A 72,089-nucleotide genomic window follows, 5' to 3' on the forward strand; every position below is an offset into this window, starting at 1 on the left:
CGGGCGACTTCCAAATACCGGCAGACTTGGTCTCAGCACCCTAAGGTACAGGCGAGTATCTAGAGGGAGGAGTGAGTGAGTGAGTGAATTGGGTTTAACGCCGCTTTTAACAGTATTCCAGTTATATCACGGCGTGTCAGCTTAATGTGGGAGGAAAGCCCGAAGTGATGCAGGTCTCAGACGTTTACCACTTCGGTGAAACCCACCAGCACGGGTATGGTGCTGACAAACCTGGTAACATAATTGGGGCGAACCGGGATTCGAACCCACAATCATAGGTTTCTGGCGTGCCCAAGGGACGCAACTCTGCACAGCGAATCGCGGCGCCTTAGACGACTGGGCCACCCGTGCCCCTTCTAGAGGGAGGAAGGAAGGACGGCACACTTCCTTTGACTTGTACATATGCCATTGTGATTAAAACTACGTAATCCTCAAACCGCCTTCTTGTGTTGTGTTACAAATGTTAGAGAATTTTTACCATAAATGCAAGTTTAAATTGCAAGTGTCTGTGTGTGAGTGTGTGTGTGTGTGTGTGTGAGTGAGTGAATGAGTAAGTGTGTGTGTGTGTGTGTGTGTGTGTGTGTGCGTGCGCATAATAGTCTACTAAATCAACAGCATCGGTTATCAAAATAGGTTTTCAGAATAGTAGTTATGTATTATAACATTTGTAATTCTGACACATCAACAATGTTCAAGCTGGTCTTACTGTATACATTTACTTGACGTTATCAATGTTCAGGATGACATTTAACTAATTATCACCAGCTCCTACTGTATACTTGGTATAGTATATCTAATCCATCGCCCATTGTCAACTGGTAATCCGGTTACTTTACGGAGTGTGAGACTCAGTAAATAGTCAATAATGTTTCATGAAGTGTACCATAAATATTAATTTAAATTGGTATTGGTATTGGTATTGACAGGTCGATGTGTATGCATACTATTCTACTTCATCAACACTAACAATTGTTAAACAATAATATTAATTTATTTTCAGAATGCAGTTATTGTTGTAACATTTGTTGATACATAGCTGGTATAGTAGCGGAGGTGGGAGATGTGGGCGGTGGGTCTGCAATCTCATATGAATCGTACCTTAAATATGAATATAAATGGGGGATAGCACTCCCAGGTGGTGGTGTGTACAATATAGTCAACTTGATCAACAGCAGCGGTTGTCAAACAATAGTATTAGTTCATGCTTTTCAAAATACTAGCAATAAATCGTCAAAATATTTGTAACTATAATACATTACTGGTGGTACATTTAACATGATAACACTAGGTCTTGCTATACACTTAGGATGAATAAGAGAGTGTCGTCTTTGTAAAGCAAAACTAAACATTGAAACATTAATATAAGATCATTATTTGTACATTCTAATTTTAACCCCATCACATCAGCGTTTCAGAAATTAAATTTCGATATCGTTTAAGAACAAGGATTAAAGCAATCGCCCTGGCGTACCCCAGTGTGACTGGAAGAATAACTAGACACAAACTTATTCTGCGAAACACAAGATTTGATATTGTTGTACATTTGTTGAATTAGAGTTTAGATCCTACATAGTCCACTTCTCCATACACTATCGAATGCCTTCCGAAGAATCGATATATACACAATCATCATCATCATCATCATCATAACAATAATCATCATCATCATCATCATCAACCATCCATCAACATCTGACAGTGGTTATGGGCCTGCATGCCTTCGGATCTGAAGTGTGTCTGTGTTATATAAATGGGTCTAAATATTCCTGTTACACAAGCGTCTGATACAACACGTGATGGAAGTGTATTGTTTAACAGGTTTACATATACATAACCCATACTTTCCAAAGAATCTACAAGACATTTATTAATTGATAAATCTGTTCCTACAGATTAATGATTGTTGATTACTCCTTACTTCTCTTTATCCCGTGTACATGACCATCACCGGGGTACTCTGGTGACTTCTTGTTTTATCTGGGCACCGTCCTGTGTACATGACCATCACCAGGGTACTCTGGTGACTTCTTGTTTTATCTGGGCACCGTCCTGTGTACATGACCATCACCAGGGTACTCTGCTGACTTCTTGTTATATCTGGCCACCGTCCTGTGTACATGACCATCACCAGGGTACTCTGGTGACTTTTTGTTTTATCTGGGCACCGTCCTGTGTACATGGCCATCACCAGGGTACTCTGGTGACTTCTTGTTTTATCTGGCCACCGTCCTGTGTACATGACCATCACCAGGGTACACTGGTGACTTCCTGTTTTATCTGGGCACCGTCCTGTGTACATGACCATCACCAGGGTACTCTGGTGACTTCTTGTTTTATCTGGGCACCGTCCTGTGTACATGACCATCACCAGGGTACACTGGTGACTTCTTGTTATATCTGGCCACCGTCCTGTGTACATGACCATCACCGGGATACTCTGGTGACTTCTTGTTATATCTGGCCACCGTCCTGTGTACATGACCATCACCGGGGTACTCTGGTGACTTCTTGTTATATCTGGCCACCGTCCTGTGTACATCACCAGGGTACTCTGGTGACTTCTTGCTTTATCTGGGCACCGTCCTGTGTACATCACCAGGGTACTCTGGTGACTTCTTGCTTTATCTGGGCACCGTCCTGTGTACATCACCAGGGTACTCTGGTGACTTCTTGTTTTATCTGGGCACCGTCCTGTGTACATGACCATCACCGGGATACTCTGGTGACTTCTTGTTATATCTGGGCACCGTCCTGTGTACATGGCCATCGCCAGGGTACTCTGGTGACTTCTTGTTATATCTGGGCACCGTCCTGTGTACATGACCATCACCAGGGCACTCTGGTGACTTCTTGTTATATCTGAGAGCGGAAGGTCCGGGGTTCGAACCCCCACCGCTTCATACCAAAAGACGTTAAAAGATGGTACTTGTTGTTACCCTGTCTGGCGCTCGGCATTAAGGGGCTAAAACAGGGACTGGTCGGCTCGGAGTCAGTATAGTGTCTGAGTGGGGTATTCATGTTAAACTGCGGCATGGTATCTCAGTGAGCTAGCACTATAAATCGGCATCAGTCCGGACTAGTCCAAGCAGCCACACAAACACACACACGTACATGCACGTCGCTATATAAGTGCAATAATCTTGGACGCGACGTTAAACCCCATTTCACCTCACCTCTTGTTTTATCTGGGCACCGTCCTTTGCACATGACCATCACCAGGGTACTATGGTGACTTCTTGCTTTATCTGGGCACCGTCCTGTGTACATCACCGGGGTCCTCTGTTGACTTCTTTGTTCTTAGTTCATACATACTGTATGTTACATGAAAAAAGTGTCGTTGACAGATGAATCAATATTGACGTGTATTATTCGAAAATCAGGATACCATCAGCTAAAAGAGTGCATGCATGTATTGGGGATAGCTGTACAACGTGATACATGCAGCCATCTATATGCATATCATGCTGATATCCGGCCTTGAATGTTGTAACCTTGAGTCGTATGACGCTCTTTGGAATTTTGGTAGAAAAAGAATGATGGATTGTATCTCAGTAGCGAAATGTACACACCAAAGGCTGGATCTGTCGGAATATTGCTCGACATGAAGGAAAAGTTGACTATTGGAAAGTTGAAGACATCCCTATTATCATACAGTCTTGTGGAGAGTGTTTTGTTACTCTGAATCTTTTTGCATCGATCTAAATATGAAACAGATGAGGCGGTCTCACTGGTCATCTTTATTTCTAGTTCAGGTGGGTAAATCAGTGGAAGGGAATTGGCTACTTGATTATTGAACGATATCAGATCATCGATGTACCTGAAGCTTTAGTTAATCTTCTTGGCCAAATTACCTTGTTTTGACTTTGCCAATCCGAAAGACGTTGGCAGGCAAAGTTACATTTCCATCATCAAGCACGGGCGATTCTGATCACAGCTAGTCATTTTCTCATTTCTGTTGGAAAAACAAGCACTTGTTTGGCAGATAGTTTTCGACTTGTAATCTTGTTTCACTTGTTCTCACGAGACTGTCATAACGGATAAATAGCATACGCATTAGAGAGCAATATGAAGATAAGGAAAAGTCTGTGTACATTCAATAATTAGATACTCCCTGGCTTTAATTAATCAAGTATGCCAATCCGTTCTACGTATGTTTGTAACATATGTTATTTCACAAAAAGGACGACTATTTGTGACATATATATTCTCTTATATGTTAATAGTGTTCAATGTCTTCTATTCCCCCTCAAACCAAGGTCATTTTCGTATCTGTTTAGTCGAATGCTGACAATGAATTTGTACAATATGTTTTATGCTACTTAAATTATATCCACCCATACCGACTTCCTTAATCCAAACCCAGCTAACAATTTCACGTTGTGTTTACGTTGTGGTAACGTTGGGGATGTTACGTCCATATAACGTTATTCTGTGGACTCCCATTTATGTTGTAACAACGTAATGGCCTAACGTTGTGTAACGTCATATTCACGTCGTCACAACCTTGTGATAACGTTGTATTCTACGTTGTGGAAAAGTTGTATTTATACGTTGAGGGAACGTTGTATTTGACATTGTGGTAATGTTGTATTTTACGTTGTGGCAATGTTATAATAATGCGTCCCCCTACAACGGTATTCTGTGTACTACCATGGACGTTGTCTCAATGACGTGAAATAACTTTGTGTTACAAGGATGAAATACTGTGTGACAACGTTATCTCATGACCATTCCCCACTAAAATGTTGTAAAAACATCCCAAAAACATGTTCCGGAAATGTTGTAGAATATGCTTTAGTCACGTGAATATGTATGATTCGAGATACCCTTTACCAATGTTTTAAAACCAGGGCGTCGAATAGCCCAGTTAACAGTTAGATCGTGTTTTGCTGACAATGTTCAAAATGTAAAAACACCACTGAGCTGTTAACTAGATACATATGACTATAACAAAGTCAGACACCATTACCCTTTAGGCTTGTACTGCAGGAAACAAAAAAAGAATGGCAGACATGGTAAGGTGTTGACCATTTGATATTCTGGGGAGGGTCGGGGCCTGGAATTTTATCGAAAAAATATATTGTCACCGAAAATTCTTGACAAAAATAATTATGGTTCAGAGTGGTGAAACAAAATGCTTGCCACAAAAATGACATAGATCTAGTTGCAAGGCGCTTATCTTCAGGCTGATAGAATTAAACAAAAACATATATCTGCTTTTGTAGCTGTGACCGAAAACATATGTAATCTCCATAGAAAAGTTCTAGGTCCCCCCTCCCCCCTTGAATATTAAACGGTCGGTCTCTAATCAAATCTCTATAGTATACTTCAACTTTCAGTCATGCGACGTCAGCATTCAACAAAGAACTCCAAGACACATTTGTGTTGATATTTTAATATGTTTAGATAATTAAAAATGTATACACTTTTCGAAATTATTGAATGCCAGAATCTTCTTTCTATGGTGTTCACTTCCACTTCCCTGAAATACAAACAGCTTAATAAATCTCGAGCAGGTATTTGAAATATATTATATGACGAGAAACATTCATTTGGAGATAAGGCTTTATCAATATTTAAACAATAATGTATGCATGTGTCTGATGGAAACAAATTTTAACATTCATTCAGAGACATCAAGAATCAGGTTGAATACAAAACGTTGTACGAGCATAGATTTATATGAATAGATCTACATTCTTAGCATCTATTTAAAGCAAATAACCCACCAATTAACATGGATATAGACAATGAAATGTAACTGTAAACGATTGTACTAACGTTAACATAATTCACAGCCCAGGGTTTATTTGGTGTATTCCTCAATGATTCAACATTCTTCATTTTATCTCCTGGAATGGTCGTGTAACACTTTCCCCCTTGCTGCAACGAAAACATATAAAAAAGTCAAAACTAGAACTATACTCAATAAGCATACATTTAAATCTATAGTCTATCCAAAAAGATAACATATATTGCATAATTGTCTAAAATTTCGGAAAAACTGTAAATCTAAAGTCCCCATGCATAACGTCCGATCGGAAATATCTCAGGCAACAGATATAAGTAACAAAATTATGAGTACCATCATAAAAAAAACACCTAATGTAATTTGGTTTCCATATACACCGGTCTAACAAACCGGTCATGCAAATCAGTGATTGTTATAGTGAGCCACGTCTCACAACATCTGTCGGAGTACAATGACACACAATCATGTTAGTACAAACATGGTTTGTTGGGGACCTTTTCTACACCGGAATCCAAACGGGAACATATATGTTAAACATGCATTGTAGCTAATTACAACTCACATCTTCATCGCAGCGCTGTTTATATAGATCAAATGAAATTTATTTGTTACTTCGCTTACTGAACATAATACAGTTCAATATCGTTAAATATAATTCTGTAGTATCGAAGCCTACATGGCAAGATATGGAGATCGAAAACCGAACGAATATGGTTGCTACCAATTTCATTGTATTTTTCATTGGTGCACATTAGCTACACCTATCTCACCTTAATAATCAACAGACGATGACAACTCACTGACAATATATGGTGATATTAAACTTTTGACTATCGACTAGCTTATCACCACCAGCGAGGACAATACCGCAAACACCCCGTTATAGCGCGCGACGAGAGACTCGTTTTACTTTTGCTCGTTTTCATTAGAAGGGAGTTGGACATAGATCTAGTTATCGGAAAATGATGAATTGATCCTACTTTGGAAATATTAAAAATACACATGATAAGCGCCTTGCTACAATAAAACTGTATAGACAACACCAACAACCAGATGATCCACATTTAGGCTACTCCAGTCAGTGCTAATTAGGCCTATTCGGAAACAACAAGTATGTTTCTGTCTCTTCCCGAAAATAAAATTTTTCATAACATCATTGAGCGCTTAAGACTAGGGCTATAACTAGCAGTCTACAGTTAGTCGATTGTTTTGATACCTTCTCTTTGCTGTATAAGAGAAATCTACTCAACCTTTCCCATGGCCTGAATGAGCCACATTGTTTCACAAAAATCAAAGTCAGTAGATTAATACATGTACAGTAAACTTTAAATAGTAATGATTTCAGAAATAACACGGAAGAAATGGCGATAACTGTCAGTGGTCATTAGGCGATGCATACGTTAGGCCTATGTACAAACCTATACGCTTACGATCGAAACCCGAACATAATATAACGGCCACAAAACGCCACCAGACTGAATTCTGGTCAAACATATACTGCTTGCCCTTGGTAATTACCCTTGGTATCCATAAAATAATAATATGTAAAAAAATTCTTGGGCCTCCTTCACCTCTATATACATCATGTTCTGTGTATCAAATATTAATATCAACACTGAAGATCAGTGAAAGTGACCGGAAAACTGCATTCTAATCCCCGCCACTTCTGAATAATACGATACATTTAAATCATTTGACTATCTGCATGAACAGAAACATATCAACAAGCGGAGGCTGCTTTTGAAAAATTAACTTACCTCATCCGGATTCACAGATCATCTCTCCAGTTCCAGTTGCTGCACAATCACTTGGTTGTAATATGTCCAGAGTGAGCTTGAACTAAGATGGCTGGTGACAACAAAACTTCCGCGATAATACGAGGCAACAAGCTAAACTTTTCAGCAGTCGCTCTCACGCCGCAAAAAAATACGCGCCAATTGTTTTTAACTGTAATATTGCTTGAGACAACATTTAGTAGACAGATTACTTCGTGAATAGATATATATGTTTAAAAAAATAAAACTAAGAGGTGGTAGATATACAAGTGGTTTCCTAAACATCATTTACAAAACGTGTTGTAATGTCCAAAGCACAACGTTATCACAACGTTAATTTGCAACGTTGTTGTTACGTTGTGGAATAACGTTACAATGAAACGTAATACTAACGTTGTCATAGAGATCCGCAATTATATTCTGGAAATATTAGTATTAAGAGATGAAAAGTCAAATGCCGAATATATGTGAATGTGCAACGTTGTTATAACGTTGGGAAATAACGTTGCACGTTGACGTTATAATAACGTTGTGACAACGTTATATCACGACGTTACCAATCCACAACCTTTCCACAACGTTGTGACAACGTCGTGTGTTAGCTTGGAAATCAATGGGCTTGAATGCCAATGAACTTTCGGTTGATTGTGTGTCGCTGTGCCCCGATGGTGATAGTTCGGCAAGGGTGGAAACTGAACTTTTAAAGTCAGTGAACTCTCTTGCCTCGGGAAGATGTGCATCAACCAGGTCAGCGAGGCTGACCACCCGTCCCGTTAGTCGCCTTTTACGACAAGCATTGTCGCCTTGTAACGGCAAGCATGGGTTGTCGAAGACCTGTTCTAACCCGGATCTTCACGGATTCTTAAGCTCTCTGACCAAACCCCAAGTCTAATAAAATCTCTCTTCGTTCAGTAAACATGGTAAACTCAGCTACTGGTAGTTATTATGTGAAGACCAAAAACAACTGAAAGGTCCAGTAGACGCAAAGTGAGCGCGATTTAGCCAACAGGCGGCGACCAAATTTGGTGGTACAAATTTGTAACAGCTGTTAGGGTGCGCTGTACAAAGCGATCTCAGCGCCAAGGTGATCGTAACTTCCACACCTTAACATAGACTTACGACAGTCGTAGCGCCAAGGTGATCGTAACTCCCATACCTTAACATAGACTTACGACAGTCGTAGCGCCAAGGTGATCGTAACTCCCATACCTTAACATAGACTTACGACAGTCGTAGCGCCAAGGTGATCGTAACTCCCACACCTTAACATAGACTTACGACAGGCGTAGCGCCAAGGTGATCGTAACTCCCATACCTTAACATAGACTTACGACAGTCGTAGCGCCAAGGTGATCGTAACTCCCACACCTTAACATAGACTTACGACAGTCGTAGCGCCAAGGTGATCGTAACTCCCATACCTTAACATAGACTTACGACAGTCGTAGCGCCAAGGTGATCGTAACTCCCATACCTTAACATAGACTTACGACAGTCGTAGCGATATTTTAAGGTTGTTTTGTACAACGGTACCCAGATCCGGTTAGGCGTGCACATGCGTAACGTTCCGATCACCGATGCCGAGTAATGTTTTTTACACAAATTTTGCACAAGAATTTCTCTCGCGGCAGTGGGTCTACCTCTGACTTTATAACATTAAGCAGAGATGTGGAATATTATGTTTCATATCTAAGAATGTAAAAATTAATTGCACGTATATGACTAGTTTGAAAAAAAAACAGACTGAAGGGTTTTGTTATGCCTGAAAAGACTTGCAGATTGCACCTCTTTTTTTATCGTAGACTGCTAAATTTAAAGTACTACGATTTTATTTTATTTGACAGCTTTAGGTAAACTGTCAGCGAACAAGCTTCAAGTTAATATCGGAACTACATAATGGATTTGTATGCCTTTGTATAAAGTTATGTAAGAGTGAATATTATCCTTCCCTATTTTTTATCCCGGGGATGAAATTCTCTTGTGTCAGGATGATTCTCCCAAGTGAATTTAAACCCATACCAGTGTGTTTAATCCTATCCTATACTCTACTCAAGGGTAAAACTCCCCCCGGGATAATATATCGGTAGGATAGAATCCTTACTTACAGTAACACCCTCGATACCAAACAAATCGTATCATCCCGGAGCGTGAACGAAAACGATTTGCTAAAACCGACGCATACTAGCCGCAACAGATAGCGCACGTCAATCACGAGACGGGAGTGCGAGGTCATGCAGACCTAGAAACGACAGTTACGTCCCTTCAACTCACGAATGCGTTACATCTTTCAGAAAGTTCTCATCAGTCGTCAGCCATCACCCACTCAAACATGCAGCGGTGGTCGGGACGTGTAGCTCTCGTGACAGGAGCCTCGGCCGGTATTGGGGCGGGGCTGGTCAAGGCACTGGTCAAGCATGGCATGAAGGTGGTGGGGTGTGCCAGAAATGTCGACAACATACAGGTGAGATGAAAAACTGTTAGGGCTGGGACGATTCCAGATTTGCAGCCCGGGTACCAGCTGTATAGGTCTCAAGAGTTGGGAACAAAATGTCTGATTGGGAATTGTTTTACCGCTGCCCAGGCAAAAATATTTAGATACATCAGAGACCAGTGGTCTCTGGATACATATATCAAACAATCAGGTCATGCGTACACTGAATTCGACTGACGTTTTATCTTTACTCAAACATATGAAGGTCAGAAGAAATGGGTGCCCAGTATAGTCAAAACGACCACAGGAAAAATCAAAACGACCACAACCTATTGTATAGCCAAGACGACCATAGAAGAAAGTCAAAACGGCCACAACTAATATTATAGTCAAAACGGCCACAACCCATAGTATCGTAAAAACGGCCACAGCCCATAGTACCGTCGAAACAGCCACAGCCAATAGTATAGTCAAAACGGACACAAAAAAGTCATAACGGACACACAGAAAATAAAGAAGACAAACTCAAGTATTGTATCACATTAATTGTATAATAAACATTGTATAACAGTTCATAACACCCTAGGCTCACAGATCCTATTCAGCAATAACTCAGCACCATACATCACATATCACACAGAGAATCTCATGCGAATGTCTGTTGATATCAAATATATCAACACGGAAAGTGGAAAATCTCAGGCTTGCTGAGGCTTTATTCCATTTTTATCAACAAGTATTTATTATCCAACAGCATTCTTCCAACTTTTTCAGTTTGTTGACAGTAATAAGAAGTGTCTTCAGTGTAAAAGATACTGCTATTCAGGCCTCAAAGTTGCGACCTAAATTTCAATTTGTCTAAAATTCAGAGGTATCCAAATGACTACCTTGGAGAATATTTTGTGGCGACTAAATTCTATTGCTACACATATGTAGACACAAAAATATGCTGATCTTGGTAAACACGTCTGCTGATGATTGTAATCACAAATAATTCCTCCTAAAGTCCACAATGAACCAAAAAACATAATGTAATTAATATTATATTTTTAGTTGACAATGCTCTTTGGGTAATCAAGGATATACCTACAAAATCTAGTAACAGAAATTGCATCATTGTACGAGTCACAAATAACAAAAATCAAACTAAGTTTCCACTATTATACAATTCCAAGACTAGTGCTATGACTTGTACATATTAAGACAGTTATTTGATAAAAGATAATTTCAAATGCTTTTGGCCACCTAAATATTGTCTTGACTTTTTGATTTTACCACTGGCTATCTGGAAAAAAATACTTGTAGCCACTTGGTAAAAATGTAAACTTTGAGGCCTGCTATATCTCCTGTGGAGCCAGTTTTGGATGTTAATCCCTATTAAACCCTTGGTCCATGGTTTGAAGCGCATATGTTTAGCAGCTGAGATGGTGTTATGTTGCCACCTACAATCTCCTGACTGTGAAGATTTCCTCTTGTTGGTTCGTAGCATTCTTTTTGATGTAGGGCAGGGACCAACTTGTATATGCCAAGGAACTGTTCAGAACTCTTGGAGTTGAGTTTTACTACTCATAAACAGACTGGTACACTGGTCAGTACAGAGATCATAGGAAATTGGTGAGATTGGTTAAAACAACACATTTGTGTTTACTGGAAGATATTAGATTGTGATAACATGTCGCAGGCATACTGTGTACACATCCTGCTCACATTGAATATTCATTTATTATTATCATGGACATTTTGACTTTTCTGTTGTGGACGTAATTGTCGTATATGTGGGCAGGTGCATATAACAAAAAAAACCCAGTAATGGCGGCTTCTATCATTTACTGAGGATGGCGTCATCCACATACACTGATGACGTCACGGATGACGTAGTTCACACACAGTAGGCGTGGCACTGCTGTGATGTAAACAATACCACGTGATTCTACAGCAATAAATAGCATGCAGTAATACAAATACTAGTTATGATTTTTTTTTGTGGCTGTATTGACTATGGTGTGGCCGTTTTGACTACAACCCACATTAGTGACTTGTAGTGTAACCTTAGAATTTAAGATAATTTTGTCATTAAACAATATATCATGTGACTAACCATGGGTTCTGTGGATCCCCGGGTCTCTCTCAGTACCCAGCCGACCCAAGTACCTGAGTTACCCGTCCCAGCCCTATTAGATACACAATTAAGATGATCTGATCTGACTGAAGCTTTGGGCCTTAATCAACCAAACATATAGAGGCCAGAAAGAAATGTAAACATTAGTGACATGACTGTAACCATGGAGATATATAGTGACTTTTGGTCATTAAACAATGTATCACATGACTAACTATGGGTGTGGGTAGTCCTGTGGGTAGTCCTGTGGGTGTCTGGTTTTATTCAGTACCAACCCGACCTGATCAACCTCGATTACCAAGCAGCCCTCAGCCCCTTGTGTCATTGCTTAAATATTTCTAGATTGATTAATATCTCGAGTGTCAGAAATGCACTTATAGAAAATCTGATAGTGCATTTCTTACACTAGTGATATTAATAGATCTTAGCTAAATATGGCAGCTATTGCAACTATAAAGGATTGCTCATTTCTCAGCCACATTTGTACAAAATGTATGTGGTATATTTGTAGTTACAAGCAGGGCTCAACATATATGTTCCATATTTTTAGATTTTGACCTTGATTTGACCTTTGCTCTTTGAAGATAGTGAAGATGAATCGTATGGCAATTACTGAAGCAAGTTGTTTCTACGTCTCCTCATATGGTGTACTTCTGTGTTGTAAGTAACGGGGCTCAACACATGTTCCTATTGTCATGATATTTTTAATTTGACTTCTGTTTGACCTTTGCACCTTGACCGTGCTCCTAAAAACTCTCAAAATGCATTTGCTAAGATTATAAAGATCATTTTCTCTGAATCCAATGAATAAATGAAGCTGAAACTTCACATGCTGATGTTCCCTTCTGGGATGATACAACATACAAAGATGATTTAATATGATTTTCAATATGGCTGGCACTATATATGGCTGCTCTCAGACATTCCAGCTCAAAGTACGCTCCAATACTCTTAAATTCTTTGTCCTTTGTTCGGCATGATGACAGTAAGCAGCTAAACAACCATTTTGAGACACACACCCCCCCTCCCCCCCAATAAAGTGTAGATAATACTTGCTAAGCTTCCTTAGAAAGAGGAATTGAAGAATATATATGTATCAATACATATATTGTTTAATGACAAACATTATCTAGAACTCTATGGTTACACTACAAGTCACTAATGTTCGCATTTCTTTCTGACTATGCACCCATTCCTTCTGATTTTTCATATGGTTGAATAAAGATATAACTAAAGTCAACTTCAGTGTCTGCATGACCAGATTGTTTAATACATGTATCTAAATACGTTTTGCCAGGGCTATGCTAAAAAGTTCCCAATCAGACATTTTGAGCCATCTCCTGAGGCCTACAGTGAGTTGGTACCTGGGTAGGGTCGGGTCGGGTAATAGGGGGATGGGTAAATGTGGGCTTCGGCCTAGCCATACCCACATACAAGTCACTATATAAGTGCAATAATCTTGAACACGTTAAACCCCATGTCACCTGACCTCCACAGAAGTAAACGTGGAAGTAGGTTTCTGACAATAGCTTCAAGGAGCATTGACCTCCTACGTGGACACTTGGTCACACCACCCAAATACAGCAAATACTTGTATTGTATGTTGGGTCCTTCACCAGTGACAGATAAATTAGCTAGTTTTCACTCCCCTTTGTCGGGCGGTCGGGTAGCCTAGTGGTTAAAGTGTTCACTCGTCACGCCGAAGACCCGGGTTCGATTCCCAAAATGGGTACAATGTGTGAAGCCCATTTTTGGTGTCCCCCGCCATGATATTGCTGGAATATTGCTAAAAGTTGCGTAAAACCTCACTCACTCACTCACTCACTCCCCTTTGTTCATGGATCACATGCAGTCGGACAAGAACAAATATTTGACATTGTGAGATTTGGGGCTTCGGAGCTTCAGTTTTTTATCTTTAAAGGATAAAAAAACTACATGTATCTTTAATATTTCTAAGAAACTCGCAGTCAGAGCTCCAGATAAGCTTTTGGGGTTGTGGGTATTTTACCCATGCATTTTAAAATCATTGGGTATCAGTAATTCTATCTGGGTATTCAAATTTCTGTTACCCACTTGTTTTTACACATGTGGGTATTTAAGTTAAATATTTAAAAACACTATTCATCTAGACCCTGCAAACTGGTGTCGTGTGGGTTCGACAGCTTTATAGGACTCAAAAATACCACGATACTTCCACCAGAAAGTGTGATGGCGAATGATCATGATGTATCTGTCATCATGGAGTTTGGCAAGGTTGACGGAATGCGCATTTATAATTTCAAAATAAGTTGCTGATTTGCTAATCGATTACGCAGGGCAACTTTACAATATTTTGATGATACGCACATGTTTTATTTTTGTAGCGTATCTGTAATGTTCGTTGCGTATTTGATACGCTTGGATTTTATTTTACTGCGTATTTCTGCATTTCTGATGCGTATTTTACGCAGATATGCAGCTTATCTGGAGCTCTGGTCCTGACCAGCTGGGTAGGACATAAATCTTACAATGTACTATAGTCCTCACCACTTGAAATAGAATCACCAAATATCATGTGTATTGATTAACAAAGATAGCTGCATGTGTGCTAACACTGTATAAGTGAAACAAGTAGTTCCAGCATTGAGGACTATAATTCACAGTTATGGTAAAATTTGCAATGTGTGCTTTTTATGAAATACTGTTAATCTTGTAATTAACGCGAGCTTAAATTAAATGCGAAGAATGCAAGCGGTCTTTGTTCACATTAATTAGCTTTTGCATTTACGTCTTCAAATGACTATCAACAATAAGACGGCCTCACTACACACTTTGGATAGTGGAAATACCAATTTGAATATAACACAAACACGGTTTATTGAGGAGCAGTTGTAACAAGTATATAACAATGTCATTCAAAGAATAGGAATTACACAACAGGCATCCGGTGAGTTATCAGTGCTGCCCACTCGTGTCAAGCTTGTTGACACCTTCTTCGCATATCAATCAGTGAACTGTCGTTGGTTCAATTATTTTATTGGCTTTGAACTTCCTTAATGCCAATCAACAGAGTAAACATATAAACTGTGTGCTGTTTTAAGGAAAGCACTGCTTATTGTTTTTTCACGGAAGTGCTATACTCAGCGCCAATAAGTAGTGCTATTTGCTGTTTGATTGGATTAAGGTAAGGATATGTATCATTCCATTAGGGATGGGGTGGGATGAGTTGCATTGATATTGTGTTGCATTTTTGGCTAGGGGTCAGCAGTCGTATTAATTTGGAAACGCATTAATTTCCAGATTTACAGTTCCCATTTTGTAGTGGAGCAGAAAACTAAACAAAATGAATTGTTTCTTTTTTCCTCCCACCTACCAACAGGTATTTTCCTGTAAAAAATCTGTAAAGCAAGTGGGAAAAAAAGTGTGTCCTGAAATGTGACTAGTTCATTTTCCTTTCTATTTTGAAAGGTAGAATAGGTCTTTTCCAATCCCTTGCCCTAAAAGGCAACTGTGCTTGTCGTAAGAGGCGACTAACAGGATCGGGTGGTCAGGCTCGCTGACTGGGTTGCTATGGCACAAGACTGACATTTGGTCCCAGAAATAAGTAATCTTATTTATAAATATTATCTACAAAATATAAAATCAAGTCTAAATGGAGCACAGAGCAAATCTGCATTCTAAGCTGAGACAATTATTCTTGACTTGAGTTAAGATTCCCTCCGTTTTTATTCTGTAGGGGGGCATGGGTGGCCCAGTCGTCTTAGGTGCAGCGATTCGCTGTGCAGAGTTGTGTCCCTTGAGCATGCCAGAAACCTAGGATTGTGGGTTCGAATCCTGATTTGCCCTGATTATGTTTCTAGGTTTGTCAGCACCATACCAATGCTCGTGGGTTTCATCACTTCAGGCTTTCCTCCCACATTAAGCTGACACGCTGTGATATAACTGGAATACTGTTAAAAGTGGTGATAAACCCAACTCACTCACTATTCTGTAGGGTCTGTGAGACATACTGATGTGACACAGTGGTTGGTGTATGTTTAGGACAACCCGGTTTGGCATTGTTTTTTGTTAGGAATACCAACACTCAGGACAATTTCCACATGGTTTAACAGGGCCGAGTTTTAGACAGACGCAATTGTTGCCATTTGTTTGATACATCTTGCTGCTTTTCCTTCTCACAACTGGTCAACGTCAACGTGTCTGTGATCAACACTCCTATTGTAATCCATAATACCGAAGCTATTTCACTGATCCATACTTGGATACCAGGATGCGCAGGACTGATGGAACAGTTTTACCAAGGATGTGTTAGTTCACGGGGGAAGTAATTTGAGCACAACATCAACCCATTAGGATGTAACACAGTGTACCTTCTTTGATATGCATTTAGAAGCTGGAATACTAAGTAAGGATCAGAATTTATGGATGAACAACTTCTGTATTACAATTAAGAGCGACGTTTCGGTGTAGGTTCTAACACTGTTATCAAGCAAGTGATATATAGAGTGTGGCTGACAAGTACCGCATTCGACGTAATAAGCGCCCCACTCTAATAAGCGCCCACGGCGATAATTGCTCATATATTGGCTAGTGAACAATTCCAATTAGCACCCCTTCCGATTGATCAATGTACACAAGACTTATTTATTCGCTTATAATACGCACTCGTGTGTTATATGCACCCTTAATTATGGGCAATCAAATTTTGAAAAAATATATCTGTCGTATATAAACATTTCAGGCTGTCAACATCAACCACGAAATTTATCTTTCAACTCTGTTTTTTCCACCAAAATTATATTCTAATAAGAGCCCCCTATTTCTAATTTTGAGAGCGCCCTGGGCGCTTATTACGTCAAATACGGTATATATGCAGGTAGGAGGAAATGTTTATACAGTAGAGTAGTTTACATGTTGTTTATAATACTGGTTTCATCCTTTGTTTATGTCACTGACTTCACCGTTGATTGTCATTTATACTACCCTTCTCCACTCCAGTAAAACTACATCTGATATCTACCCTACTGTATAAACATTGCCTCCTACCTGTATATATACTTGTCAACCACACTCTGTATAACTGTTGACTGTCATTCTAACTAAAGTATGACAGCACCTGATACATCAAGAGATCAATCAGACTATACACTATTTTTATTTTCTGGAAGATTCCAGTTGACACAACGTGACCTCAAGAGCATCAAAATATTACTTTCCACACCACTGCTTACATTAGTTAGTATTAAATGCTTGACAACTAACCATTGTCAAAACCAAATACTATGAAATTCTACTGAATCTCAACAGAAACAATGTAATATACATTATTCAACAATACAATACACAGCCAGACAACACCAAATTAAATTAAAAGATGGTACTTGTTGTTACCTTGCCTGGTGCTCGGCAGTAAGGAAGGAATGGTCCACATGGAGTCACTATAATGTGTATCTGAGTGGGCTAGTGTTACAAATCCAGCATGTCCGGACAAGTACAAGCAGCCACACGTTCATGCATGTCATTCTATATGAGTACAACAATCTTGAACGCGACCTCACCTCACAGACCTTGTATGACCTTCTTTGTGAAATAAAAACAAAACAATCCTCAAGTACATGCCATTTTCCTACCCCTCAGAAACTAGCTGATGAGTTGAAGAATGAACCTGGCACGGTCAAGGCAGTGCGTTGTGACGTATCCAAGGAAGAAGATGTCCTGGCGATGTTCAAGATGATCAGGGCTGACCCTGACCTTGGCGGGGTAGACGTGTGCATCAACAATGCAGGTCTGGCCCACGATGACACCCTGCTGACAGGACGCACTACCCAGTGGAGAGAAATGGTGGATGTAGGTTTACCCTTGTACATGTTTTGTTCAAACAATAGACAATGATTTTTATGACACCAAGAAATAGCCTAAGACAGGTAAATAGCCCATGACATAGCCTAAGGTGTAGCTTAAGACGTAGCCTCAGACATAGCCATGATATGTGTGTCTGTTCTGACTATGTTTAATCAGCAGTTCAATATAGACTTATGACTTAGGATTGGTCACATCTTAATCTTATTTCGAACTTCTGATGGCAAAATAAGTTGATACTTTTCATATGAGATTGGATGTTAATCAATGGCCCCAAGCACTGCACCTCTTTATGCTGAGTTTGTCTCCCTCTGATGCAAGGCTCTTAGTGATCTTAGCGCTGCAACTATTGTAAGCTTTCAGGTCTGGGTTCGAATCCCAGATTAGTCCCTACTATGCTTCTTGGTCTGTCAGCCGTGACGATCAAGGTTAGAACAGGTCTACGGCAATCCATGCTTGTTGTAGGCGACTAACGGGATCAGGTGGTCAGACCTGCTGACTTGGTTGATGCATGACGATCCAGGTTAGACTAGATCTTCAGCAACCCATGCTTGTTGTAGATGACTAACGGGATCAGGTGTTCAGACCTGCTGACGTGGTTGATGCATGTCAACGTATCCCAATTGCGTAATCAATGCTCATGATGTTAATCACAGGATTGTTCGTTCTACAGTTATTTACATACCACATTCATGTAACTGGAATATTGCTGAGTGCTGAGTTAAATAGAGAATCTCACCAACAAGCGTTGATTTATTTCATATCAAAAGACACAAGGCTAAGATTTTATTTATCTTCAAACATAATTCTTCCAACTTTTTCATTTTTTAGACATGGAAAATCTCACCAAAATGTCTTTTGATCTCAAATATATCAACACGAGTCTATAAACTTTTATCGACGAGCATTGATATATTTGATATCAAAAGACACCAGGGTGAGATTCTATTGATCTTCCAACATCATTCTTCCAACTTTTTCTGTTTGTAGACAGTAATAAGCTGTGTCTTGAGTGTAAAAAGTAATGCTCACAGCTTCAGTAGCAGAGCCATTAGTGATGTCATTTGGTTGTGACGTCATGGTAACCAATGATGTCACAATGGTCTGCGAGTGATACCTCCTGTGGGAGCCAGTTTTGGATGATCAACAACAATCTAACAAACACCCCTTGGTCTGTCATGTCATACCTGGGTTTCAAGGTAGCGTGTACTGTTGCAGGTGAATGTCCTCGGCGTGTGCATGTGCACCAGAGAGGCCTTCCAGTCCATGCAGGAGAGGAAGGTTGATGATGGGCACATCATTGTGCTTAACAGGTAGATTGTAGATTGTACAGTCATGCTCATAGTTAATGGAAAATATCAAAAGTTAGCACTATCACTGGAAGCTATCACCCTTTGGTGATTTTACATTTTGGTTGAGTTTCTTCAGTTGATAAGGATTCATCACACTTTGTTTTCGTTTGATGAAAAAATGTCAACCAAAATGCAGTTCAGTCCTACACACAACTGTCTGATGTGTGATACAGAGGCTGACTTTATTTCCTACTATTCAGATATATTCTATTGGTGTATCATGGAATACATTCCAATCACAAGTTTCATAGCATGTTGGGGATTCTTTTTAGGTCAAAGGTTAAGATTTTTGTTCATGTTCAGTCAAAGGTCAAGGTGACTACAAATGTCATATCACTGCCAAATTGATATTTGTGTGTATTTAATCAAGTATATTCTATCACCTGGAGCTAGTGAAAACACATTGCTGTGGAGCAGGTTTTAGTTCAGCTGCCCCATATGGTACAGGGACTTAAGAATAAGCGTCTGGTGATTATGCAGGGTTATTACAAAAGCGCTGGCTAGACGACTGAAAGTTGGACTGTTGTTTTCCTTTAAGCAATTTCTCAATGGTTTTGGACTGTGTTACAGACAAACAGAAGAATTGTACCAGATTACCAGTCAATTGAAATACAAAGTTTATGAGAAATGTATCGCGAAACGATCGCAGTGAACCAATATTTACAATACAGTCGGATCACTTTGGGAGTTTCTGTTAAAGGTTGTGTATCGCATTCAGAATGCTTGAGAATTATTAATATGTTTACAAAGTCGACCCCAATTTTGAGGCAGTGCCGATCAAAGAGGTAAGGCAGCCATATGGAACCATTTGGCCTCAGACCCGTGAAGATTCCGGGGTAGAATAGGTCTTCAGCAACCCATGCTTGTCGTAAAAGGCGACTAGCGGGATCGGGTGGTCAGGCTCGCTGACTTGGTTGATACATGTCATCGGTCCCAATTGCGTGGATCGATGCTCATGATATTAATCACTGGATTGTCTGGTCCAGACTCGATTATTTACAGACCGCCGTCATATAGCTGGAATATTGCTGAGTGCGGCGTTAAACAACAAACCAACCAACCAACATTTGGCCTCAAGAAGCTTGTGAAGGATGAAACTGTCAATAGACTTGTTTGCATATATCTCAAGTTAAACACAGGCTGGGAATATTGTATTGTAATAAGTTTTCAGAAACCTGGTCTTCTGAGCATGTCTATGCACATAATGTTGCATTGATTCACAATTAATCACTTTCAGTGTTTAATGACTGGTGCAGCTGATGCAGAATGTTGCCAAGAATGTATTTTGATTGCAGATTCATGTGATAAAAACATAGTTAGGCCGGCAGGCTGTTGTACTAGACTCTGGCTTTGGGCTAGTGGCTAACTCACAGATTGTTTGTTACAGCGTTATAACGTCTATGTACTGACCACGAATACTTGTTTTGGGGTTCATGGGATTTATTCCTTGTGTTCAAATCAGGGATATGGAGATCCCACTACAATATGGCTATGGATGATAATTCCCTAAAACATAATCTAAGGTTGAATTAGTAATATACAATTACAAGAATCTATAACATGTATAATTAAACAAACATATTACATTTACTTGTTATCATGAGCATGAATTTAAGCATATATTATCAGAACAACCATCAGCTCTATATATATTACAGCTACAAATCCCATTTATATGAAACAATACACCTAAAAATACAACATTATATAAATACAACTATTAGCACATAAATACCAACCTCGTCTCAGGGACGCAGGCTCATCACGGCAATGCCAACAGTATGGCTTTATATGTATGTGCCTCTATGCCTAATAATGAAATGACACAATTAAGTAAAATGTATATAATACGCACACAGACATGCTTTCTCTCTCACACACACACAGTAATATAAACCTAATATTTATATGCACTACATCTATATATTTCTAACACTTTCATAGAACTATGTACATAATCATCAACTAACTCATACAAGACTTAGTGTACTAAAATACTGTACAATATATTATTACATTTATAGCTGTAAGCTATAGATTATTGCTAATGGTAAATGTATTCTAACAGATACAGCTTCAAGCTATATCCTATATAAATTACTGAAAGCACCTTATAACAACATGGTTGCTTAACACTAATTACACTATATTCTAATTGGTTACTCTAGCCATGACTTAATATCACAATACACACTTATGTATCAGATGACTTCGAAGAATAAGTAATATATTTACAACATTGCGTATCATGTGGATCATACTGCAAATAATACTATATAAGAAATATGCAATTAAAATGATAAAAGTGTACTCAACAAGACTAAAATATCAGATCCGAACCTCCTTACGATAAATATGAATACTAAAGAAGTCTAAGTTAACTTACCCCAATCAGTGCACTGCTGTGAATCATGCAGAGTTGAAATGCAGCAGTGACCAGAGGAGAGAAATATTGAAGTGTTTGAAGCTAAACACCTGGTCACATGCTGCAGAAACAATAGAAAAGGCAATCACTGGCCAAGCTGTGGCTGGACCATATCACTAAAGACCTTACATAACTATACCCCGTACTTTACCTAAGGATTAGTAGAGAGTGTTCAGGCTAGTTTAAGGAGCTATTACCATACTTAACTCAATTATTTACCTAAGTTTAAAATACGTAAGTTAAAATGCACACTATTTTACATTCTGCTACATGTCATCATTTTATTATATGAGAAGTGATTGTATCATTGATTGCCAATTACTTATATTTGCTTGTGCAGATTTGGTAGTTGTTGTATGGTAAAGGAAAACAACACTTGCATTTTGAAGTATTGAAATATGGAGCATCTTTTTTTTCGCGGATTCAAAATTTGCTTCTTGTGGACTATAATTTCGACTGGTTTGACTTGTGTTCGGCACTATTCTTGCTGTGCTGCGTGAAGTGACACCTGTTGAAGGATCGAAAAATGAGAAGCCATTTATCATGACAAAGGTATAAAAGAAAGAGCTGCAGCCAAACAAACGTGTGTTTGCTATTGATTAATGCATTCACGACTTGAAAAGGTGAAGCAATTGATTAACCGGCATATGATTGACAAGAAAGACGTAAATAGTTTCCCTTCAGAGAATTCAGGTAAATGAACAGGTGATAAACTTGATCAATACAAATGTGAAATTTGAGATAAATTATCACTAAATATGATGATTTAGCATTTAGATTGTATTTTCTGTTCTGCTAAGAATTGTTTTATGTTCAAGGCATTGTGGTATATTACAATAATTTTTTAATTTGACGTTTACAGGATATACGGCTATTCCATTAGATGAGAGGTCACATGACCACGAAATTGACGTTCATAAGTGTATGAACGACACAATTTGACGTTCATATATTCCTCACGAGACTGTGTTCTTGAAAGGACATGAACACTGACGGACTACTTCCACATTCCAAAGAAATGCACATCCAAACTATTGTAGTATCTCGACTCAATCCGTGTCTAGGCTGACAGTAACCGTCTCCAGCAATCTAGAAATTTACCCTAGTGTCTATTTGACGCATCTTTAATCAACATTCAATGATAGGCCAGTTGATCAATCATGACTAAAACATGAAACTGCCACAGGTTCATTAACAACCTCGGAAATCTCTTGCTTCACGTTTATCGTGTCGGCCATTTTGACGTCTTGTACTTGATATAAATGTATTACAACGCGCAGTCATTGTGACTGACTTACTGAGGTAGGTCTTTACAGACCTTTCTCATCTAATGGTGATATTATTTGAACACATGTGTTGCGCTAGATGTTTCTGAAGAGGAATTGTGTATCCATACATTCATGTCACCTCCCTTTTTGAGGAACTATTTTATTCAGCGGTATAGCTGGTTGTTGTATGGCTGTCAGTGTAAACATGAAGTCACACATACTAAATAAAATTGTGTTTAGATCTTGGCCTACATCCTTTGAGGTAAGAAATTGTGATAAAAGATTTTATAAGAATTGACTTTCACTTTGTGTGAGTTCATTGGAGTATGAACTTCTTAGAGAGAGGGCCAAACATTGTGTGATTGTCAGAGTAAGCTCCCACGTTCATACAGTTTGGCCCTCACTCTATGAAGGTTCATACTCCAATGTACTCACACAAGGTGAAGGTCAATTCTTAATTGTGTATGTTAAGTAAGCAGGAAATAGCAATCAGCTTTAACCACATTTTCTACAAATCTACCGGTGATTCGGTTAGACAGTTACCTTGTTCAAGGAATGTATCCGTCTATTTCCACATAAAGGACCAATATCCCATACAGCTGAAGCTGTACAAAGAAACTTCGATGTCACATGTCTTTGTAACAATGTAATATTTTGAAAATATATACAGTGTTTTGTGATATTATAACCTGTCTTCATCTCTCATCTGATCAGGGGTGGTCAAGTAGCCTAGAGGTTAACCGTTCGCTCGTCACGCCTAAGACCCAGGTTCAATTCCCAACATGGGTACAATGTGTGAAGCCCATTTGTGGTGTTCCCTGCCGTGAAATTGCTGGAATATTGCTAAAAGCGGCATAAAACCATACTCTCTCACTCACTCACTGATCTGATCACGTAAGTTTGTTTCATGTGTCTCGATGGTCAGCTGGGGTAGCACATGTGATGCCTATGTTCATGATGTCTGCGGTTCTTTATGACAGTCCATGATGTTAAATTACAGTGGGCACTCAATGTATTTTGGTTAATCCTTTGAAAAAAGCATGTTCATTTTACACAGGCACTTCACGCCCAGATATGTGTGTATCCTGTATACTTTAGTAAACCTTTTATATATAAACACTTACTTTTGGCAAATCCTCTGTGCAAGATAACAGTGATAAATCAATCAACATATTATCAGTTAATCTGACCATTCACTGACCATGTAATACATTTACCTCATCAGACCTGAATTTATAGCCCAATCTTAGGTTTAATTATTACCCCAGACACCAGAAATGCCAAATGTTGTTCTACCACTAATTATACCTGTTATGAAGTCATGACGATAATGATGACAAATATAGGGTTTTACCATAAAACATGGATGACATGAAAGGAGTAGCAATTGTTGTATTGTATGCAATTTGCCAGAAAAATATGGGCCGTTGCTGTTTTGAGTATATGAACTTAATGCATACACGTACACGTATTTGCTGTAAACTAAACTACATATTTGTACATACACATTTACAAATGAAGAATAAATGCGAGGTTTGACCTAACTAGTTTGACGCGTCTGGTGATTATGCAGGGTTATTACAAAGGCGCTGGCTAGACGACTGAGAGTTGGACTGTTGTTTTCCTTTAAGCAATTTCTCAATGGTTATGGACTGTGTTACAGACAAACAGAAGAATTATACTGAAATTGTTTTGTGTGCAGGTTGCAGGGGTGTGCTGTATTACCAGATTGAAATTGACATGAGAAAATGTATCGCGAAACGATCGCAGTGAACCAATATTTACAATACAGATGGATCACTTTGGGAGTTTCCGTTAAAGGTTCTTTATCGCATTCAGAATGCTTGAGAATTATTAATATGTTTACAAGGTCGACCCCAATTTGAGGCAGTGCCAATCAAAGAGGTAAGGCAGCCATTTGGAACCATTTGGCCTCAAGAAGCTTGTGAAGGATGAAACTGTCAGTAGAAACACTTCAGGTGTAAAATCTGCTCAAGTCAAATGTTCTGGCGGAGCAACACTTGCGTGGCATTGTTATCCACTTCAGGTGTAAAATCGTTACAAAGTAGGAGCTGCTATATATTGCAATACAACTTGCCTTGCCTTATATTGCGATATGGAATATCTGCCAATAGCCAACCTTACTGTTTGTCACCAGCTATGTTTGGCTACACGTCTATCACACAGTGAAGAGTGAAGATCCATCATCAGAATGCATAAAGTAAGCACACATGTGCAGGTAGGTTTTTGTTACAGAGAGGTGAGCTACAGGGCCTCTTGGCATTTCTTCCTGAAAGGGTTTTTTTCTATATGTTTTGCAAAGGATGGTAATGGCTACATATTAGCTCTAGCACACTTTCTTCATAAAATGTCACAAACATCATTAAACTATTTATTTTACTTAACGATGAATTAATAACAATAAAGTACTTACCTTTGAGACTGAATAACAAATTTGAAATAGACTTATGTTGTAATTTTGTTAGTTTTGAATTTCATGCGTCATGTTATGTGAGTCAGATGTAATTAATAGGGAATAAAAATTCCTTTAGACAGCATTATCTTTCATTTGTTGTTCATTGTTATCTTGGAAAACAATGATTTGGACAATGTTTTAGAATGATCTGATTTAATTATTTTTAATTTCAAAACTGCTGTTCTCTGAAAAAGCCTTAGGAGCAAATAGATCGCCAAATGTAGCCCAGTCATGTGCGGGACATTTCCAAATGTAGCCCAGTCATGTGCGGGACATTTCCAAATGTAGCCCAGTCATGTGCGGGACATTTCCAAATGTAGCCCAGTCATGTGCGGGACATTTCCAAATGTAGCCCAGTCATGTGCGGGACATTTCCAAATGTAGCCCACTCATGTGCAGGACATTTCCAAATTTGATGCATCAGTGATAAAAATGATGTCTGATGCAATTCCCTATTTTGACTTGTACCATATGTTCACATGTTTTTTCAGATGAACAATTGACTTGCCTGTGCATGTGTTTGTGATGGGTGCCACCGGTGGGGCAGGATACACTCACCTTTTCGCAGACACCTGGTATCATTACTATTGATAGTGGTACATAAACACATGCTCATGATATAGTCGGAATTGTACAATAGACACTGCTTTATGCAGAGAATTCTACTGGAAATGGAAAGGGTTTTGTCGCTTTGTTTATAGCACTTATTTGTTGATTTGTAACTTTTTGTTGTTCTACTTTCATGGTTGAAGTATGTCCGGGCATAGAGTCTTACCAAGGAGTGGGACACATTTCTATTCTGCTACAAAGTTTGCTGTCACTGGAATAGTTGAAGGACTTCGACAAGAGTTGAGAGAATTAAAAAGCGGGATTCGTGTTACGGTAACGAGATATGTTGTTCAACCTGATTAATTCAGCATAGGTCACCAGATACTATCTTCCAACAACTTTATGCATAGAAACTTTATACAATGGGAGTGAGTGAGTTTGATTTTATGCCGCTTTTAGCAATATTCAAGCCATATCACGGCGGGGGTCACCAGAAATGGGCTTCACACATTGTACCCATGTCGGGAATCGAACCCGGGTGTTCAGCGTGATGAGCAAACGCATTAACCACTAGGCTACCCGACCGCCCTTATACAGTGAGAACTAGGGCTGGTACGGGTAACTTGGGTACTCGGGTCGGGTGGATCCTGAGTAGGACCCGGGTACCCACAGGACTACCCAGACTCGTGGTTAGTTATGTGATATATTGTTAAACGACAAAAAATCACTATAGCTCAGTGGTTACACTAGAATTTGCTAATGCTTGCATTTTCTTGTGACGATGCAGACATTCCTTTTGACTTGTATATGTTTGAGTAAAGATGAAGCTTTTGTCAACTTCAGTGAACGCATGATCTGATTGTTTGATACATGTATCCCAATAGTTTCAGCCAAGGCTGCAGTAAAACAGTTACTAATCAGACTTTTTGTTCCCAACTCTTGAGACTTGCAGTGGGTACAGTGGGTCAGGAAATAGGGGGTCAGGTACCCGCGTCGGGTTGGGTAATAGGGGGTCGGGTACCCGGGTTGGGTCGGGTCGGGTAATAGGGGGTCGGGTAATAGGGGGTCGGGTACACGGGTAGGGTCGGGTAATAGGGGGTCGGGTCGGGTAATAGGGGGTTGGGTACCCGGGTAGTAAACTTGGACTCTTCCCAGCCCTAGTGAGAACTCATAAGTGTGATTCCAGTCAGACAGGAGATATAATTACATCACAGACCGTGTATATATGTAGGGAAACCCCCTCACCCAAGATACATATGGCTGCAAGTTATATTTGGAACTCACAGTTTTATATTAACCACTGGTTGTCACCAATTGTTAGTTTAGTAAGCGATGGACTTGCTCCTCTGTTGTGTTATGGATAGAGACACTGTCCTGAGAGAGTAATGTTGGTGGTTTGATCCCTGGCAGGGGCGGTCGGGTAGCCAAGTGGTTAAAGCATTCGCTCGTCACGCCGAAGACCCGGGTTCGATTCCCGATATGGGTGCAAAGTGTGAAGCCCATTTCTGGTGTCCCCCATCGTGATATTGCTGGAATATTGTTAAAAGCAGCATAAAAAAACATATTTACTCACTCACTCATTGATCCCTGGCCATGTCATCTTAAAAGACATTAAGATATGGTACTTGCTGTTACCCTGCCTTGTGCCCGGGATTAAGGGGCTAAAATAAGGAATGGGCATCTCCTAGTCTGTATACTGTGTCTGAGTGGGTATCCATGGTAAACTGTGGCATGGTGTAAGAGTGAGCTGGCACTATGAAACCGCACGGCTAGTACAAGGAGCCACACTCATGTGCGTGCATGTCGCTATTTCACCTCGCCTGCACCAATGGTTGTTTTACTTATTGGCTTTAGTTGTCCAGAAAGCATTGGGATAAATTACCTATTTTTTTACTTATCCTGCATACTCCTTAATGCATTTACATCCGGGTCACGTGGTCTCATCTGCTGGGTCCTGCATCACACTTCAGACAGCTTCTAGCTTTGTTTGCTGGCCAAAGTAAGCAGGAAAAGCATAAAGGAGTAATGCAGGATTTGTATACAAATGAAGAAAATATTTTGATTTTACTAAAATTACGCTATGAAAGAGGATTGTTTTTTTAGACATTGTATTTGTTTTTTCCAGTCAATAAGTCCCGGTCTGGTGGAGACGGAGTTCAGCTATCGAATGATGAAGGATGATGAAAAAGCGAAGGCGATTTACAGCATGATTCCGGTTAGTGTCTGAAATGGCAGTTTATTGATGCTCTTCATGTGAAATGAGGACAGTATTTATGAAATGACTCTAAACCTATACTAATCAGATAGGTCAGCAGCCCAAGTGTAACATTAAGTTTAAGCCTCAAACTAGGATCAACTTCTTTCTAAATTGGGTTCAGGAATGTTGCCATGGAAAAAGAAAACATGTTGGTGGAAAAGCTATTATGCACTAGGGCTGTGTATTCCACAAACCACATTCTACGAGTAACGTTTTCTTTTTATTAAAGTTAGCACCTTGTGGGGATAAACAGGCAACTAAAGGGATTGGGTGGTCAGACTCACTGACTTGGTTGATGCATGTCATCATATCTCAATTGCGCGGATCGACGCTCATGTTGTCAATCACTGGATTGTCTGATCCAGACTTGATTATTTACAGACTTTCGGCATATTGCTGGAATATTTCTGAATGGGGCGCCATATCCTGTCATAAAATGTTTAGATGGTCAGCCTGACAATGTGGGGGCATTGGCCATGCTATCAACTCTATTATTAACAGGCCTCCCTGATATCGGTGGGATGTCCCTGAGTACGACATGAAACAACCAATATGTAAAACAACAAACAAACAAACAAACAAACAAACATGGTAAGGAACATGGCCAGATGAGCATGCATCTCTACTACAAGTAAGCTCGAGTCAGACAAGGGTTTTTGTCATTTCAATAGTTTTAAGATTGTGATTATTTGGACTTAATTTGTGTAATGCTTTTAATATTCACCAAAAGAAATCAATCTTATGAATATATACTTATCTGCTCATGCAAATGTGGGATCAGCTGTAGCTGGTTTGCTGGTACATCAGCTTGATGGATTGTGTTGGCGTGTCACAGCCGTTAAGGCTTTCAAGGAAGGGCGAGGACCTTTCAACTTTGACCTAAATCCCAGATGTCCCCGACAGTTGCTGGGTGTTTCACATCCATTAAATAATATGTCATCTCTTCCAGTGTCTCCAGGTGGACGACATCACAAGCACTGTGATATTTGCCTTGCAGTCTCCAAAGCACATGGAGGTAGGTCACAAACTTCAGCATCACAGTACATTATCTTTTCTTGTGGCACAGTTGAGAACTAGTACTTCACACAGTACAATATCTTTTCTTGTGGCACAGTTGAGAACTAGTACTTCACACAGTACATTATCTTTTCTTGTGGCACAGTTGAGAACTAGTACTTCACACAGTACAATATCTTTTCTTGTGGCACAGTTGAGAACTAGTGCTTCATTTAACACATTATCTTTTCTTGTTGCACAGTTGGGAACTAGTGCTTCATTTGGCACAATATTATTTCTTCTTGAGCCTCCTTGGTTTATTTATTGCTTCCTATTTGATTTTATTAGTCTTACCTTAATAACTATACATAGGTCGAGTATGACCTACTTTCCTGTCCAAATGCACCGTGTACAGATGTTTTACCACAGAGACTGAGGGTTTGATATTGGGCTAATTGTATACACCAAATGTTGGCCTTTGTAATTATTCATAACACTGTGTGATGTTTATCTTTCCAGGTTAACGACGTCCTCATCAGGCCGACAGCTCAATCCAGTTAGAGGAGGACATCCATCGGCAAGATATTCCAGAGCTGTGATTTTGGTGTACCACACCTGAAGATATATAGTGATAATTTTGTATCTCATGACCTGTAATCAGATAAATCACAGTGCTGTTACTTGTATCAAACTGACTTGCAAACTTCCAAAGAAGTTGGTATCATTGAATGGTGCTAAATCATGTCATCCTTGAATCTTTGTTGACATCTTCTTGAATATTTCCTGTAGAACACAATTTTAAGGAGCTTAGGCCTTTTTCAGTTGGTTTACAGATCCCCTGACCCAAAATACTGACAAAATTGAAGAAAAAAACCAGAAAAAGGCAAATTATTAATTTTTAAAAAACTATTTGTGTCATTACCGGCCCTGAAAACCTTTGTATAAGAATAAAAACTATATTTCTAGAATCTTGCAATGCAGTAAAATGATGACTTTGACATAAAAAAAACTCTGCTACTTTGCAGTGGGAATCGCTTCTGTTGTTTCTTGTTTAACGCCGCACTGAGCTTCTGCATTGATTTACTTGACAATGCAGTGTTGACAGTGAGGGTATTAACTCCAGCCTCATCCAGGTACCTTGCCTTGGTAGAAATCTTGATTTATTTAGATTTCTTTTCCCTACCAAACATATCTGCAAACCAACTGAAAAAGGTCCTATTTTAGACAGGTATAAGGAATTCAGCTTGAAAGGTCTTCTCTGAACAGTGAAGTACTGGGATACCTTTAAATTCCTCAAACAAAATTACATCCACTGGCTTTCTTTTCAGTTTGTCGTTCCCCTAAATTATGCGTGTATCCCATGTTTGTGGGACCACCCAGTGTTATTGCTTATGAATATGGTTATGAGTTCATGCATTTGGGTGATTTCTTTGTTATGTTTTGTTTTTTAACAAGTGACTGTTTCTGTGTACTATATACCAGGCATTTTTTTAAAGATTCAGGAAATAAAATTTATTAAATTATTTAATTTTGTTTGTGTTTGATGGTAATTCATGCATTTCTCCAATCTCGTTAAAATCAGATCTCAGTGCTTGGGAAAGGGAGCACAAATTTCTTATTTTAAAGAGCGCAGGTTTCTATCAGTGTAAAAATTGTGAGTGGAATGGGGTGACTGAGAACATGATTTCAGTTATGTCAAGGTGTGTCAGATTAATGTGGTGGGACATCTGGAGCAAGGCTGAAACAACGCAAGGATCCAATAGTGCGGAGTACGGTACACTTCATTGGATGTTGTTACATATTTCTGTTTAAATTGTGTTAATTATCTCCACGTGGGATGATTTACAAACTTATTCTCATCAACATTTTCACTTTATCATATAACATCCATCATTCAATTCAATTATGTAGGGATGCTAGGTTAGAGTAGGCCCCACTCACCTGTGCTGGCTGTACGAGGCGATATGGATCAGGTGGTCAGATTCAATTGATCTGGTTAATAGCATGTCATCGCACCCCGCATGCAGGGATCTTTGCTCATGATATCAATCACTGGATTGTGTGGTCAAAACTTGAAAAACTTGACCGTGTCAGGTCACTGTCATATTGCTGGAATATTGCTGAGTTTTGCATTGAACAACTAACAAACAAAGTAATCATGTATATAAATTGGTGTTGTGTTGAAATATGAACGAAAAAATATTTTAGAAGAAAACAAATTGTTGTATGGAATTTTGTCAGTTTTACCTCCAATTATGTGTAGATATGTGTATCATAATCAGAGTTTTTGGAGACGTATCTTCCATAGCCTTAAAAATATAATAGAATTGGTTCTCAGGCAATGGCTTTGAAACTATTGCACAGGCGGTGTTTTTTTTTGTTGTTGGTTGTTCAAGCTAGTATGTAACTAAATTTTGTTTACAATAATTTCGGGGAAATGATGTTGTTCTTAAGTATTGTAGCATTTAACTGCTGGGGTCTTGTGTTCGAGACGCTGAATATTTAATGACTCTTATAATTTTTTTAAAAATGGAAATAAAAATGAAAGGTGCGGCAGACTTTATGATGCGGGCGATGCCTGAGAACCAAGACTTTTATGTTTTTAGCCATATATGAGGCCAGCCCCAGTTCAGTGTAGGGCAGGGTGTTGACTTTAAACTCTTTGGTCAATCCCATCAGCTTGGGTACAGACCAAGAATTTTAATCTCATGGATTTCTCCTGGTCAGTTCCCATTAATGGCTGCTGTATACTCTAATGCTGTCCCTGTCCTATTTTATGTGTTAATAATGCACCCATCTATATAAATACTAGCACAATGCATTTGTTCTGAGAATATCAGAGATTTTGTAATTCTTCAGATGTAACTTCTGGAGGAAATATAGAAATTCATCCATTCATTCATTTTATCCTCTAATGCTGTCCCTGAGCCCCAAGCCCCCCACACTTCCTGCTGTGACCTTGTACAGACATGATGTCTGTGCTACTCAGGCCATGTTGCTGTGGGGTCAATCAGGGAGGCTGCCCTGGAGGATTTTTGTGATTCTCACTTCACCCTGATCTATCATAGCCCTTACTTTACAATCCTTAGGATCCGTTACACAAAATCTAACTTGGTCGTTACTTCATATGCTTGAGGACATGCTTTTTGAACTGCCTCACTACTTAGAGATTAGGAAAGTCCAGGGTTTATATATTTTTGGGGGTACTTTTCTCCCCCCTGTCATATAACGCGGGAGATATAGTCGACACCTTGTCTGTCTGTCTGTCTGTCAGTAGTCATTTCCTTTCCGGAACACAACTCAAAAACAGGCAGATAGGTCAAATAGTCTTGAAGTGGTGCCTTTTGCTATTGTAGGTCTATTGTTTCAAAGCCTCTTTTCATAATAAGTTGGATTTGGGCCAAATTCAATTTGTATGCATGCTATTTGATAGCCAGTCACTTTTGTCGATGTCACTGTGGTCAAAGGTTGCATGATGACTGTACATCTTAATATGGCCTTAAACCCGTGACATCATGTGTTGACATGTAAATGAAGGTAAGGACGTGATATGGAAAGACAAGTCACATCAGAGGTCACCCACAGGCTGATGTCAAACTGGGGAGGGGGCAAGGGTGGCCCAGTCGTCTAAGGCACCGCAATTTGCTGTGCAGAGTTGCATCCCTTGGGCACGCCAGAAACCTATGATTGTGGGTTTGAATCCTGGTTCACCCTGATTATGTTTCCAGATTTTTCAGCACCATACCCGTGCTCGTGGGCTTCGAAGTGGTAAACATTTGTGGTTAGACCTGCGTCACTTGAGGCTTTCCTCCCACATTAAGCTGACACGCTGTGATGTAACTGGAATACTGCTAAAAGCGGCGTTAAACATAACTTACGCACTCAAACTGATGATGTGAACAAGTATGGATGGATTTAGACCAGTTGTATAAATGTGTCATACATTGTCTCAGGTCCAGTTTGATAGCCAGTGCAAAGTGTCCTGGTGAAATATGGCTTAAAGTCAATAATTATCTGTAACTAGACCCGGGTTCGATTCCCGACATGGGTACAATGTGTGAAGCCCATTTCTGGTGTTCCCTCACGGTGATATTGCTGGAATATTGCTAAAAGCGGCGTAAAACCTCACTCACTCACTCACTCACTCACTACTTCCACTACTACTACTACTACTTCTACTACTGCTTCTACTACTTCTACTACTACTACTTCTACTACTACTGCTACTACTACTACTACTACTACTACTACTACTACTAATAATAATAATAATAACAACATATACTACTAATATTAATGATTCATAAGAAATGTCATCACATACACAGACTGGCAGTACTTCCCAACTGATGTGAGGGGCGGTTGGGTAGCCCAGTGGTTAAAGCGTTCGCTCGTCACTCCGAAGACCCAGGTTCGATTCCCGACATGGGTACAATGTGTGAAGCCCATTTCTGGTGTCCCCCACCGTGATATTGCTGGAATATTGCTAAAGCGGCGTAAAACCTCACTCACTCACTCACTCCCAACTGATGTACTCTAGACCTTTGTACCCCTGAACAAAAAAAGGCCTTCATTCAGCTTTGCACTTTGAGTATATGAACACAAGTAATTATAATATTTTGGTTATGATTTCATCAAGGATACTGTACCAGTACATAAAATAATAAATAAGATCTCACCCTTGTACTTCTTTATATGGAACGTATCAACTCTCATCGATAAAAGTAGCAAGTCTCAACAAGCCACTGCATGTTGCTACTTTGCTTGACTTGAGCTGATATAGTTCATATCAAAGACACTTGGTGAGATTCTACATAAGACTGGGGCCGTGGGAAGCCTGGTGGTTTATGCGTTCAGTCGTCACGCTGAAGACCCAGGTTCGATTCCCCACATGGGTACAACGTGTCAAGCTCATTCCCGGTGTTCCTACATGATATTGTTGGAATATTTCTAAAAGCGGAGTAAAACCATGTTCACTCACTCTCCATCAGACAGAACTCATGCAGTGTCTACAGAAACATCCAAAGGACTACAACACAAATTATTTATTGCTTGCATATTAAACTCTAATGCTGAATATAAACATATTTGCTAGAGGTTATTTTTCAATATCTTCAAGACTAAAACTCGCGTATGACTCTCTAAACTGTGCTCATGGATCTAAAAATTATCATTGCAATATCCATCATGTTCTTTGTTGTGACATGTATAAAATAATGTTTTCATATCAATTTCACGTTTACTTTAGAAATACCTACCACATTACATAATGTTATCTCAGCGAAAACAAACATGTGTTAAGCAGATAACATTTCTGTTAAGCAGATAACATTTAACATGGTAACATTTAAAAAGAATCAGGGGGCCATCTTATTTGGACCAGTGATTCGTACACTTACACACATATCGCAAAAGACTAAACCGGTTATTAACTGAAAAATGGACTTAGCGTCTGACGTGTTGGGTACGAACATAAAAATGCAGCGAGATTGCGGTTCTTATCTATTCAGAAGCAAATGTTGCTATTGAAAAGTTATCTCCCTTTGTGATAAGAAATAGTTACACAGATTTTGTGAGTTGCATGTGAATTTTGGACCCGCAAAACTCAATATTTTCAATGGTTGTAATATAACCATTGTGTTGTACGACTTTGAAAAACTTGTGAGAGCGTGAGCTACACTGTCAATAGATATAGTACTCGCGGCAGAATTTGTGACGTCAGACACGCCGGAACTATATTCCTCCTCTTTCACGTGGTCGCGCCATACTGGTGAGCACATGTTAGGTCGAGCTCTCGGAACTTAGTGTTTTCAATGGACTAGAATTTAATGTATCAAGTTTTAAACACGTTTTAATGTTAGCACATGGTGTAATATAAGGGCATACCAGAATGTAGGTGTGATTTTGAAGGCATTATTCCATTTATTCAGCGTTAAAAGTTGGCACTAGTCCTTGCGAAATTGCCCAATACCTTAGGTATCATAAGGACTAGTAGAAATCTACAATTTTAAAAGGTTTTGCTATATGTTATCATTATAAGTACTTGTGGAGAAAAAACTTTCTACCGTTGGTCATAACTCACTGCCTTTGAATGCAACGGCTTGCACAAAACACGATGTTGGGCCAACGGGTTTTTAAAGGAATGGCCTATCGGTAATAAATCGGTATAAATACCTTCTTAAAGGTTGGCATTTCATGCTTCAAGACTAGAGGGAGCCAAATGATGCACATGAGCCGTCTATGGCGAAATGTATGTTGGTCATCGACCTGTGTCGGTGGACCCTAAGAGAAAAAAAAGGGTGCAATTATGAGTCTGTTTGCCGCCCAATAGCATCACAAAAACATAAATACGTATATCACGAAAATTACCTACTGGCTAGCGACAATGCAGTTATTGCCACTCCCCGTTATAGCGCACGTGGTCACGTCATTTTACTTTCGCTCGTTTTCATTATAAGAGAAATATTAATCCGAAAGTGATGACCTAAACGGACTCTTGTGAGGAAATATTTAGAAAAGAAAAACCACCATAATCACCTTGCTCAATTCAACCTTAGAAAAGACACGGGTCGTTGTGTAGCGGGAGAAAAAAGATAATAAAAAACGATGATGCACTTTCAGTTCAGTCATTGCTATCTGTATGTCATTTCTTCCCCAAATTACAATTCTGAAACCTATTCGAGCCATTTCCAAAATGCATAACCTGTATTATATATCATGTGTAAATTAAATTTGTGGAATATTGGTTTTTGTCAGTTTGCAGACAAATTGATAATAGCATTTCTTAATCATTTTGATGAATAAAAAAATTTAGTGCGATACCTGAGATACTTACAAATGTAATTTGTATGACTGAAGCAGTGCGCATGATCAATTGGCACATGCTGTTAACATGACAAAGATAACTGGTACAGTAAGTTGACGGGAAAGTTCTCTTTCCGCTGCTTAGATACCTTATCCTAGCATTATAACAAAAATCAACTGAATCTCATTCCAGGGGAAGAAATTAGTGCATTTTCTCATACAAAGTTACTGGTACAGTCATGTTTGTAAACGGAATGTGTCAAATACACACATGAAAAAAAGGTTATAACTGGTCGGTGATCAGTAGATTTTCGTGATCATTAGGGGCGGTCGGATAGTCTAGTGGTTAAAGTGTTCACTCATCACGCGAAAACCAGTGTTCGATTCCCGACTTAGGTACAATGTGTGAAGCCCATTTCTGGTGTCCCCCACTATGGTATTGCTGGAATATTGCTAAAAGCAGCATAAAACCCTACTCGCTCATGATCGTTAGGGTAGGTTACACAGAACTCATCCTTGGCTCATAGATCCTTGAAAGAAAATGGTTGCAAACATGTCTACTATAGTGGCTCCGTTACTTGCATGATTATCATTCGGATTTCATAAAAAAAAAAAAGAAACAACTTGTGACAGTATCCTATCTGGCTTAGAATAGGTCTTAAGTAATCGTAAAAGGCGACTAACAGGATCGCGTTGTCATGCTTGCTGATTTTGTTGATGCATGTTGTCCTATCCCAAAATTGTGGAATCGATGACCATGATATCGATCACTTGATTGTCTGGTTAAGACTTGATTATTTACAGACTGCTGTCGTATAGCGGGAATATTGCTGAGTGCTGCGTTAAGCTACAGAGTATTATTACCAACAATATATGCAATAAACTGAAACTGTTTAATTTATTTTCAGGCTTAAAACCCAGACAAAATGCCGCGAATTCCTTTGGTTCAAAGTAAGACGTACACCACTCCTAGGCGTCCTTTTGAAAAGGAACGTCTTGACCAGGAGTTAAAGCTCATTGGCGAATATGGTCTAAGGAACAAGAGGGAAGTGTGGCGTGTCAAATACACTTTGGCCAGAATCCGAAAGTCAGCCCGAGAGCTGCTCACCCTTGACGAAAAGGAGCCCAGACGACTTTTTGAAGGTATAAAACTTCACCTGTGTGCAGCTGATATGTTTATGAACCTTTTGGTAGAATTCAGAATTTTGTTAAGTAATCTATGTTCATTATCAGCTGACTTTTCTGATCAATCAAAATTATCAAAGCAAACAATGTAGTAAACATCAATTAGCAACTTACCTACAGTTGTTACTTATGTTAACAGGTAATGCTCTCCTACGTCGGCTCGTGCGTATTGGTGTGTTGGACGAGGGCAAGATGAAGCTCGATTACGTCCTGGGTTTGAGACTTGAGGATTTCTTGGAGAGACGTCTGCAGACTCAGGTCTTCAAGTTGGGCCTTGCCAAGAGTATCCATCATGCACGTGTGCTCATCAGACAGAGACATATCAGGTATGGGGAGAAAGAAAAGCATTTCTGAAAGTATCCGTTTTATCACCTCCAAGGCATGCCCATGACATAACAGTTGAAATGAGTGACAGTTTATTGGCTGTGCAACGTTTGTCAACTTCAGATTAAATGACTTGCCACAAATTATGTATGTCAAAAACAATTCTTTGGCTCAGGTGAATGCAAAATTGAAATGTTAAGATCTATTCATTTAATGCAGGTTAATTTACATGACGCCTTGATTAGAATAGTTTTCAGCATCCCATGCTTGCCGTAAGAGACGAATTTGCTTGTCATGAGGTGACTAAAAAGATTGTGTGGTTGGGATCATGGACTTGATTGATGCATGTCATCGCATCCCATTTGCGTGGATCGATGCGATCGCTGGATTGTCTGGTCCAGACAGTTATTTCCAGACCACCTTCATACAGCTTGAATATTGCTGAGTGCAGCGTTAAACAAATAATTTACATGATTTCCTTGTTTGATTTATGCATTACTTCAAATTTCCAGGTGATTAATAGGCCACTGGGGTTGAGGCCCTAAGTCTATTGAAGTTGTTACCCCAAAGGGATGAAGGATCATTCATTACATAGGAGGCCACTGGGTTATAAAATCCAAGTCTCCTGTTAGCCGCAGTAACTGAGAGGACTAATGATAGGCCACTGGGGTTTACCCTACGTCTATCGAAGTACCCTGATGACGTTACACTGGCTCATCGAGGTGAAATGCAGTCCAAATACCTTGATTCTCCGGATTTCCTGAAATTTGCATTTTCAAAATAAGTAATAAAGGAAAACATGAAGTGGTTTTGTTTAATGCAGATGAATTTCATTGTGTCTGAAGAAGTGTGATTTCTTTTGAGATATGTTGAATACCTTGCACATTACTAGTAATAACAAAGAAATGATCAGTATCGGAAGGATTTAAGAAGTTGTCAGAAATACTTATGTTTGCACTGTGTATTGTAGCATTTAATTATTGAAATACATGTTAGCCTTCTCTTTCAGAGTACGTAAACAGGTGGTGAACATCCCATCATATGTGGTACGTCTGGACTCCCAGAAGCACATTGACTTCTCCCTCAGATCACCTTACGGTGGCGGCAGACCTGGTGAGTTGACAAAGGGGAGATAACTTTTAATATGCTGACACTGTTTCATATTGAGCATGATGTTGTAGGATTGTGTAATCAAATGGTTAACACTTTGATTGTTGCACTATAGACCATAGCTCTATTCCCAAGGTGTAATGTGTCTAGCTGACAACTTTGTTTCACCACCCTTTATATTATGTGGCGGAAGTATTGTGTCATGTAGAGTTGAAATGGTTAAATGATGTGAACTAAGTGAAAGTAAATATTCTTAAGACATATGCTTATAGGAACATTGTACTTGTCAAACAGATGTATGAGAGTATTCTTTGTTTACAGGCCGTGTCAAGAGGAAGAACGCCAAGAAGGGAACTGGTGGCGCAGCTGCTGATGATGATGAGGATTAAGAAGCAACACACTTGTTCTGCTGTAATTTATAGTGGAATAAAACAACAATCAAGGGAAATTTGTGTTTTCTTATATTTCGAAGGTTGAAACTTAATTTTGACCGGTTCAAATGTAGGAGTGAAAGCAGTTTTATAACCCTTATTGTAAAATGTGTCGTTTACAATATGGGTTAACATCGTACATATCTCCCCTAATTGTAAGTTTTGGGGGGGGGGATATAGCCTTCAGTATGTCCGTCCGTCTGTAATCATTGTTTGTCCGGAGCATATTTCCTAAACCGTACAACCTAGCTTCACAAAACTTGGTACACTTAACAATCAGGCTCAGTAGTAGTGCCTTTTGTTATTTAGAGATTTTTTATTTTTTTTATTTTTGTCGTTTCCATGGAAATTTTATTAACTTAGGAAATTTGAGGGTACTGCTCTTGTCCGGAGCATATCTCCCAAACCATACAACTTAGCTTCTCAAAAGTTTTTACACCTATCAAGCAGGTTATGTAGTGGTGCCTTTGCTATTAACAGATTTTTTTCTTTTTTTTTCAATGTAAATTGAAAATTGAAGAACTAGTAGTGTACAAGAAGTGCAGTTTGATATTTATAGATTTTAATCTTTTTAATTTGTAGCCCCTGGCATTTGAGATCATCAGAAAGTGAGCTACATGAACCAATATTTAATAACCTTCATTATATTTCTGGTTTTGGCATAAAGGAAAAAGATTTCCTTGCCAATCTAAAAACATTTGAAGGTACACACAGTTTACCGAAATGCCACGTCAGGGGGGGATATGCCATCTTCGGATGACTCCTGTTTAAACACTGTTATGGTTCTGGCTCCATGTTCTTCCCCTGCTACGAAGTGGGTGGGCTATATAGGAACGGAGTTAGTCTGTCCGTCCGCTTATGAAAAAGAACAAATGTTATGAAAAAAACATTAGTCCGAGAAGTAAAATTTTACACTTGTCGCTGGTCATGATCGGAATGAGCTTTAAACGATTGTACAGAGTTGTGGCCCTTGCTCCATGCTTTTCAACTTGGTGCATTCTTTCTGAAATGGGGAAAAGTTTCTCAGAAGCTAAAGTTACTTGAATGAAAGTCTGTATGCTTATCTAAGAGAAACTTGTCCAGAAAACTCGCAAACTGGTGCCTCAAATGATTTTTTCGTCACTTTATTCAAACAACTTCTTCTGAACCACTAATAGGAAATTAAAGAAATTTGACTGTAAGCATCCCTAGGTGTTGGGGATTCAAAATTGTACAAATGGTGGGACACACACACCCACCAACCCACCCGCCCATCCAAAGGGGCTGAGAGGCGAGGCCAAATAGGGGTAGTTTGGCTATATTGCTTTTAGCGATAACCTCTCTGGGACTAAGAACTAGATATCAACCATATTTGGTTGGAAGCATTCTCCGGTGGTGAGGAATGGTTGGCTCTGAGTCCGTGTGCTATCTTAGTGGGTTCCATATCCATGTTAAACTGCGGCATGTCATAATCTTGAACGCAAAGTCAAACCCCGTCTCCGTTAACACATGACAGTAAGTCTCCGTTAACACGTGACAGTAAGTCTCCGTTAACGTGTAAAAGCCTGTCTCCGTTAACACGTGACAGTAAGTCTCCGTTAACGTGTGAAAGTAAGTCTCTGTTAACACATGACAGTAAGTCGACATTAGTATTTTCCAGTTCGAGGTCCAACATTTATGTGGTGATCATTTCATTTTCAAAAAATATAATTTCAACGGGTTTCATTCTAGAACCTAGAGGCCTCCCCTAAATAAACCAGCGCGTTGGCAGCGCAGTGCAGTGCAGTGCGTCGACAGCAAAGAAATCGCACTCGTTGTTTTGAAATAATCAACCTTAATTAACGCAGTGCAGCGAAAGCCGACGGCAGTAAATTTTTTAAGATGTCATTTCGGGGTAAAAAAAAAAATGTGATTTGACAAATACAGTCTTTATTGAAGGAAACACGATGCTAAAATCGCAAATAAATGAAGACTTATTGAATCTTGAAGAACAGAAACATCAGTGTCTGTATGCTATTAATCAAAACATTTCAAAGACGCCGAAATGGCAAATACTTCCTGGCCAGCCACCGACAGTTTCGTCAATAAAATGAATTTAAATCTAGTCCCTTTGCACCTTTAACATCGTTCGTCTATTCAAGTGATATCTGATTTTCTAATTTAAAAAATAAATAATTCGTCTTTATTTGATAACCGACAAGTGCATTCTAGGTCTGTATGTCAAATTATGACGAACAACATTCCTGATGCTAATTCACCTCGCGAACACTGGTTGTCGTCATTATTTGAAAGTGGTTTCTAAACACATACTTATAATATATTGTCGTACAACTGAGTCGACTTTCAGCAGAGATTTCTTATAGTTATGGAAAGGGCTTTCAGTTGCATTCATTTACACAGGCGTTACGCTGTCGACAGTAAAGTTATTATCCATACAGTTATACGTTTTTTGTGAGAAATTTTTTTGAAAGTTCAGAAAAAAAATACATTTCCATATTTGCCTGTTTAAACTTAAAATTTTCACAAGAGTGTGAGTAAGATGCCATGAAGGCTGACATGTGAAAATCAGACAAACCCATGTTGAAGTAAACATCTTCGTGTTGTTTTAAGCGTCGCTTTTTGTAATCTTCCATAATGTCTTTGCACGATGTATTTACGTAAAATACTTCCAGAAGCTGTCACCAAATGACACTCAACCTGGTTGCATTTGACATGGCTGTTGACCTTTGTCTTCCTCCGGCTCAGCGTGGAATAACACCCCTCTACAAGGGCTTCTGTGTTTACACGCGACAGCGAAGCACTAAATATCGAATGTGTAATGGTTTCTTGGTTACTTCTTTGTGTGTTAGAACACAGGATACATCAATGTTTGGCATGATCAAGTGGCTTGTGTTGAGATATGTTATATGGAGATGTTCAGGCACGGTTCAAGAAGGGCATTCCACGTTCTTCTAGCTACGTGTATACCTCTACGGCGACCTCATCAAAATATATGACTATAGTATCAACGACTAAATCTGACTGTATAGAATGCTACACATTCGTACTTTTCAGTATTGGTAAAAACATATTTTATTTCCGTAAATTAAACACGGTCCTGTAATACATACAGTGAAAACTTGAAATACAGTCAAGCTAATAATAATATGTAGATAATACTAGTCGATGTGATGGAGGTGAGTCGGGTGCTGGTAATATGCTATATAAAATGTTTAAAAATCAATTCAAAATCGTTTTGTCTGTTAATTATAGTCATGTACAGATGCCAAAGCTATATGGTTGATGTTTTCGGTTGCTGGGGAATTGCCATTAAGTGCTGAACTGAGGTTATATCCCAGGGTTCAGAATTATGAGTTTGATCTCATATACTGAACCGCAAAAGAAACGTCACCCCAAGTAACATTGCATGAAAATTTGTCATTTAAATATCTGGGTAATTTTTGTCAAGGTTTCTAAAATTAAACACTACCTTGTCCGGAAAAATGAAATTTGATGATAAAAAACAAAGCAGATGACAATAACACCGATCGCCCAAACGCATCACGGGAACGGCCATGGTAACCCGATGCACGTCAGTTCCGTGCAAACTGAAATGCACATGCGTTCCCCCATTTTTTGCCCTACAAAATTCCACCCAGATCGGATAACATTCATTTGTCATGAAGTGCTACCACATGCTAAGATTGACAAGAAATCAGCGACACTAAGCCCCTGGACGATTGCCACCTGGACAAACCGCCCGGCAAGTAGCCAATGCATTTCAAGTCCACGTAAGGACCATATACAGGCTCCGGCAACGGTACCAGACCACCAACACTACAGATGACCGACCACGTAGTGGAAGACCAAGAGTAACCACCAGTCAGATTGTGCGACAGCATCTTCAAGAGCACTTTGTTACTGCTGCGGAAACTGCTCGACAGACCATGGGGACACACCAGCGACACATTAGTGCGGACACCGTGCGTCGACGATTGACGAACAGGCACTTCAACTGTCACATGAGACACAGAGGACCCATTCTGACACCACGTCATCGCCGGGACCGTCGTCAGTGGGCAACACAGCACCAGCATTGGCGCCACCAGCAGTGGAGAAGAGTCCTCTTCTCAGACGAGAGCCGTTACTATATCTCAACAGCAGATGCCAGAGAGAGTCTGGCGACGCCATGGGGAACGTTATTCGGATGCTTGTGTTGTTGAGATAGACTCGTGGGGTGGTCCGAGCATCATGGTGTGGGGTTGAATTCGTCTTGCACAGGGGGTCGGCCCTGTGGTCTTCCTGAACATCGGTCCAGGGAGAGGCAATGGTGTCACAGCAGCTCGGTACATTGATCCAGTCTTAGGACCATACGCCATACCTCATTTGGCACGTCGCCGAAACCACAAGTTTCAGCATGATAACGCCCGTGCCCATACTGCGAGAGCTACACGAGACTTCCTCCAGCAGAATGGCATCAGAACCATGCTGTGGCCTGCCCTCAGACCCGGTTTAAATCCCATTGAGCACCTGTTGGACGAGATTCAAAGACGGCTGAATGACGTCCGACCAAGGTCGACAACTCCAGCTGAACTGCGACAGGCATTCCTCAGAGTGTGGGCTCAAGTGCCTATGGCCTTCATCAACCGCGTCATCCATTCCATGTATCGACGTTCACAGCAGTCATCAATGCACATGGCGGACACACGAGATACTGACTTGTGAGTCCATTTACTCAGAGACTAGTGTTGTGTTTCACTTTAAGAACATTTGACACTTTAATTTCAACTTTGATGATAAGTTTTGCCAAGTTTCATCTTTTTAATATGTCTCAAAGTATGTTTACAGTAGAGTATTGGTTTCAGTATAGTATTATAGCATTATGATATGAACGTATTAAGAAATAATGAGCAGTGTCTTCGCGTATCGAACCAGAGGAACAAGAAGGGCCTTTATACGAGGGGTGGTCATTAAAGATTTCCCCTAAACCACTTAGGGTTATCATATTTGGTTGAAATTTCACATGTGTAATGATACATGTATCTATGGGTTATGTCTGAATTTGCAGCACCGAACTATTAATCTTACCACTTTTACAGGTGTTATGATCGAGTAGGGTGTGACAATGGAGCCAGTAGAATATCGAGCAGTGATTAGGTTTTTATATTTGAAAGGTCGCACACCAAAAGAAAGTTTCGATGAAATGAAAGCAACTTATGGGGAAGATGCCCCATCATATGACGTTGTTAAACACTGGCATCGCCAGTTCAAGTGTGGTCGGACATCTGTGGAAACAGCTGCCATTCCCGGTCGCCCCCATTCAGCCATTGATGAGGACACTATCCATCAAGTGGAGACCGCCATTTTGGCAGACCGACGTATAACTGTTCGCCAGTTAGCACAAGATGTCAAGATCAGTGTAGGGTCTGTGGAAAAAATCATCCATGACAATTTGAACATGCATAAGGTGTCTGCACGATAGATTCCCAGGTTGCTCACACCTTTCCAAAAGCAGGAACGAGTCAATTGCTCAAAGGATCGCAATTATAGGCAGTCAAGTCACTCTATCCTTGTCTGAGTCGCTAGCGATAGATTTCACATATTCTCGATCCGTAGTTAAGTCAAAGTGCTATGTATTATCATCAATTATAAAAACAACTTGTTTAAAAGATCATATGGAACCGGTGTTGTTAAAATCTGTTGATAAATTGTTCCACATAGTTGGTAGTATTTGGAATAAATGCATTTGCATAGTTTTCCTGCATTTAATAACTTGTAAGTTGGAACTATTCCTTAGCGAGTAATTACTTAGACGAGACCAGGAAGACAATCAAGAGTTAACCTTTTTACCATTTAATAGTAGATCATCATTTTAAAATTATTTCGTCAAAACACCTTTTGAGGTTTTTCTAATATTTGAATCTGATCTACTGTACAATTATTCCATATGATATAAACTTAAATATTTCCATAAAGTGGAGGAATTGGCAAACAAGCAAATGTTGATTATCTGAATGCCTCTCCCAAACATGATACACATACAAATTGCAATGTTTTGAAAGTGTCATGTGAAATAGCATACATTTTATTATTGACATTAAGGATAATTATTGTTCTGTAAGTGTTTTATTACTAGGTGACTACAGCTACGTTATTATTTACATCCAGCACAACAACCTCCTAGTATCATATACCAAAGCCAACATCTCAGACAAAATCCTTCAATCGGCAAGAATATAACTATAGAATATAACTGTGCACTGATTTCCAGATTTCCAGATATGTTACAGTCGCTAAATGTGAATTACCATTTATGTAAAAGATAAGCTTTATATTAAGTATACTGATCAGTTAAGTCCAACCGGGCTAAGAGATACGGGTACTGGTAAAATGTAAATACGAGAACTATTTGATAGGATTTTTTTATCGATCAGATAAGACCGATAATTACTGGGAATGAATCAAACAGTCATTTGCTGACACTTTATGCAGTACGACAAATCGCTACAGAACCTACAAGGATCACACAAACATCAAGTATATTAATTTTTTTAATATTTGTTTCGAATACCGATATGGTACGTGAGTCGGGTGTACATGATCCTATTTGTAGTGATCATTGTCCTGTATACTGCAATATTAAAGAGAAGATTCCCCCTCTTTTAGCTTATCAGAGAAAAATATATAATTATGTTTTAGCTGATGCTGGTGGTGTGAGCAGAAGTATCACTAATACTAATTGTGTTAAAATGTTTTCTGTAGTAAATGTAGATGCTATTGCACAGGATATTGTTGCGTCAATCATCAGAATTAGTGACGTTTTCATACCTAGTAAGACAGTAACAATAAGATCAGTTGACCCCCCTTGGATAAATAGCTATATCCGTAGACTCATTCGTAAGAGAAATCGCCAACATAAGAGTGAGTGAGTGAGTTTGGTTTTACGCCGCTTTTAGCAATATTCCAGCAATATCACGACGGGGGACACCAGAAATGGGCTTCACACATTGTACCCATGTCGGAAATCGGACCCAGTGTGACAAGCGAATGCTTCAACTACTAGGCTGCCCGACCGCCCCTACTAGGCCACCCCACCGCCCCTACTAGGCTACCCGACCGCCCCTACTAGGCTGCCCGACCGCCCCTACTAGGCTGCCCGACCCCCCCCTACTAGGCTACCCCACCGCCCCTACTAGGCTGCCCCACCGCCCCTACTAGGCTGCCCCACCGCCCCTACTAGGCTACCCCACCGCCCCTACTAGGCTACCCCACCGCCCCTACTAGGCTACCCCACCACCCCTACTAGGCTACCCCACCGCCCCTACTAGGCTGCCCGACCGCCCCTACTAGGCTACCCGACCGCCCCTACTAGGCTACCCGACCGCCCCTACTAGGCTGCCCCACCGCCCCTACTAGGCTACCCGACCGCCCCTACTAGGCTGCCCGACCGCCCCTACTAGGATACTCGACCGCCCCTACTAGGCTGCCGGACCGCCCCTACTAGGCCACCCCACCGCCCCTACTAGGCTACCCGACCGCCCCTACTAGGCTACCCGACCGCCCCTACGCCAACATAAGAGGGCTAAGAAGAAAAACTTAAGATAAAGACTGTGCTAATTTTAGATTATTTAGGAATAAAGTCTCTTCGGCGGTACGAAAAACAAAGAAGGATTATTCATCGAAGATTGATAAACAAATTAATGATAGTTGCAATTCTAAAACCTGGTGAACCTTAGTCAAATCCTATTTAAAAATAAATCAAAATAATAGAGATATACTTTATGATAGAGATATACTATATGATGATGTTGAATCAATTGCTAACGTTCTTTTGTTGAACAATCAAATGTTAATGTCCCTGATAAACAGCTACCAGTCTTTGGGCTTAGTAACAAGATTTTAACTGACATAAATTTGACCAGAAATGAGGTTCAGGATGCCCTAACATCAGCTGACACAACAAACACAACAGGGCCAGATGGGATTAGTAATAAACTTTTAAAATTCATGGCACTTTCCATATCTGATCCTCTTACCAAACTTTACAATTTGTCCTTCGGTACCTCTGTTTTCCATCCACATGGAAAGAAGCTTCAGTCATACCTATTCAGAAAAAGGGCAGTGTGAACAAATGTTCAAATTACTGACCAGTTGCTCCTACAAGCTGCTTAGCAAAGGTATGTGACAAATGTGTATTAAAATACGTATATAATGTCTTTAGATGGAGATTTGCAATGGAGATTTATGCCTGATTTTTGTACTGCATTTCAGTTAACTTTATGATTATATAGCAAAAACACTCGATAATGGTGAAGAAGTTAGAGCAGTATTTTGCGATATTAGCGAAGCTTTCGAGAAGGTATGGCATAAGGGCATTTTGTGTAAATATAAAGCTTGCGGAATCCGTGAGAACTTAACATTAAAGTGGTTTAATAGCTGCCTTGAAGAAAGGCCACAGAGAGTTGTTATTCAAAGTAGTAAATCTAGCTTGGAACCTGTAATGGATGGATTTCCACAGGGGTCACTGCTATTCCATGTATACATTCATAATGATATCGTTGATGACATTGTTAGCAATATTTGACTGTTTGCAGATGACACGTCGCTATATGTAATTGTAGGAGATCCAAATACTACTGCATATAATATCAATGCCAATTTAGAGGAAATTACCAATTGGGCACATGAAGGGCATGTAAATTTAATCCAGAACAAAACCTGTTCAATTCTCACTTAAAATCTGCCCAAGTGCAAAACCTAGTCTCAAAATGAAAGGAATTGATATTTAAGAAGTACAAAATCATAAACATTTGGGATTAACATTCCAGTCAGATTGTTTATGGCATTCGCATATTGACGACACAGTTAAAAAGAAGCCCTATGATTAATTGCCTTAGAAGTCTTAAATACCGCCTTTCACGGAAATTGTTAGAAATTATGTACAAGTCTTTCATATTGCCCATATTTAAATATTGCTCTCATATTTGGGATAATTGTACCAAAGAACAAGAATTAATTCTAGAAATTTTACATTTAGATGCACTAAGGACTTTTTGTGGGGCTACAAGGGGTACAAGCCATGATAATCATCATAGAGAAACTAATTATCAATCATTAGCCAAAAGAAGATTAAATTCACTTTTCTTTTTGAAAGGTTCCATCTGACTATGAAGATCTAATCACGCAATCGACTATCTTAATTAGTAACAATGGTGTTTTTAATAATTCGTTCCGGGTCATTCTCAGCTTGCTCAAAATCGGTCTATGTCAATAAGGTGACCGTCTGCCATGAACTATATTTGCCAAGACATAAATAAAATTAATTAACACGATGGTATGATATAATACAAAGGGGTGTTTTGAAATTATTTTTATGTATATCTATTTTTTATAATAAAAAAGTTGATTGCGTTTCTGCTGCTGTTCGTATAGTATAGAAGCCAGTAGATGGTTGGTTTGCTATGCTATACCAATGCTGGGAAGGACTATTAAGTTATTGGGGGTGACAAGCATCTGTCATCTTATGGAACGGAACCATTTGTGATTTATGGCAGAGATTCGTCAGTTTATTCCCAGTATGTATTTCGTATATCAGCCCTGTATATAACACCAATCAGCATATTTTGAAACTTACATTTTGTCTTTACCTACATTACCTCAAACCGAGAAGTTCTAAGTCATACATTCGCCAGGCATACAGTGTGTCCTTTATGTAGATAGCTGCACCACCTCCCCTGGTTGTTCTGCCTTTCCTTGTGGTAAGAGGCGACTAACGGAATAGGGTGGTCAGGCTAGGTGATTTGGTGAATGTATGTCATCGTATCTGAACCGATGTTCATGATGTCAATGCCTGGATTGCCTGGTCCAGACTCGACTAGTTACAGACCGCGGTCATATACCTGGAATATTGCTGAGTGCAACGTTAAACGAACAAAGGAAAGAAACATCGTTTGAAGGTGTTATAAACGATTCTGCCCATTTTTTAAACATATTTGTATTTCATAAACGAAGTCTTGATTGGTAAACAAGCAAAACATTGCTTATAATAATGCCATATACTGCACTTTTGTAGTGGGGTGTATCACATGTGGTTAATAGTTTCATTTCACTGCCACAGGTAAATATATAACATATAGACATGTTTGCCGATTCACATCTACATAAATGTGTTGTTAGGATGTTTCTGATTTTGACAATATGTTATTTCACAACCTATGAAACATAGTTTGTCAACAGACAATTTTCCTATATAAAAACCATTCTATTAACAATGTCAACAATTGACGTAGATCACTCATGTTCAATTCAATATGTTTAAGGAAGAGAATGAATCCTTATTATGAGGAACAGAACGTTTCGGAGTATATGCTTAATCCTTCATCAGGTGAAATATGTTATATTATTCATAAAGGTAACTTTCCAACAGTTTAGCTGCTTGAAGTACTCACGGCTCATCTAAACGCCGTGTTGTAGTAGTTGTTGTTGTTGAATTAAGTGTTTAAGAGGTCGCCTTCTGCCTTAGCAATTTCGGCTGACCTGCCCCTCCTTGGGACTGTGTGTGAGAAGGGTTAAACGCCGTGTTATGTGAAAACGGTTTTATAATTACATCAATCATACCTTTACACCTGTTGGTCGTGTGCTGTAGTTACAATGCTAAAAGATATGGGATTTGCAATTTACACAAGCAAGAGCGCAGATAATAGTAGACTTTGAACTACAGCTCGCCTTTATTGAAAACGAAACACTTTCTCGCCCTGCCCTCTGTTGAATCAAAGGCTACAGATTAAATGAAAAGGGCATTGTACACTTGTGACGATCTCAGCCTTGTGTTGTTTTAGTCCGAATGCTTCTCCTCAATTGTTGTTACAACCCCTTCTGTGTTGTTACAGTTTAGGCCTCCTCAGATGTTGTTAGGGTTGTTATCAACAGCTATCCATACACAGTAGAGATCTCGTAGTTTCAGTCCATTATTATGCTGCTCGTCTTAAATGTACCGAAGCCTTTACGAGTAAGTCCCTTTGTTGGCGTAGAAATCACAATCTCCCCTTAAGTGAATATAAGCAGCCGATTTAGGCATTACCATTTAAAACTGTCGTTGATAACTTTCGGAGTCCGGTGTCGTTAACCTTCGTTAGATATTTAGTGCAGTGAATACTGAATATACCGAGGTTAGCGTTAACATTTACAACTATCGTTGATAACTTCAAGAGTGTCGCGTCGTTGAACTTCGTTAGATATTCAGTGCAGTTAACACAGAATTAGCTATATATCTGCATTTGAATAAAGGACGGTGTAATACTTCCCGAATCAATTATGGACAGTGTGTGTTCATGGGTGAAGTTCCGCCGGGCCGAGCGGCATTTCTGGGATGCATGTGAGGAGATTCGGCGCATTGATCAGCAGGATGAGGAGCTGCAGCGACGTCTAGATATTGCGTCCAGAAACGACGCCACATCCATGCTCTTCAACCTCACTCTCCGCCAGGAGGCGCTACGGGACATGAGGACCATGTTCATCGAGTTTGCAAATAAGATGGCGCATCGGGCGGAAGTATTGAGAAGGAAGATCCTGGAAGAAGAGAGTATCAGAGTGACAGGAGAGGCTTTGATCATGATCCAGGCGGATTTTGACAATGGGGGCCACATGGAGGGTACACGTGGATGATCCAGAGAGTCACCCATTCTGCTTGTGTATCATGCAGTTACCTTGTTTCAAGTGAGAAACGCAACATAGAACGGTGTTGTGAAGGCAAGGTGGAACAAGTAGAGACTGGTCGTTGCATCGTTGCATGTGTCCATGATACCACCTCATCAGAATGAGACCTGTGAAGATCCGGGGAAGAAGAGGTCTTCAGCGGCACATTCTTATCTTGGGACTATGCTTGTCGTAAGAGAGGACTAACGGGATCGGGTGGCCAGGCTCGCTGACTTGGTTGTTGTATTTCATCGTATCCAAATTGCGTCGATCGATGCTCGTGATGTCAATCCCTGGACAGCTAAACAATAGCCATACCACACAGAAGCACACCACTCTCGATCATACTTTGTTCATGATATTTGATGAGATAAAGGAGTATTACGAACTGTCAATAGCATTACGGTTTTGACATCACAATGTATACTTTTGTTTTACGACCGTCAAAATGGTCATTTTAAATTTGGCCATTGAAAACGTGCTGACCATTCCACATGCAAACGTGTACCACATTCACAACGGCTGCTGTATCTTCTACGAAGTAGACGAGCAATCATTGAATATAACATGCTTATCTTTGGAAATAAAATATGGTTTGGCTTTACCACTGTGACATCTTTGTTGCGAAGTTTCTGTAGATTTTGGTCACATTAAGTTGATCTGCCAAATAGTCACACCCGGATCATGTATGGTGTCTTCAAAGGTGGTGGGTGTTGCCTTGAGATTGTACCGTTCGCTCGTCATTCTGGTCGATTTCTGCATGGGCAAAATACATGAAGCCAAATCCCCGTGTGCGCCGACGATGTAATATGGCGAAGAGCGGTACAGAACCTACTCATTGACTCCCAGACGGATTTAATAATGAGGTCGAGAATAGAAAATAATGTTGTGACATATTTCTTCCTCGGTCATTTCCTGGCACCTCATACACCTCCGTTGTGATATGCCTAGATTAGTGCTTACTTTCATATGCAGCAGGACCAATGGCCTGTCCATTAACAAACATCGTAGCTTACATTACAATACTACCTTCTGATTGGTCAACCAATGCGCCCAGACTAGGACTAGGACAAAAACAAGCTATATGCCTATTACATTGATAGACATGTGAAGATCCGGGCTAGAATATGTCTCCAGCAACCTATGCTTGCCGTAAGAGGCTACTAACGGAATCGAGTGGTCAGATTCGCTTAATTGGCTGATGCATATCATCGTATCCCAACTTAGCAGAACGACGCACTGGGTTGTCTGGTCCAGACTCGACTATTTACAGGCCATCGTCCTTTAGCTGGAATATTGCTGACTGCGGCAACAAACTAACAAAATACTTGGAACAGTCCCTGTTAGAAAAAAGCGAAGAAGTTATGTCCTACCAGATCGTTGTCATTTAACCTTGGGTCGATGCACATGTACTGGCATACCTGACCAACTGATTATTTACTCGCAGCTCTGGTATGGCGTGCATGTTGATGACACGCTTAAAACGTTCACCTATTTTTACCAATTGGATTTCCCAGCTTGACTGAGGCGCCCATCTGGGTTTAGGATGTGCTCATCGTGAACTCGAATAACATATTCTCCCCGATTTTGAGGTGACAGTCGTCCAAAGCGCTATTATTTGTTGACATGACCAATTGATTGTGTGTTCGATTCAAAGATTCAACCCAATTTCACCCTTGACTTCGGCAGAATATCCGCGACACCGTTAACTAAATCACCCAACGATGGGGGAAATGTCAGTCTCCGTTGACACATGAAAGTATGTCTCCGTTCACACGTGAAAGTAATTCTACGTTAACACGTGAAACCCAGTTCCCGTTAACACGTGAAAGAAAATATCTGTTAACATGTGAAAGTAGGTCTCCTTTAACACGTGAAAGTAAGTCTACGTTCACACGTGAAAGTAAATCTACATTAACACGTGAAAGTAAATCTACATTAACACGTGAAAGTCAGTCCCCGTTAACACGTGAAAGTATGTCTCCGGTAACACGTGTAAGTAGGTCTCCGTTAACACGTGAAAGTAAGTCTCCGTTAACACGTGAAAGTAAGCCTACGTTAACACGTGAAAGTAAATCTCCGTTAACATGTGAACCTGAGTATATGTTAACACGTGAAAGTAAGTCTACGTTAACATGAGAAAGTAAATCACCGTTATCACGAGAAATTATCACGTCGACAGCATAAAATCGCCCAAGTTCTTATAAAATAATCAACCTTAATTAGCGCAGTGCGACGGCTGTACAAACATGTAATCGTCTAATGCTGCACCGAGTCTTTGGCAAATCCTCTTTTTATGATGTCATTTCAGGGTGAAAAGAAAACATGTGGTTTGACAAATACCGTCTTTATTGAAATAAACAGGATGCTAAAATCGCAAATAAATGAAGACTTATTGAAACAAAACATTACAAAGACGCCAAAATGGCAAATAATTCCTGGCCATCCATCGATAGTTTCGTCAATTTAATGAATTTAAATCAAGTGCTTTGCACCTGCAACATCTTTCGTCTATTCAAGCGATCTCTCATTTTCTACATTTCTTAACAAATTTCGTCTTTATTTGATAACCGACAAGTGCATTCCAGATCTGTATGTCAAATTATGACGAACTACGTTCCTGATGGTAATTCACCTTTTCGCGAACACTGGTTACCATCATTATTTGAAAGTGGTTTCTAAACACATACTAATAATACATATTCGTATTCGTCTGGGGAGGTCGGGTAGCCTAGTGGTTAAAGCGTTCGCTCGTCACGCCGAGGACCCGGGTTCGATTCCCGACATGGGTACAATGTGTGAAGCCCATTTCTGGTGTCCCCCGCCGTGATATTGCTGGAATATTGCTAAAAGCTGCTTAAAACCAAACTGCTTTTAGCAGAGATTTCGTTTGGTTATGGAAAAGTTGCATTCATTTACAGTGCATGGCTGTCGACAGGAAACAGATGTCGATAAACTGAGCTTGGATAAGTGTTCACCCACAGGACGAGGTGTGTGATAAGCACCCTGTTTGGTCTACGGGATCTGCATCAAAGGAGCAAAACAGCTTGCTTGAAAAGGGTGCTACAATCTGCAACGTCGCCATATGTTTTGTTTTGTTTATGTGTTTGTTTGTTGTTTAACGCCACACTGAGCAATATTCCAGTTATAGTCCAGACGTCTAGTGATTGATATCATGAGCATCGATCCACACAATTGGGATACAAGGACACACATCAGCCAAGTCAACGAGGATGACCACCCGATCCCGTTAGTCGCTTCTTACGACAAGCAGTCGCCTGTTACGACAAGCATGGGTTGTTGAAGACCTATTCTACCACGGATCTTCACGGATCTTATGTCAAGGAGTTTAGAGCAGTGATTGATTGCAACACAGGGTGGTCACACTAGGTACTGGTCGGAACGCCCTCCCTCCATGTCTTTTTTACGTGATTGTAGTGAGAATTAGTGTCTGTTTACTGTCATACAAATAACGATTTTCTTGTTCACCGGTCAATATATTAAGAACAGTAATGTATTCTCGGTACATGGGAGAAATATAAATATCATTTGCATAATAATGTAGCGAATACGGATCGAACGGAATGCGACCCATAGAAGTGGCGGCTTTACTGGACAGATTCACTCGCATAATAGTGTCCCGACTGGAATAGAAGAGCTGCCTCTCTGGCCCAACAACTACGCCATGGGCACGTAAGACGTGTTTAAACCGTCGGTAACCATTGCCGTCGTAGGAAGTGCTTATAATGTTGGAATGGTCACACGCATAGATAGTCCTGTGAGCAGTATCAAGTGAAATGGCAGACAATTTCGAAAACTGTCCATTCTTTGAAGATTGCACCTCTCTGAACCTCTTACCCTTGATATCTAAGCTATACACTTTGGCTTTATTGTTGGTTATAGCTAAAAATATCAATTGTCTCCCTTCATCCACAGCGATTGCATTGGCGTCTACCCCTTTTCTGAGGGTTGTATATTCACTGCTATCTATGCGGTAGGAACGTATCTCTTTCGTTGTTTTAACTGCCACAACTATACTGCGTAGTTTGGAGACCCACTCTATGGCAGATACATGCAGGGACTTTCCTCCAATGTATGGATAGTCTTCCGTTGACTTGTTATAAAGGAATATTTCTCTCGAATCAACAGGATACGTGCCTGTAGCCGAAACCACTAACAGCCTGGATCTTGTTTCGGCATCTGAATACTCGTCAGACTTCAGAACTATAAACAAAAGAAGAAAGAAAACGCGTAATTTAGGCAAGTATGTTGTAAGTTATGTAAATATCACCATCGCTATTATACCAGGGTAATGGTGGCTAATGATTTGGGATCGATGTAAACATGCTATATTATTACGGCCTATTTTTCGGAACAATATGTACATTACATAAAATAAATTTTGTCAGACAGTTTCCACAATATTGAAAACAAAGTGAGTAAGTATGGTACTACGCCGCTTTTAGCAATATTCCAGCAATATCACGGCGGGGGACACCAGAAATGGGCTTCACACGTTGTATCCATATGGGGAATCGAACCCAGGCCTTCGCCGTGACGAGCGAACGCTTTAACCACTAGGCTACCCCACCGCCCCTGAAAACAAAGACTGAGATATTAACACATATGGGTCATAATGAACAAATACACTGGTTATGTCCCACGAATCACATATGGGTTTACTTTCGAATGTCTCGCACGTTTTACGAAAATAATAAATCGAAGGACATGCAGAATGTGTTGTGGGTGAAATAACTGTTAGGCTCTCCCAATAAGAGGAAATTATATGTGTTTTGCGCTGACGAACAAATACTTTGTCTCAAACATCCCTGCAGCTCATCGTTGTGTATCTTTGTGGATTTGTAACTTTGAAACTTTGTGACTTTGTAACCTTTTTTTAATTGTTTTTATTTATTCCAGAGGGTACATAGTCATTGTATCATAAGATGCATCAAATCACATTGTTAAACATCATGAGAAATATTACAGGATGTGATATGACAGTAGGTTCACCTTTGACACATTGTAATAATTGTAAGCGGTATAGATTAAGTAAGCTAATCCGCCTGCGTTATGGTTTTCCCCATGAAGCTCCAGTTTTTAATGAAAGAAATTGTTGTTCCGTTTCTTTTTGCAATGAACAACTCGACATGGTAAATATCTTTCAGTATCTTTCTAAATGAATTAAAACATGGTTTTATTCCTGTAATATGTGTTACGTAAATGTGTCTTTTTGCTAATATCAATAAGTGATTTAATAAGAAGTTGTTTGTACCTCCAAAAAAGATATCTTATTTTGTGATAAAAACATGACCGAAAATAACATTTAGGAAAGCATTAAATTCGTCCCAGAATTCTTTGACATAAGAACATTCTAAATATACGTGAGCAATGTTTTCACTGTCTGGATTACAAAATGAACACAGGTTGTTGTCAACCAAGTTCATAGTTAACAATTCCTTTTTAGTGTATATAATTTTGTGTAGGAATTTGAATTTGAATTCTTATAGTTTTGTATCTATTGCAGATTTTCTTTATTGCAAAAATACATATTTCCAATTAATTTGATTGTTAAATTCTTGTTCCCACTTCTCCCAAATTTCTGGAAAGTTAGACGATGAAATAAAATAAATATCCCAGAACCTTTGCTTGTCTTAAGTAAATCAAGCCATGGAGAAAAAATGTTTCATTGCATTGTGTTTAGATGATGCACAAGATCTTTCTATGGCTTAGGGATGTTTTAGAGCAAACGGTTATAGTCTTATAAAGTACCTCTTATGCCATACATTACTTTCAGCTGAGGGAATGGAAGAAAGCCGTTCGAGTCACAAAAATCCTTTACACAGCAAATACCCCTTGTATACCAACTTTTAATAATCAAATCCGGAAATTTACATTTATGATTGTGCCACAGTGGTTGCATTAAAATTTCATTGACATCGTTTTAGTCTTGTTCGTGCGTTTTTCATATATTTGTTCCAAGCGTCTGTGTCTTTCCAAAATGGGTTTGCGATATTGAAGTGTTTTTGAATATTAGCGCCAAAACGGAAAATGTCTTGTAAGTGAAAGCCTTTAAGATGGTAGCTGTTTGGTTTGGAAATATATCGTTTGATACACGATACCTTAAGTGAGTAAATAAACATTGTAATATCAACCATTCTAAGGCCACCATCTTCATTTTTTCGAACGAGGTTTACTCTTTTTATTTGGTCTTTCTTTCCATTCCATATGAATTCGAAAAAATGCTGTTTAATTCTTGTATGAATTCTTTTGGGGGATTTGGTAAAGCAGTTAATATATGAACTATAGTTGACAAAGCCAAGGTTTTTATTACGGTTATTTTCCCTATTAATGTCAAGATGCGTTTCCGCCAGTTTGAAAGAATTCTTTTTATTGTTTCCAGTCTTTTTCTAGCGTTGATAACCCAAAGGTTTATCAAATCAGCGTTTAGTTTCATTCCAAGTACATCGAAATCTGCGTTTTGCCAGTCCAATGTCAAATCAGGACATAATGTGAGTGAACTCCCTGCCATTGAGTCTAACCATACAGCTTTCGTTTTGTCTGTATTTATTTGTAAGTCAGACATTTTATAGAACTTAGTTAGTGTATTTACTGCTCCTTTTAGAGACGTTGCCATCTAAAAGTAGGCCTTGAATGGCATTTAGAAGTGATAAACATAAGGAAGAAAATATATGTATGTCAACTTCTTTATTATGAGGAACACAACCTCCTGTATATGCCTACTCCTTCATCAGGTGAATAAATGCCGTTACTTACTTACTTATATTGGAGATTTAACGTGCGCTTTCCGACTGCAAGCGTATGTCGCACACGGGCCCGGCCAGGCTATTTAATGTGTTTCCAAAAAGGGGACTAGTGAGTTTGTGCAACCCAGGAGGGGGCTTTAGGGGTTACTTATATAGTAATTTTGAAATTTTGAGATTTGGAAAGAATGCCAAGAGTGGGTGGGGGACGAACTAAGGGAGCTGTGTGTGTTGGGTGGTTACCAAATAAGGTAGTTTTGGTTTTAATATTTTATTTGGGGTTTAAATGCGACTAATTAGTCCTGTTTTTATTAGGTATATGCCTAAGGCTTTGAATTTTTCTAATTTATTTTGTGGATTTAGGATTGATTTTAGTGTAAGTCCGGTTTTAAGATTTAGGGTGGTCTGTAGTGTTGTTCGGTGTGTTTGGTAGTGTGTGCAGTGAATGAGTACGTGTTCTGGTGTTTCTTGTTGTTTGGAATGTGGACAGTTTCCTGTTGTGTGTAGTTTAGCTATTTTACGGTGATTATTTAGTTTGGTGTGGCCTGTTTGTAGTTTGGTAATTATTCTGTCGATTTTTGTGGATGGGTGTAGTATTTTGGGTTTATTTAGGTTTTTTTTGAGTACTTTCCTGATTTGGCTATTTGAGTTTTGGTATATATTTTGCCATTTTTTGTTAATTTTTTGTTTAGTGACACTTTTGATTTCTGAATTTGAGCTGGGTAAGTTTAAGCTTATTTCTGGGAGTTTAAGGGATAATTTTGCTGCTTTATCTGCCTTTTCATTTCCAAAGATTCCTACATGGGCGGGGATCCAAATGAACTCTATTTGTTTACCTACCTTAGTTAAGTTGTTTGAGCTATTGAGTATTTGATTTATTAGTTTGGGGCGGTTTTTAGTGTTTTTATTTTTGAGGGCTTGTAGTCCACTGAGGGAGTCGGTTAGGATGAGGATTTTTTGGTGTTTTTTAGATTGCTGATTGTGTAGTGCTGAGGCCATGCCCATTAGTTCGGCCGTGAATATGGATTGGTTGTTTGGGAGTCGGTAAGATTGTGTGTCTTTGGTTGGTTGTGCGATGTGGACTCCGAAACCTGTGTGTTTTGAGATCGGATCTGAGGATCCGTCTGTGTATATGTGACACCAATTTGGCCAATTTTCATGTATGTATGCTAGTGTGGTGGTTTTAGCGATGTTAGGATCGGTCTGTTTATTTAGTGTATCGGCTAGTGTTGTGTCTATTTTTGGTATTTTAAGTTTTGGAGTGAAGATATTGGATGATTTATTGTTTTGTTTAAGATTATTTATTTTGTGTTCGTTTAGGTAATTGGTTATTCTTTGGGAAATTGGAGTAAGTAGTGGATGTTTCCGGGCTAGGGCTTGGTTTCTAGGGCTAATATTTTGTTTTACTAAGTTTCCGATTAGTGGGTTTGATTGGGACGCGGCCCAGAAGTTTAGGGTAAGTTGTTCCCTACGTAGTTTAAGTGTCATTTCTCCTGTTAAGGCCTGGAGTGAGGTGGAAGAGGTGCCATGTTGAGTTCGTGTGATTAGTTTTAGGGCCTGATACTGGATTGAGTCTAGTTTTTTTAATTTGAGAGTTATTTAAGGTGTCGTAAATGGCACTGCCATAGTCTAGTTTGGACCTAATTAGTGATATATAGAGTGAGAGGAGGGTGTTTTTAGAGGCCCCCCAGTTGGAGCCGGTTAGGCATCTTAACGTGTTTAGGTCTTTGCTGCATCTGGTTACAAGGTTTTTAATGTGAGCATCCCAGGTGAGATGTTCATCGAAGATTAATCCTAAGAATTTGGTTTGTTTTTGGAATTTGATTGGTTTGTTGTTTAGTTGGAGGTTTAGGGTGGCGGGTTGCATATTTTTGTGTTTAAATACTATTCCTGTGGTTTTTTCTGAGTTTAGGGAGAAGCCCCATTTGTCAGCCCATTTTTGTATTTTATTTAGAGATTTTTGTAGTAAGTTTTGGGCCATTTTAATGCTTTTAGTGCGGATCCAGAGGGCTCCATCATCCGCGAATTTTGATGTGTTTACTTTGGGGGATAGTCCCTCGAATAGATCGTTAATCATAATATTGAAGAGTGTTGGGCTTAGGATGCTGCCCTGGGGAGTGCCATTTTCTAGGGGACATTGGTCCGATAGCGTTTGGTCTATGCCCACGGTGATTTTGCGGTTTGTTAGGAAACTTTGGATGTAGTTAATTATTATTAATATAAATGCCGTGAGGCAGAGAGCATATATATACGTACATGTAAGGGCGACAAAATTAATAAGATAACAAAAGGTGGAAAATAACACAGCTCGGAAACTGACAAGGGAAGCCAACAGATGATTGGCGCTGATAGGTGATTAGCAATAGACAATGGAAGCCAACACTCTCCTGATGTCAATGGCTTCTTGCAGTTTTCTATGTCGCCAGTTGTTGTTGTTGTTGTTGTCGGTAGACAGGACTTTGATGGCTTCCCACATGATGTTATGGTTTTGGTTCTTCAGGATGTGTTCAGATATAGCTGATTTCAGGTCGAGTTTGTTAACAGAGGTCCGATGTTCTTTGAGTCTGGTGTTGAGAGGTCTAAGGGTTTCTCCAATGTACTGGTGGCCACAGTGGCAGGGGATCTGGTATATCCTCGGGGGTTGGGACTTGTTCTGGTGGAGGTCTTTTAGGGTCTTTTTATGTTGGGGTTCTAGTTTACCAGTGGGGTCCTTCTTGATGGTGAAATAGGTGGTTGTGTCAGAGAGGGTGTTGTTGACGAGCTTCAGGAAGCCCAGGGTGTTCATGACGACAGCTGCGTTCATGACGACACCTTTTGTCTGAGTAGGTGCTTGATCTGATTTTAATTATTCTGCAACCTATCAATTTTGTTGTCCTTACATGTACATATATATGCTCTCTGCCGAATGGCATGCATTCACCTAGTGAAGGAGTAAGCATATACTCCGAAACGTTGTGTTCCTCATAATAAAGAAGTTGACATCCATATATTCTCTTCCTCGTCTAAAACTAGTTCGGTGTCATCGGCATATTGACCTATTACGTGCTCACTTTCTCCAAGGACTATACCTTTTATATTTGTATTTGTTCTTATCATCATCCCTAGTATGTCTGCGACGAATACGGGGAAATAGGATCTCCTTGTCTATATCCTTTTTCGTTGCTGAAAAATGATGACAAGTGACCGTTTCGTATGACACAAGAAGTAGAGTTTAAGATCAGGATATTTACCCATGTTTGCATATAAGCTCCAAAATCAAATTTATCTAGAACCTTCATAATGAATCGTTTAGAAACTGTGTCAAAGACTTCTTTCAAAATCAATTAATATTGATAGGCCTTTCTTTAATATTAATAATATTTTTTATTAATATTTTTGTTTTTAAGACGATGTCATATAAGAGCCAAATGTTTTCGCTAATACACCTACCCGGGATAAATCCTGTCTGGTTATCGCTGATAAGGAGATCCAGTGTCTTTTTTATCCAATTTCTTATCCAAGTGCTAATAATCTTATATAGATCATTTAATAGAGAAATAGGCCTCCAATTTTTAATAAACGTCCATCTTTATTTGGTTTTGGAATGCATGTTATAACTCCTCTATTAATTGTTAAAATCATAGAGTCGTTTTTGTAAGTGTCCTTGATATAGCAATAAATCCAAATGTTGATGTCTCTCCAAAAATATTTGACAAATTCCATAGGGAAATCATCAAGTTATTTTTCATTGATTTAATAGCAGCAGCTGTCTCGTTAATTTTTAATTCTTCATCTAGTTCTTCTGAAAGAAGATGTCTTTTAAACTATCTAAACCTTCAACGTCAATACTGTCTATCGACTTGTATAATTTTTCGTAAATATTTTTCTGTTCGTTGGTTATTAAAGAACCATCTGTTATTTCCCCACCTTTATCAGTAATACTAGTATTGATAAGTTTGTTCGTACAGTTTCCGTTTTCTAGGTGGCAACAGACATTAATTGGTTTCTCTCCTTCGTTATACCACTGTATTCTATTATGGATTTGAATTCCTCGCATTTCTCCTTCTTTAAATTGTTTCCGTTCCGACAGTTTGGATAACAATGTTTCGCTTACGTTTTGAAAGTCGTTTCTTAATCGTGTTTCTAATTCCAACATATCATTTTCTCTTCTTTACATTTTTTCTCTTTTAATTTTTTCAAGTGTGTAGAATATGAGATAGTTTTTCATCTTACTTTCACCAAAAATGTCTCCAAGAATAGCGAATCAGTAATTGTAAGATCTAAAATTTGGCCAGGAACATTTTTAATACCTTCATTATCATATTTGGGAACTGCGTATTCACGTTTAGTTTCGTCTAAAATATCTATTACAATTGCTGCAAATTCATCTTTTCGTATTAATGATGTATTAAACTTCCAATATCCTCTCCCCTTTGTAACTTTGTGACTTCGAAGACGTTATCATTTACATGCACATTCCTCATGCCAACACGTACACACTACTCTAGTACGCATTCTGGTCTACAAGTTAACCGAGTCCTCATTCGTTAAGTAGCGTGAATAGTCGCGCGGACTGCTCTTGTATGGTGCTGGTTATTGATGCACCACTACGATCAGGAAGTTTGTTCAACGTGCTGAATTGTAATGCTTTGAGCAAAAAGGAACTGAATTGTAAGCCATGTTTATGCTTTCGTTTACCCCTCGAACATTGATTGCAGACATACAACGTAGTTGTATAATGAAGAACCGTTGTCAGGGAATATTGCTGAGTGCGGCGTTAAACAACAAACAAACACACGGAAAGAACGCGGAGACAGTGGTATGTCCTGTCGTCCTGGACACACCGGTTGTTGGTGGTGTCCTTTTGTGATGTATCACAAGTATTAATTTTTGCCTGATCTATTTCAATGACTTCCCTTTCGTGACAGCCCACAGGAGAAGACTCTTTGTTCTTGATATATTTTCGCAGGGCAGGAGTATTAATGTTTCGATTATGAACACGCATTTCTATGAGGAAATATAGACACAATTTGGAAGATGATGGGGCTGTTGAAATTGGATTGAAAGACCGGTCAATGAATTTTTTTCTTTGCAAAAAATAGTTAAGGGTCTGTTACGAGTGTCCTCAAAAATAAATTGTAGTCTCACATTTGATGTGTTTGTGTGTTTGTTTTATAACGCTGCACTAAGCAATTGACCTATTCTAACCCGGATATTCACGGGTATTCACACTTTTGAGAAATGTTTGTTCGGCTGATGTTTTCAGAATCTACGCACCATGAAGATGAGTGAATTGTATGAGAGTAGGATGTATGTGAAGAAAAGACGAACCCCTTCGGTAAAACCGAGCTCCGTCCACTGGCTGGTCTAGCTGTTTTATCCGAGGGAAGTTCATCATGTGTCGACATCTCCGTGTCCTATGGACATACACAAATGCAACGCATCCTCTGTTAAAGCAATGCGCAGCACACAAGGATCTGCTTGGATCTTGCAGCTTTACAGCACCCCCTTGAAGACTCTTGTCATTGAATGTAAGACGAAGCTTAAAATATGTATTTGAAATCCCTCCACAGTTACATAGTTGTAAAAGGGACCAAATGATAATAGACATTGTGTATCGCTTGTTGCAGTCCCAGTAGCCACGCATCCTGGTTTACAAGCACACGCTGCGTTGTTAATGTAAACTACGAAACCAATGATCTTGAGAAAGTGGATCACGTTAATAACAATGTCGCCATAACAAAGTCTGAATAAGTAATGAAGTAGTTTCCAAGGAGACCAGCAAACAGGTCAAGAGTTAACAAGAACCGGGAAATGTGATCCGTGCTTCAGTTAGAAGATAAATATATTGTATGTAGTGTCGTGTTACCTGTAGATTTGACAGTGCTTAATTTAATGGATGCGCAGGGGAGTAAAACCCCCAAAATAGATACATATTCGTCTTGTGAGGGAATATGGTTCTAAACGGGAACATTCATTTATGATTTTTTTTTAAATGTTCCTGCACTGTCGTTAATTATGTTCGTATTCCATGTTCTTTCAAAAATATTTCGGCTCTCTATATATACTAACGGAAAAAGTAGACCTGTGAAGATCCGGGTTAGAATTGGTCTTCAGCAACCCACGGTTGCCATAAGAGGCGACCTTGCTTGTCGTAAGAGGTGACTAACGGGATCGGGTCAGGAGAGACCCGTAGATGCAATCCATCATGCAATTACATACGAGTATAAGTTTGATATGTATTTTATTCTACACAGCTGACGTCTATCATATTTCCTCGACTAAAGGCCGAACACATGATTTGACGGCGGGTAGTCTTTATGCACGGAAATCTTCCCATTATTATATTTGTGATTAACTACCGGGGATAAAGAGTGCCTGAAAGAAATATACTCTGGGGCGTTTAATCGAGGACGTACAGTATGCTGAAATCCATATATTATTTTATGGCACTGTATTTGAGTAGTCGGTGTACGTATGCAACACAAACGCTGTTATCATTTGATGAGGACAATGGTTGTATTTGTAAATTACCTTGTAATGTGATTCCGATTCCATTTACTCCACATTAAAGTATCGCGATGTGATATAACTGCAATACTGTTGAGAGCGGCGTTAAACCCAACTCACTCATTTCTACTGGGGTAGCCTTCTCTTCAGTATTGCACTTAACTTACACTGCCACGTTTAAGCATGTTCTGCAAGGAATAAGACACGCTGCTGTCTCGTTTGATCAATAGAGGGAATTTAGTCCAGATCAGTCTCAGGAAATCCATTCAGTAGTGTAGCCCGTTACAAATATGTATTTAGTGGAGTTAAAAACTAAATAGTATAGGAGTGGATGCATGTAAAATTGATGACCAACAGTGACAACAACCTGAACGATTAGTCGTAAAGTTATATACATTTGGCATAATTGTTAACCATCTCCTCCCATGTTAATGCATCGCGCTTTAATATTTACTAATTTACTAAATTTACTAAAATTTAAACTTCTGATTAACAAATCAGAATTGCATATTTACAGAATTCATGATATAATTAATTATTTTATACAATTGGAGTTCTTACATATGATGCCCTGAGATAAACACTTTTTTGACACAGCCCCTTTCTAGGTATCTTTGTCATTGATTACAGACCATTACTATGCTTATACACTGAACCCATAACGGTTCAGTAATTTCAATAAGCATTAATGATGACGATAATACTGTTAATTTGCAACTCTGGGAAGAATGCATATGTGAAGAGGGGCTAACAGAGACACGAGCATAATGTTTGCTGAACCGATTCATCACAAATTCGATGTTTCTGTGGGAGTCTGCAAAAGACAAATCTTTTATTACACGACATTTGATTAATTCTACAATAATAGAAACATATAAACTTTGAAGTATCCTTCATCTCATATTACGGGCAATGCCACAGATCACATATCAGGATATGTGTTTACATAAACTGGTTGAGTTGAGTATTTATATTGTCAGCAGTTACGTTGTTTCGACATGTGGTTGCACGTTTTCAATTTAAGTCACACGATAAGGCTAATTCATATCAAATTTATCGTGTCACCGGATTTTCTGGTCCATCGCTAGCTCCGGCGTCCATACAGTTTTGCTCTCACTCTATGAAGGTTCATGCTGCAATGAACTCAAACAAAGTGAAAGTCAATTTTTAATTATCTGCAATTACGGCTATGTCTATCATCAGCCTTATCAAGTGAGTTGGGTTTAACGTCGCTTTTAACAGTTTTCCAGTTATATCACAGCGTGTCAGCTTAATGTGGGAGGAAAGCCCGAAGTGATGCAGGTCTCAGACGTTTACCACTTCGATGAAACCAACGAGCACAGGTATGGTGCTGACAAACCTAGAAACCGGGAATCGAACCCACAATCAGAGGTTTCTGGCGTTCCCAAGGGACGCAACTCTGCACAGCGAATCGCGGCGACTGGGCCACCTCAGCCTTTTCAAATCACACGGACCACGCGTCAGCCATACTTCTTCATACTTTACTCATTAAACAACTTTGTCATCAATGCCTCCGTCAAACTAAATTTCATATTTCTGTCGAGATAGCGCCACTAATGTTCAAAATATCAACTTTTATCGCCACTTTAATCAGAAAATAAGATTATCTGTAGTATAAATAGAGCTATAAATACAGACGATAGTCAGCCACACATCACTCAGTGGCTGACAAATAAATTCATTGTTTATTCGCCCAGGTAAGAAACGTTACAATATTGTACTGTGTTAAATCTTTACTATATGCTATTTCCTTTGGCAATATCTGCAACTTCATGTGGTAATTTGATCATGTCGTACCTTTGTCCATTTTTTAAATATTCTCGTCAAACTGCCGTGAATCGATTTTGTTTACCTTGATCATGTTGTTTACACTGGCTTGTGTATTATGACCAATTGTTATTTTTTGTGCATGCCCACTGGGGAAATGTATTTAGTTAGAGTGTGTTGGGTATGATATTTTCAATTATATGTTAATTGTTGAATGTTGTATAAGCATGATCTGCTATGTATAATTCAATATGTATCAATCATTGGCACTCCTTCTACGTCATGTACATGTTCTTCGTACATGTGTATATCTATAATTGGTTGTCAGCAATAGGATTCTTACAATCATTAAAACATTCTTTACTTGATTGTAAGGATTCTATTGCTTAGTGCTATTGAGCTGTTTAGTCACCCAGGTCTTGTATTATTGTGTGGTTAAGTAGTGTACGGATGTACCCCTGCTGGGCGAGTAGATCCCCCACTATGGGTTTAACACCTGCATAGGCCAATTGAGGATCATGAGAAATAAATATTTTCGAGATGCACTCAGGAATGTACGATCAGCTAATACAGTACTGTATTGTCGCATGAGTGAGTGAGTGAGTGAGTTGGGTTTAACGCCGCTTTTAACATTATTCCAGTTATATCACGGCGTGTCAGCTTAATGTGGGAGGAAAGCCCGAAGTGATGCAGGTCTCAGACGTTTACCACTTCGGTGAAACCCGTATTGTCGCATGAACCATATTTCAAATCAAGATGGACAGACACGTATTGCTGCAATAGTCTTGCACAAATGAAAATGTCATTGGAAATCAGCGTACTGATTCAGTGTATATGTCACTCAGCCACAGTCAGCAGTGTTGTGACCTGTACATTACCGAATCTGGGTCCAACAAACAAGCTGTTGGTAGAATGGGTAACAAACTATACATATGAGTACTATATTTGTGTCTCCTTGTTAAATGTTACTCAGTTAGACTGTAAATTGTAACGTACATTTATGAACATGTTCTGGTCTCTTACAAAATCCGTAGGACGTGTGATATCAGGTACCGGGTAGTGTATATGTCATTATCGTAGATGGAGTATACCTCTTTGTTACTCCACAGTCAGCAATATTCCAGGTATATGACGGCCGCCTGGAAATAAAGTCTGGACTAAACAATCAGGTGATCAACATTGTGAGCAACGGTCCACGCCGGCGGAGTATGAATGCAACGAACCACTTCACCGAGCCTGTCACGCATATTAAAACCATCATAGGTTGCTAGGGACCTACTCTAAACGGGAAATAAAACCTGGTTAACGGTAATTGCTTGTGGCTTTCATTTGAAAGGGGTTTGGAATTATTTATTGCTTTATTGTCCCTGTGTCAAAGGTAATTATTATTTCTTATAATTAATATTAGCCGTCCATTCCATACATAAAATCGTGTCCGACTCGGTCCCTTCCTGTGCATATTGATTGTTCAGTGGTGAATCTTAATTGATCGTGAACACAGTCAGTCACTGCTAGAAGGCGACAGAACAGACAATGATGAACACGGTCCCGCTGTTGTTCATGCTATACAAGTGTGGAGTTGCTAGCATTACTTCAACGAACTTTAAGAACCGCCCCGAATACAATGATATGAGTGTTACTGGTTTATTGGAGGAACGTAATGTGTTGAACATGCGACAATGCGGGGTGCTCTGCTTAAAGGACCAATGCTTGGCGTTCATCTTCAATCCCCTTACAAGGGTATGCCGTCGTAGCTCGTCCCTCCCACAAGCACACGAAGTGGACGTACCGGAAGTTGGTGCACGGTTCTACGAAACAGGTAAAAAATCCATGCCATGTCACGAAAAACTTTGAACAATTAATATTTTTTTAAATGATTATCCCGAACGTGACCATGACTCAAGTTTTACAATTAAGCGCACGGTCGTGGTCAGATGGTCATTGTCTGTGACTTGACTGATGTATCATCGTACCCTGATGGTCTGTACGTGGGTTTTGATTTCAGTCACTGGATCGTCTGGTCCAAACTCAAAACCTTGCAGTCGAAATGCGATTCCTATTACTAACTTTTGTTTCGATGAAAACGATAATTATGGTCACACTCAGATAATAAGATAATTAATTCGTACATTGCTGGGTATGACGATCAACGTCTCTGTTTTGTGTCTCCAACAGTAACGAGGATCATTTCACAGGTATGGTGTCCATCCATTACATCTCCGTTTCATAGTGATAAATACGCTCTATTCTCTATCCAAGATTATTTTCAGAAGTGATATCACCATCTCTATAATCCCTGCCTCAGAACATAATTTCTGTCGCACATGGGAGTATTTTGGACGTTTACCTTTAGCATTGTGAAGTATGAATCGGGCTTAAAAGGGTATGGTGACGAATGGGCCCAGTGTATAGATAAAGAACACTGGATAATCAAGAATGTAGCTGCCATAGTGGAGTCGTTTCGTGACAGATATAGGGTCAATTGTGCACTTTGTGATAAAAGCATGAAACTTGGCACAGTTGTAGGTAATGACATTCCAAATAATTTCAGATATGTGGCCACCCACAAAAATCAAATATGGCCACCAAATACAATATGGCCGCCACGGAGGTATGAAATTCTTATAAATCGCACGTGAGCATGACCCACAACCTAAATATATAAAGAAACATGAACATTTTGGAATGTATTTACCCAACACTACATCTGTACAGTAAATAATTTTATCATTATGGACTATTGTTTGTTGATTTAGGTAATTGAAAGTAGAAATGAAAAAGAATATGCATTTCTTACTTTTTATTATCTTTAAGACATACGTTACGACGGCCAATAAAGTATACCAATATGGTATATTCATATGCTGAATACAATGACAAAACATGCATATTTAAAGATCAGAATTTGTATTTATTTAAATATGCTAGTTGTTTTGGTTGGCTAGGGACAATAAAAAGTGATCCCTTTGCCTCCACATTTACAAAGTGGTGTACTAATCAAATGTGGCATAACACAGACTTTTCTCTGCACCAGCTCGCAGGCGCACAACTACATCTCAGAAGCTCTTGGCATGACTTAGAAGTTTGTAGAAGTGTAGTCCACAAAGGCCCATAGCTATGTGCTACTGATATTGCCCATTGGGAAGGTCTGTTTCGGCCTCCAGTCTTTGACGCCAACAGTGGCGAGCATGGAAGGCAGCTCCTTTGACATGTTGGTACAATGGAAGAGGAATGGAATCAATTGCTCAACCTTTCCTAGTGAATGATTTTTAGTGCGTGCCTCATCAATTCTTGTACATATACTGGTCCAGTCATTCATTAAGATCGCCTTTTCCCACATAGAACGATGTCTTGTCACAGGCAGTAAAGCTCGTAATGAACAGGTTTCCCTGGTCCACGGAATCCGGCAAGGACAAGTACTGTCAAATATCTGAATTGTTTGCCTGTTCCAAAGTATCCGGGGCAGACAATGAACAAGGTCATCGGGATCAACTGTTCGAATCCAAATCCTATCATGCCCCTGTGTGGGAGCACTAGACATGTGCAAAGATCCCGTGTCAGCTTCTTCATCTGAATATAGAACATTGACCAAATCTGACCCTTTGTTAACCACAGTACCTGTTTACCAGAAGTGCGTATGATTTGTTCATCCCAAAATTCTCATGATATAACTTATTCAGCCAAGAACTTAACCATTTCTCTCTTGTTCCCGCCAATTCTTAGACATGCCTCCCATGTGTGAAATATTTTGCTGTTTGGTTGAACGCAGCATGTGACTCCTTTTTATCGTTTACTTCTTGCTGTTGATTGAGGCACTACTGTTTTTGTGCAAATGGAATGAAAACGTCTTTTTGAATAATCTCCAAAATGGACCCCTGTCCCACCTGGAGTTTGAATATTGACTATTGTCGCCCTATTTAAGAGTAGTGCATGATCTATGGGCGAGTATTTGTCTTTTGTAGAGAGTGTTTCTAAACCTCAAGCTTGCCACTGCGTGCTTGACGTCCAATTTCTTGTTTGGTTTTGGCAGTGTCTCTTGAGTGTGGGCAAGAAAACAGAGAAAGTTTGATCTTTGGGATAAAGGTTCATAAAGGCTTCTAGTTTTCTATTGGATATGTTAACAATTGCTCATCATTGTTTTACCTTTTGAATTGTGTCTACTGTAGTGTTTGCAATGATGTCATTCATATCTAACATCAATAGCTTACATTTTTCCTACATATATGGGTTACCCATATCCTCAAATACATCACAGACCTGTCTTTTGAATGTTTGTTGAACACCTCCCCTCTGTTCATGATGCCTAACTTCTAGTTCTGATTTCTTATTAAATATTATGAAGCCTCGAATTCGCGAACAACATGTGCCATTTCTGGCCCTGACACCATCCGTCTCAAAAGCTGGGAGGAATTCTCTGTTAACCCAACGCGTGTTGTGTTGTTCATGTGATTGATTGCGTGGAATTTTCAATACAATTACCATTCTTGAATTCCTCTTCCGTAGTAGGATGTTTGGGAATATTCCAAATCAATGACCATGGATAGACATAAACTTGGTGTAATATAACAGGCTGCACATCAAGTCAATCCAGAAGCGATCCCTATTGTTGTATGGGGGAGGTCGGGTAGCCTGGTGATTAAAGCGTTCGCTCGTCACGCCAAAGACCCGGGTTCGATTCCCGACATGGTTACATTGTGGGAAGCCCATTTCTGGTGTCCCCCGCCATGATATTGCTGGAATATTGCTAAAAGCGGCGTAAAACCCTACTCACTCAGTCACTATTGTTGCATCTGATCAGTGCTAACACTAGCCCAGTGTATACATACACTACTCTTAGAGGGGTGAGCATAAGTGACCATGCAAAGATCCCGTGGGTGTCTTGTGAATGTCCAGAGCTGACATTTGTTTGGTATGAGTAGAGACTCAAGTCATCAGCATGGTGCAAACGAGGAAAAGGAGTCACACGCTTCGTTCAACAGCAAACCTTTTCACACATGGGAGACATTCATGAGAAATGACGAGAACAAAACAGAACTCAGCAGTGATGTACCAACCGATCAGGATGTATAGAACATTATGCCAGTCATTCAGCGTTTAGTGGTCTTAATGTATGATTAGGACGGTATCTGTACAAGAGTTCAAGGGGCAAGCAAAGACGTATTCACTAAGAAAGGTAGAGCATTTGATTCGTTTCCTGTTACACTGTACCAACATGTCAAAGGAGCTGCATTTCAAGCTAACCACTGTTGGCGACGAAGTCTGGAGGCCAAGAGAGACACTGAGTGGGGATGGGCAATATCAGTGGCACATGGTTATGAGCCTTTGTGGACTACACTACCACCAGCTTCTAAGCCATGCCGAGAGATTCTGAGATGCAGTTGAAAGTCTGAGGGGAGATGCAGAGCAAGGTGTGACTGTGTTGTGCCACGTTGGATTAGTACGCCACTGTGATCACATTTCGTTGTCACTAGCCAGCCAAAGCATTAACCATGTACAACCATATTTCAATAAATACAAAAAAAATGTTTTAAATATTCTGTAATTTACCATATGAGTATACAATATCAGTATAGTTAATTTGCATTAATGAAAGAAAGAAATGCATATTCGTTTTCATATTTTTCACACTTTAGATTACCAGTATCAAACAAATAGTCTGCTAAGATATAGGTTTTTTTACTTGATAGATGTAGTGTTGGGTAAATGTATGCCAAAATGTTCATAGTTCATAATATATTTAGGTAGGTTTAACGATATACACTATAATATCACTCCTCTATGCACTTATTTAGCATCCACCAGATGAAGGACCAAGACGTATCTCTGAAACGTCGTATGAAGAATAAAGGAAGTTGCTCTCCATAAAAAGGTGTCATGTATTCAGGTTCCCCCAACTTCTAAATGCCCTTCAACAACTTCAATCGGAAAGAAAAGACCGGGAAATAAACTTGACCCATCTGGCCATAATATGGACTTGTCTGACATTGCCGAGAACAGATTGTATTGAGGGAGTCACCTTTTTGTAAATACGAGAAAATATCTTTATATAAAGAAGTAGTTAGTTTTGCTACACTTATAAAAAAGGTTGGTTTCTTGGTCATAGACAGCTGCAAAATACAATCATTAATCGTATTGTTGCATTGAACTTTACAGACGAAGCTGAATGATTTGGGTGAAATCTGACTCACCGAACGTTCTCCAGTTCGTCCAATTTCGATTCACGCTGACATCATGTAATATACACAACACAAGATTTCACTTTTACGCATTTCCCTCTAATTTATACTTTATAATTATCAGTCGA

The 72,089-nt window shown here is 39.4% G+C and overlaps 2 protein-coding genes across 2 annotated transcripts; both read left to right on the forward strand.

The window, feature by feature from the left end:
- Window positions 1-9,765: 9,765 nt before the first annotated feature.
- Window positions 9,766-30,761, forward strand: LOC139468571 (dehydrogenase/reductase SDR family member 11-like). The gene is made up of 7 exons (XM_071250634.1): window positions 9,766-9,988; window positions 17,694-17,903; window positions 19,134-19,228; window positions 26,189-26,318; window positions 28,111-28,200; window positions 29,192-29,257; window positions 29,758-30,761. The coding sequence occupies exons 1-7, from the start codon at window positions 9,857-9,859 to the stop codon at window positions 29,797-29,799; spliced, it is 765 nt and encodes a 254-aa protein (XP_071106735.1). The 5' UTR covers window positions 9,766-9,856; the 3' UTR covers window positions 29,800-30,761.
- Window positions 30,762-34,915: 4,154 nt separating this feature from the next.
- On the forward strand, window positions 34,916-39,109 carry LOC139468572 (small ribosomal subunit protein uS4). Its single transcript, XM_071250635.1, has 5 exons — window positions 34,916-35,008; window positions 36,951-37,185; window positions 37,367-37,553; window positions 38,561-38,664; window positions 38,983-39,109. The coding sequence occupies exons 2-5, from the start codon at window positions 36,969-36,971 to the stop codon at window positions 39,048-39,050; spliced, it is 576 nt and encodes a 191-aa protein (XP_071106736.1). The 5' UTR covers window positions 34,916-35,008; window positions 36,951-36,968; the 3' UTR covers window positions 39,051-39,109.
- Window positions 39,110-72,089: the final 32,980 nt, after the last annotated feature.

Source organism: Haliotis cracherodii, unplaced genomic scaffold, assembly GCF_022045235.1.
Source record: "Haliotis cracherodii isolate W230 unplaced genomic scaffold, xgHalCrac1.p SCAF_2, whole genome shotgun sequence".
Lineage (NCBI taxonomy): Eukaryota > Metazoa > Mollusca > Gastropoda > Lepetellida > Haliotidae > Haliotis > Haliotis cracherodii.

Excerpts from the sequence above, each read along its gene's own strand:
- LOC139468571 (XM_071250634.1), top strand. The coding sequence starts at position 9,857 with ATGCAGCGGTGGTCGGGACGTGTAGCTCTCGTGACAGGAGCCTCGGCC. Across the intron at positions 19,229-26,188 it reads CACATCATTGTGCTTAACAG|TATGTCCGGGCATAGAGTCT; the intron begins GTAGATTGTAGA and ends TCATGGTTGAAG. Across the intron at positions 28,201-29,191 it reads CGATTTACAGCATGATTCCG|TGTCTCCAGGTGGACGACAT; the intron begins GTTAGTGTCTGA and ends CATCTCTTCCAG.
- LOC139468572 (XM_071250635.1), top strand. The coding sequence starts at position 36,969 with ATGCCGCGAATTCCTTTGGTTCAAAGTAAGACGTACACCACTCCTAGG. Across the intron at positions 37,186-37,366 it reads GCCCAGACGACTTTTTGAAG|GTAATGCTCTCCTACGTCGG; the intron begins GTATAAAACTTC and ends TTATGTTAACAG. Across the intron at positions 38,665-38,982 it reads TTACGGTGGCGGCAGACCTG|GCCGTGTCAAGAGGAAGAAC; the intron begins GTGAGTTGACAA and ends CTTTGTTTACAG.